The sequence below is a fragment of the Lytechinus pictus genome, chromosome 9 (genome assembly GCF_037042905.1).
Source record: "Lytechinus pictus isolate F3 Inbred chromosome 9, Lp3.0, whole genome shotgun sequence".
Classification (NCBI taxonomy): Eukaryota; Metazoa; Echinodermata; class Echinoidea; order Temnopleuroida; family Toxopneustidae; genus Lytechinus; species Lytechinus pictus.
In genome coordinates this window covers 14,838,105-14,910,193 of record NC_087253.1, presented here as the reverse complement: position 1 = coordinate 14,910,193, position 72,089 = coordinate 14,838,105, and the positions used below count along the sequence as shown (strand labels likewise).

The following is a 72,089-nucleotide window of genomic DNA, read 5'->3' as shown; positions in this document are numbered from 1 at the left end:
AGAGAGCGATCACTCCCTGTTCCTAATACGCTATAAAAATGAATCATTTTATTTTGTTTTAAGTTACATTTGAAATTGTTTTGTTTCTGTTCTCTTTGCAAAACATTAAATGCTTTATTTCAAGCAAGGTTTAGTTCAACGAAAAACAAGTTATTAAAGGGACTCTTCGTAGATGAAGGCTTACTTTATGTTTTATGTATTCTTACAGATTTTTTTAAATCACTATTTATCTTTTTTTTTTTGGGGGGGGGATCTAATATTAATATTACTTTGCATGATGAAAATAGACAAAACAAACAAACAAATACGCATGTATATATATACACGTATATTTCAACGTGTATAATGTCATTCTGTTGTACACTGCAAAAACTCCGGTGTTGATTTAACACCAGCCCGGAATCTATATATGTCCCTATAAACACCTATCTGGTGTTAGACCAAAACGAAAATGGTGTTGTTTGACACTTGTCTGGTGTGGGCATAATATAGATTCCGGGCCGTTGTTAAGTCAACACCAGAGTTTTTGCAGTGTACAAAACAATATTGATCGTTAAAAACCTCCCCCAAAAATATGAGTAATTTTCACGACGCTTTTCACTCCGCTTGGGAGTGAGGTCAAGGATCGCTCGATTCGGAGTGAATTTAGATTGAACATAATTTCTCAAAATCTTCATTTTAAAGAAGGGTAAAGTTCACTCAAGAGCAAGTGAAAGTCACTCTATTTCTAGTGAATTTTCACTCCCTCCGAAGAAGGAATTAATCGCTCATTTTTATAGAGGGTATATAAACCATCCCTACCTCTTTAAAGCCGAGCCCTTTTTTTAAATATTTACTCGGGGCTGGCGCCTTTTGAGCGTTCCGCTTAAACACACAAACACACACGGTGCAGAGGTGTTTTATGCACCTAACAACCGAGTTATTCTCTTCGTATTTCAAGATACAACACATTTTTTTTTTCAAGAATCATAAAAGGAAAGGTTTGTTGAACACCACTCCATGTCACACTTCCGATTAATATTATAATAATGGTTAATTGGCCTGATTATTAAGATTATGATACTAAATGGTTAATTATTAAAACACTCTTGATATTATACGCTCTTCAAGTACTAGGATGCTTCAGTCGTATACGTATCTAATGTAAAGTGCGGATATGGAGTAATCGCGTGATGGCGGGAAGGGGGGGGGGGGGGGTGCTGAAAACGTATGATAAATGAGCATTATATTGCAGGAAATGTGAAAATGTTAAGTTAGAGAATGGGAATTTAGAATAAACATTATAATTGCCCCTCTGAGAAGGAATGGATCGGGGAAGAGATGATTTTGTAAATAGCCATGTATATTAAGCCTATATGGTGAGAGGGAAAAGGAATATTTTAATGGGTCATATCCGACCCCGTATATCACGTCTAGGGCGAAACCCAAATATATAGCATTGGCGGCGAAACCGGGTGGGGGTTCACGTTATTGTGGGGGTATCGTTCCCTTTTTCAAATGTTAAAGCTTGATATTTTTGCTGTTTCAAGCTAAAATGTCCGATTCAAATGAAAACCAATCACTTAAATATTTCATAAATCAAGAATTCATTTTGGCGGTAAAAAATATTATTTTATATGTTTAGCTCGTTCGCTTAGCTCGCCATAGAAGATGATATAGAGGATGGCAAAGGGTGTGTCGTGAGGGGGGGTAGAAAAAATATGCGTATATGTATTCAGGGGCGGATTCAGGATTTCCCAAAATGGGGGAGTCACTTTTGTTACGTCGAATAAAAAATATCTTCACTCCCGAATAAAGTTATTTATGTCACGGAAAATCACGGTGGATAATAATCAAGAAAGATAAATAAATAAATAAATGAATAAACATGAATATGTAAATAAATAAAAAAATTAAAAAGGGATCAGAAAAAAATGGAGAAGGGGTCGTTTTAGGACGTAATTTATAAAGGGGCGCGAATACAAAAAAAACATGGCTAGTTGAGGGTTGTGTGGATGGGTAGGGCGTGTGATGTGCTTAAAAAGAAGACAGCTCATTCTGGAACCATACACGAATAAAGCAACTCTCTGACAGGTCTTCAACCTTTTTTTTCTGATTACGAACATGCCGAAAGTCCATGCAGAGAGCAAAAGCATGAACCCCGCGCTACATGCAAAACGACTGGGACGACTACAAACTACCCTTTCGATAGCTCTCACACCTCGGCCAGGTGCCGGGTAAGGACTCGTTCGACGTACCGGATACGATTCTAATAGCAACGGCCGATTTCCGGATTTTCTTTAAAAATCACCTCGTCTCCTTCTCTTTTATAATCAAACTCATACTCTCTTTTTTTGCCCCATTCTTATGTTAACCAGTGTTGTATATACAATAGAACATCATGGCCTAAATTTATCGGGTAGTTTATATTTTGAGTAAATTATAAATTCTTCCAAGCGTTATAATTATAATTCGTTTGAAATAAAAAAAATGACTGTGTCATAAATTTCTGAACCCTAATATCACGGGCGGAGCCAGAGTATTTTGAGGGGGGGGGGGGCAAGCTAATCAAAATATCATTTTAGCTGCAATCAACTAACTATAGTTTCTTTGAATATGGTTATATCATTAGTAAGTGGATTATCATTTAGATTTGTAGTCCGTTTTTCCATGTATAGGCCTACACGGTGAGACGACATTTGCTCCTGCGACAATTGCTTCGGTCTTAATATCTCAGAGGGCATAGGATTGGAGTTAGGATTGTAAGAGAGTTTTGGTTCAAAATAATGTAAAGATTAGGATTTGGGTTTAGTTAGTTTTGGAGGTTAGATCTTATATTTCGCTTAAAGGTCAAAGTCCACCTCAGAAACCTGTTGAATTGAATCAATAGAGAAAAATCTGACAAGCCTAAATCATCAAAATCGGATGTAAAATAAGAAATTTATGACATTTAAAAGTTTATTTTTCACAACATAGTTATACGCACTATTTAATCACATGCGAATGAGAGAATCGATGATGTCCCTTACTCATTATTTATTTTGTTTTTTATAGTTTGAGTTATAAAATATTTGAATTTATGCAGATTTTACGATAAAGACCAACTTGACTGAACCATAAAATGTTAAACAGTGACAATTCCACATGTTCAGGGAGAAATAAAACTTTGTTTCACAGGACAATGAGGAGAAAATTAGAATATTTCATATTTCATATAATAAAATACAAAAGAAATAGTGAGTGAGTGATGTCATCAGTTCCCTCATTTGCATACCGACCGGGATGTGCATAATATTATTGTTTTGACTTTTGTGAAATTACGCGAAAGTAAAACGTCATAATTTTCTTATTTTACATCCGATTTTGAGGAATTTTTCAGTGTTATGCTTGTTGGATTTTCCCTCTTTATTCAAATAAACTTTTTGTTGGGGTGGACTTGTCCTTTAATGTGCAAATTTTTCATCGGAGCAATTGTCGCCGGAGCAAATGTCATGGAATACCCTTGTACCCACCGGCCCTGACTCCATATCGACCAAATAGACATAATTTTATTTGTAGTTTGATATTATTTCAGTCTCAGTTTCACTTTAGTGTATATTTTATATATCTCACAACATATAATACATTATAACATTCGACAAGAAAGAATAAAAGCATTAATAATAAATATTACAATACAATAATTCAATATACATAAAAACAGTGGTAATATAGCGTTTGGATTTGCTTGGAGACGCGCATTTAATAGGCGACAATATGAATGGAAAACTATATTTAAAACCAAGGTTTTTATTTATAGTTTCCGTATGAATATCATGTTTAAGTTCTGGCCGATCTGAAATTGGATTTGCTGGTATGACTTTGGTGTGAAACGATTTAATTTGGTCTTTCATGTATTTATCACTTTCTAAGAAATGCTAAGAAAAAAAACAAACGCCTTTCTCTATTTTGCACCATGGCTCTAATCAAATAGATCGAACTAAAGAGAAAGAGTCCGTGCTAGCCAAAAAATGTGGGTTATATGAAAACAGAGAATGAGAGAAACATATCAAATTTCTCGGTCGTTCTGTTTTCACTTTTTTTTTATAGCCTTTTTGTTTTCCCCATAATGTACTTATGTATATAAACCTGAAGTGCAACATTAATCGGACTCGTATGTTACCTTCTTTGTAATTTTGATAGTTCTTGTTTGATTATATTTTGTTAATTTGCAATGTATCTATTTAATTTCACGTGTTTTTCTATATTCTGTAAAATTTATGTGTCAGTCTCTCGACCAATTTACAACATCTTTAATGCAATAAATAAACTTGAATTTAGTTTAGGTTTGGCGAAAAGTCCATCAAAATAAGTGGATTATTCCATGCGATTTTAGTTTCTAAATTAGTATGGAATTATTGTATCTTGCATTGAATATATCCATATAAATATACTTCGTGAAACATGCAATGCACTATATATAAAAATACATACATGTTGACTGCTCGCATGTTAATTCGCAAAACTAAAGTTATGTATATCTATATATTTTTTTTGTTTTTTGGATGTATTACCAAACCTCCATCGATAAATGTCTATCATATCACTGTCTTTAACAATATACCAACTTGTCATTAGGGCTAAGTTCCCCTTTAAACAGAAAAAAAAGTATTAATGATAAAAAATGAATGACTGCTATGCCTATATAGTAATGAAAAAGCTGCCTTTTCTTGTTTGCAACGCATCTGTTGTCCGTTTTGTCAATTTTCCTTCAAAGTCAACACCAAACCATGCACACATGTTGTTAGTGTCAATATGATCAAATGATTTCGCCAGGATTGTATTTCATTTTGATATAGGAGTGGTAGTGAATGAAATTACATGTCAATATTATATATGACATCCATGAAAGTGCAAATCCCATGGCAAATAGAAAAGGAGGGTAAAAGATTGGCCTACATAGATACTTTTTTTTTGGAAATTCTGTGACGTTTTAAAAGGTTCAGCTTGTCACGTTGGCTATATATACTTTCCTTTGCCCTACCCATCCCCACATTTTTTTTCTCTCCGAGCTATACGTGAATTAACTAGCTTATGTTACCAAATTGCCCCAAAACCACAAATATATATAACTTTAAAAAATAAAATAACTGTGAAGATTTATTGCATATGTTAATAAATTGATTTCTCAAATAATTAGATACCGTCACTACAATTTACCGAAAAGCTAGTGCTTTTGTTATTTTTCTTTAGTTTCAAAATCCTTATCTCATTTTTAATAGTTATTCCCTTCCTCATTTTTACTATCTTCTCTTGATCAATAGTGTGCAGATTTCATATACCATATAGGCCAACCCTGGAGTATACATATAGATAAAATGCGGATGTCTGTCTGGGGGTAAGGTGATATATTGCCGATATTGGTTCCATGACATTTGCTCCGGCGACTATTGCTCCGCTGTAAATTCCACACACTAATCGACTGACCAACTTCAACTCTATCCTTAATCTAAACCCTAACATAAAACCATATCGCAACGATTGTCGCAGGAGCAAATGTCGGGTCAACGCCGGGGTATACACTGACTGCAGGGCCCTGGAACGATTTTTTTAAACAGGGGGTGCTGGTTTATATTTGAAAAGCCCCCTCCCCAAATAAAACGGTTTCGATAAAAAATGAAGTTGATTTTGATTACATTTATGCAAGTTAGCATACCTATCAGATTCCCTGTGGGTGCTGCCTATGGGGAATAATATACGCAGCACCTCCCAGCTAAATCTTGGTGGTGCTTAAGCACGCCCAGCAACCCCCGCTTCCCAGGGCCATGCCCGACCGACGTACAAGTTAAAGGAGTACTCCGGGTTGAAAATATTTATATCTAAATAAATTTGACGAACAAAGCACTGAATATTTCATCAAAATCTTATTACAAATGACGAAGTTAATGAACTTTAGAATTTAGCCATATTTTTTGTGAAAACAGTATGCATGTCGACATAAATATTCATAAGGTGGGCTTATGATGCCATGTCCCCACTTCCCCTTATCTTACGTTACGTTATTACATGAAATCATAATTATTGTTGTATATGTGTGTATGATATATCTACCTTGTAACAAAATCAGTTGTGGCCAAGATTATCTTGCCCATTACATCAGCAGTCAACTCACTGTTTCATTCGTAGAGGACTTTATAAATGTATAAATTAATTTAATGGGTTTTATTCCGGGGTTGTCATTTTTTTCAAGCAATCTGCTTTTTTTATAATGACAAATCTTCTCCTGCAAACTGTAAATGTTAAATTTTTTTTGTTGGTATATATAGATCATATTTGTTTAGAATGACCCTTTTTTTTCTTTATGACCCATACGAAAATCAATTCCCGATATATTATGTTTGTTACGTAATGAAAATTGTATTGTATACGAATGTTATGAATGCAGAAGAAAACAATAAATCAAATCAAATCAAATTAAAATTGATTTTATATTAATGTAAAAGAATAAGTAGGAATATGACATCATCAGCTTGCTCATTGCATATTCATGAAGACATGCTTAGAACGGTTTCACCGAAATATTGCAAAATTTTTAGTTGTCATGACTTTGTTATTCCTTATCCAATTTTTATGCATATCAGTGTTTTGTTTGGCTGATTTTACTTTATATGTTCAAATCATTCTATTTTCAGCCTGGAGTACCCCAATGAGTACGTTCGTGACCTTTTTATTTTTTTTCTGAATTTACTTACCAGCATAACTACATAACTAGATTTGGTTTAGTTGTAAATGATAAGGGAGGTGCGTGACTAAATCATGAATCAAAAGGCCAAATTCTAAAGTTTCAAAATTATATCCATATCATATCTTGAATGACGAAGAATGGGAAAGCAGAAATATTGTACTCGTTATATTGCACGCATAAGTATAATGGACGATATTGCACGATCGGATCGTGCAGATTTAAATACGCGGTGTTGATGTACTAGTATATTGCTCTAGATTTTGATAAGTTATTATAGAAATTACTCATTAAAGTAAAAGTAGTACTAGAAGTGGTATAAGTAGTAGTAGTAGTAGTAGTATGAGCAACAGTAGTAGTAGTAGTGGTAGTAGTAGTAGTAGCAGCAGTAGTAGTAGTAGTAGTAGTAGTAGTAGTAGTAGTAGTAGTAGTAGTAGTAGAAGTAGTAGTAGTAGTAGTAGTAGTAGTATAGTAGAAGTAGTAGTAATAATAATAGTAGTAGTAGTAGTAGTAGTAGTAGTAGTAGTAGTAGTAGTAGTAGTTGTTGTTGTTGTAGGAGGAGAAACAGTAGTAGTAGTAGTAGTAGTAGTAGTAGAAGCACTAGTAGTAGTAGTAGTAGTAGTAGTAGTAGTAGTAGTAGTAGTAGTAGTAGTAGTAGTAGTAGTAGTAGTAGTAGTAGTAGTAGTAGTAGTAGTAGTAATAGTAGTAGTAGTAGTAGTTGTTGTTGTAGCAGCAGTAGTAAGAAGTAGGCCTAGTAGTTGTAGTTCTTGATGCTGATGCTGTTGTTGTTGTAGTGGTATTATTAGCAGAAGAAGAAAAGAGAGTAGTAGCAACTAGCAGATTGGCAGAAGTAAAGCCAATGCAGTAGCAACAGCAAGATATGCTGTAGTATAATACGAAGGCTTAGATGGGAAATCTTAAAGGGGTGGCCTTTGTAAAAAAAAAAATATAATATAAAAAAGCATTTCGACAAGCCTTCCCTCCCCTCCCATCCCACAAATAGTTATTGCTGCAAAAAAGGGAAACATTTACCACCGTGGACATAAAAATACTTTATAGATTGATCTATCAATTTTGTAAGTAGGAACAATATTTTGGGATGTGGCGAGTGAAGGGATCAATGAGCTATATGTGCTCTCACCACTCCATACTTTTTAATTCAACATTTTTCATGCCTGGAATATATCTTATATGAATTATGATGGCATTGATGTGTTATGCTCAGCTTAGAATTCGGCTGCAGACGACATTTTGTAAGAGTCTATGCCGGAGTTTTGGCGCGAAACGTGTCTAAGGGGGCAATAGAGCGTGGGAAAATGGCGCGTTAAATGCAGATTGTGTACATATTTTCGTATCCGGGAGAGCAATTTCAATTAAGAGTTGAAATGAATGGATGGAGTCCACTTTCACTCGTTTAAATATATATATATTCTGCCACTTTTTCAGCGTTATGCATAAGAATGAAACAGGAGACGGGCCAAAAATGTGTTCAAGAGTAATCTATAAATGTGGAGGCGTTTTTTAAATATTATTTATCAAACAAATGGAAAGGTTAAGATAGGAATACGAAAAAGTGAAGATATCATTCGTCACCAACATCATCATTATCATTGCTATAACCACCACCAGCAACTTCATCATCATCATCATCATTATCATTGCTATAACCACCACCATCAACTTCATCATCATCATCATCAATATCATCAGCACCCTCCTCCTCATCATTATCAACAACAATCAATATCATCGTCATCATCATTATCATTATCATCATGATGATGATGAAGATGAAATAGATGAAAATCCATATTTTATCATTCGAAATAGACATGAAATGAATTAGTCCGAAAATTTGCATTGCCCAAATGATCGTGGGCCCGGCAGCCAAGGTGCTGCGCCAGATCGAAGTAGCTCCATCCCTTGAACCGTTGAACTTCAAACGGCAGCAACCCCATATTTTAACGGTTTTTTTTGGTCTGAAGTGGCCGGGGTTTGAACTATCGACCTCCCAGTTGTGAGACGGACGCTCTACTAACTGAGCCAACACACCGGTGACCTGAGCCAACACTCCGGTGACCATTATAATAATTATAATCATCACCACTATCGTCACCACCACCACCACCACCATCATCATCAACATCACCACCACCACCACCACCATCACCATCATCATCACCACCACGACCACCACGACCACGACCACCACCATCACCATCACCATCATCATCATCATCATCACCATCATCATCATCACGACCACCACCACCACCACCACCAACATCATCATCATCATCATCATCACCACCACCACCACCATCATCATCATCATCATCATCACCACCACCACCATCATCACCACCACCACCTCCACCACCACCACCATCATTATCATCATCATCATCATCAATATCATCAGCATCCTCAACACCATCATTGTCATCAGCAGCAAAAAGAAATACTGTTTTGGCAAGCCTCCCCTAATAATCTCTTTAAATACAAATAAGCACTTGAACGACACTTCCGCTTAAGTGGTAATTGAGACCGCATTTCTGAAGGGTTTAATCGTTGACCAACATGGAAATAAACAGTACCATGCATGACCTTATCATGACGATAAAACGATAGCCACTAGTCGAGCAGGTGGTTTTAGGTGCTTAAAATCGTTCGCTAGTGGGATGAATTATTAATTAATCGTATTTTCAGTATTTTCACATATACAGTGCGTATCAAAAAAAAGTTTACACTTTGAAAAAGCCCTGGGAATTAAAAAATATACAACATGTGGGTAATTTTTTCACATATAATCTTGGGTTTGGGTCTCATCTATCTAATGCAAGTAAAAGTTTTGACAGAATGTTACACTTGAGTGAGCACTGTCCATTTTTGTAAAGCTCGCAGAAATCTGTTTGCGCAGAAATGCCAGTTTTCACGCTTTGTGAAGGGGAAAGGGCGAAATCAAATTTACCCTTCGAAACATTTCTCATCCATTTCTCTTGCACTTTTAGTCAATTGAAACTAAACGGATATATACAAGCTATCTGTAACAATTTTGCCACCCAAATTGAAATTTCAACACTTAGTAAGCACAACCTTCACCCTTTTTGTGCCAGCTGGATCTGAGGACATAACTGAATCTGAACAAAAGTTTATATCAGACATCTCCAGCATTTTTTCACTAAGTTTGTATCATTTAAAGTGGGTTTACATTTCATTTTTCATTTAATACTTGTTTCTCCACACTTTTCCCAAGCTTGAAAATGATTAACAAAATGAAAATGAAGCCTAAGCCATTTCATGTAAATCACAGCTCTGTGTAAAGCAAATATCGTCATGATGGCCTCGGTGTGTGGGGGAGTGGGGTGGGGCGCAATGCACACTTTGAAGTGTTTTTGGCAAGGAAACAAGTTAAAAAAGGTAAAATATATCATCAAATCAATTTTACTAGCTAAATTCCTCGTGTTCTTCATGATTAAGGTCTACTTTTAGTCGCATAACTATTTCAGAGTTCTGCGCAAATCATTTTTCACTAACTTTTCAAAAGTAAGTGGTGCTCACTCAAGCGGAAATATTTTTCGACAGTTATATCGTCATTTGCTTAAGTGGGTCTGTACCAATGTTAAAATGTGGAAAAATCTTCAGGATATTACAAACATATAATTTTACAGGATTTTTGCTAAGAGTAAACTTTTTTTTGATACGCACTGTATATATTTTGTGTTTTGTTTCCCTTATTTATCAATTACGAAATACATATTCCTTTTGCTCTGTTTTTCTTCTATGTGTTTGTCGGGCAATTTCATCAACTCACAATGACGTCATCCCCTTATGGGTGTTTTAGGGGCTTAATATTGTACGCTAGGGGGATGGATTATTAATGAATGATATGTTCAGTTTTACATATATATATATATATATTTGTTTTGTTTCCCTCATTTATCAATTACGAAATAAATATTCCTTTTTTATTTGTTTTTCTTCTGTTTTGTCGGACAATGTCATCATAATAACAACTGTCAATGACATCATCCCCTTTTAGGTGTTTTGGGGCTTAATATTGTACGCTAGTGGGATGAATTGTTATTTAATCATATTTTCACTTTTTCGAGCAATATCATCATTATAGCAAATGGAAATGACGTCATCACTTCGAACAAAATAGTTATAGGCGTACTAAATCATTATTGTCATTAGTCAGCGTAAATACTAGACTACTTCCACTCCAGTATAATGCATTCTAGCGAATGCTCCTCTCCGACACTGCAAATTATATTTTGCATTACGTATTCGAGTATGCTTTTATACGTTCGCGTTCAGTGCTAGATGTGTCGAAAGAAGCACTAATAATTTAGCAGAATGAATGAAATATGTTTTGGTTATCGGCTACATCACCAGACGAATACAGTTACACGTTATTACAAATGACATAACATCGGTCGGTTTGGAGTCGGTTTCGGTTACAGTCACACCAACGAAACCGACTCCAGACCGATCAAATCTATTACGTTATTACCAATGACATACCATCGGTCGGTTTGGAATCGGTTTCGGTTACAGTCACACCAACGAAACCGACTCAAGACCAATCAAAGATATTACGTTTTTACCAATGACATACCATCGGTCGGTTTGGAGTCGGTTCGGTTACAGTCGCACCAACAAAACCGACTCCAGACCGATCAAATCTATTACGTTATTACCAATGACATACCATCGGTCGGTTTGGAGTCGGTTTCGGTTACAGTCGCACCAACAAAACCGACTCCAGACCGATCAAATCTATTACGTTATTACCAATGACATACCATCGGTCGGTTTGGAGTCGGTTTCGGTTACAGTCACACCAACGAAACCGACTCCAGACCGATCAAAGCTATTACGTTATTACCAATGACATACCATCGGTCGGTTTGGAGTCGGTTTCGGTTACAGTCACACCAACAAAACCGATTCCAGACCGATCAAAGTTATTACGTTATTACCAATGACATACCATCGGTCGGTTTGGAGTCGGTTTCGGTTACAGTCACACCAACGAAACCGACTCCAGACCGATCAAAGCTATTACGTTATTACCAATGACATACCATCGGTCGGTTTGGAGTCGGTTTCGGTTACAGTCACACCAACGAAACCGACTCCAGACCGATCAAAGTTATTACGTTATTACCAATGACATACCATCGGTCGGTTTGGAGTCGGTTTCGGTTACAGTCACACCAACGAAACCGACTCCAGACCGATCAAATCTATTACGTTATTACCAATGACATACAATCGGCCGGTTTGTAGTCGGTTTCGTCGGTGTGACTATATAGCATATAGAGGGTTTTCGCTCCACAGCGCACGACGGATTCAAGAATTCGAAATCGTATTGCCAAATGCCTTCATGACAATGTACAACCGAGAAGTCTTTGTCGAAAGTTGGTGAATCAAAACAGCAGTTTCGTGCTGGACTATGGACGAACAATATAATTGCAATTTGTCGTCAGCCCCAAAACTTAGGACGAAACTGTTGCTCCTGTTCATCAATTTTCGACAAAGACCTCCCAGCTGTTTCATTGTCATTTGCGGGCATGTTCAATACATTTAGTGTGTTCTAGAATTCGCACTGCATCGCGATGCGAAACGAGACTAGGATCTTACCAAAGCCGCTCGGGAAGAGTAGGGTTCCTCTAAGAGGGTCCATATCCTGGGTTGCCATTTCCTGTACCACTGGTTCTTCTCTGTTTCCGAAACTTCCTCGATTCCGAAGATTTTAGCGACGTCTTCTTCTTCCTCGTCCTCGCTTTCGAATCCAGCACCCTAGATAAGACAGTATAAGACAAACAATTTTACTGAGCAATGGTGTCATGATGTTGTCTTTACACTCTTGAATTAAGGCAAATGTCGTTGGCAACACATTGTTGGTAAGAACTTTGCCCCAAAAGGGAAAATCATGCCTAAGATGAATTGAACTATTTGCGTTTAATGAAAGCGCCACGACTTACTACCTGTAGTCTGAAATGGTTTTTCGTTTGTCATGGGTAATAACCTAACTCACTTAACTCTTAAACTTAAACTGAACATAACACCATTTATCTGTAGTAGCTTTTGTTATGTTTTGTTTTGTTAATTGCACTTTAGCCTGAAAATAGCACCGAACCACAACATCGTTAGCCTGTAATTTTAGTGTATTTTTCATAGGTAAGGTTCTGACATTCTGCATATTCAGGGTGCACTTTACACTAAGCCTCCCCAAATTAACACCGTTTACCTGGAGTTTTTGCAGTGTTTCTTGTGCATCTCTGTGCTGGGTGTAATGCGACCAGCAGCACGGTTCAATCTGTTTCTCATCAATCCCCCAAAACTGAAGTTCCTCCTCAAAAGCCGGGCCGCAGACATTACTCGGCGCGTGGAGCTTGCCCGTTCGATAGTAGTTCAACACCGCTTCGAACATCGTCGGGTGCCGGTCGAAGAAAAACTCACACGTGATCGGGTCGTAATCCGCCGTCGTATTCGTGATCGAGACCGTCGTCATCCACGCGAGGCGGGTATCGGGGATGTTGCGCAAGGTCGATTTGTACGTCTCATGGCGGATGCCGCCGACGTTGATACGGACTTTGTTGTCCTGCGCCGCCTGGGCTGCCCGCATGGAGACGAGTCTCTCAACCGCTGACTCGCCGTCCTCGTCCTCCTCCATTACTCGATCCAATGCGACATGCATACCTCCTCAAAATTTATCTCAGATGTTATTTTTTTCTTTTGAAGTAATCAAAACGGATCCTTCTCTTTTTCAATTTCGCTAATTCAAAACCATGATTCCTTCCACGACTGATAATGAAACATAATTATTCATGATCACGGTTATCAAACACGACTCAGAAAATGTACATCAAATAGTAATACACTTTCACATCCATTAGAGAGTAATAAAAGAGACTTACTGAAGTCCCAGAAAGATAAAATTAGCTTTAATCCACAGTTATATAATCAATATTGTTGCGTTCCATTGTAGATAGCCAGCAATACCACCAACCACCACATCCACCGTATTCGTCACCAAAAAAACCTCCTAGAAATGTAGGCCTAAACACTTCGAAGTAAATACCGCCATGTCGCAAAGTAACCACTTCCCTCTTCTACGCGAAGCTACCAGCAATTCTTAACGAGTCGGGTAGACAAGGGCAGAAAGCCTAATATTTACGATTTGATGGGCTGCTGGAGGATTAAATTTCGGGCGTCATCAATGTCATAAACTTCAACAGACAACCCAAATATAAAATAGATATTGGTTGACTCTGCGATGCCACTTAATCAATTCATACCTTCATAAATTATGACGGGCGCACTTGAAAAACAAAAAGAAACAAAGAAAGCTAAACTTCAGATGGGTCGTGGTTTTATATGTCAAGATTTCTTTGTAGAGCGCCTTGTCAATAAATCGTTTAGAATATGATTCTATATCATAAATGTCATCAAATATGTTTTCAGCTAACGCGTCAGCATTGAAAGTGAACTATCATTATTTAAACTCAATTGTACTTTCTTGTTCTACTATTTTGGCAGTTTTATCAAAACAATCAGGGTTGTTTTGATGATTTTCTTCTTGTGCTTTGAACCTGAGGGGAGTTTTATCTTCTTTATCTAAAAACACACACACACACACGATGTGTAGTGTCGAATTCGAAGTACTATGAACCGTTTTGTTTCTTTTCAACTTTTCAGCTTACCAACGATTCGCTGCACTTTTTAACAAATCATGACGCTTCCATTTGAGAAATATGATAGAGATTAAACTTTAGTAAGGTCCTGTCTTAAAATCTTTCAGCTCAGCACAAAGTATACGATGACGAAACGCGACTGAAGTTTATACCCGTAGGCCATGCACGCACCACGAAATCTTTATTAATGAAAGTGAATTTTCTTGATTAAAATCCTTCAAAAATATCACCACTAGAATGTAATTCCACAGGAATATTGCTTTTAGTGTGAATAAAGTTAAACAATCAATGTAAATGCAACAATATATCCATGATATATTCCGAAATTCGAGGTGATTACGCGAAAGAAAATTCCAGGCGAGAGTACAAAAACCGATAAAAGTTTATTTATCCAATATCTAACGTAGATATTGACGGATCCAAGATGGCGGCCGGCGGGAGAACTAACCCAGGCTCGCTCCTCCGTCATCGTGCCACCTGATTGGTCAATACTAGTGTCACCATAGCGATGACTTGCAACACGAAAAGCACCTGTCTCTCATTGGGCTGGAAACCAGTATGCTGCTTGAGCTTTGGCCATGTCTGCTGGGGGCGTTTCGTTGGTGTTGTTTCTACTCCAACATGGTGTATTAAACAACCATTATGGGGTGTGAAAGAACTGAATGACTCGGGCAAAACGTGATCAAATATTTATTATGTATATATAATTATCGCTTGTATGATTATGTCTTCGAAATATATTTTTCTATTAGAAATTAGGCAAATCAAAAGTAAAAAAACACATCATTTGAAATAGAGGTAATCCCTAAAACTTTTTTTCCCTCTTCTTCTTCTCCTCCTTCTTCTCCTTCTTCTTCTTCTTCTTCTTCTCCTTCTTCTTTCTTCTTCTTCTTTAAGTTCTTCTTCTTCTTCTTTAACTTCTTCTTCTTCTTCTTTATCTTCTTCTTCTTCCCCTTCTCCTTCTTCCCCTTCTTTTGAAAGAAAATAAAAGTTGATAAACCTCAATTTTCAGAAATGCCCCCCTAATACTATACCACCACCACTACTACTCCTAATACTGCTGCTGCTAGTACTTCTACTACCACCACCACTACTACTACTACTACTACTACTACTACTACTACTACTACTACTACTACTAATACTACCACTACTACCACTACAACTACTAAACGACAAAGGTATGGTGTGTATGGATCAAGCCCCAAATGAAAAGATCGGCTCGGTCGACGAGTATGAACTATAAAAGTATATAAGTGTAAGTTAAAACAGTCATACATTCCAATGAGCATGCGTCAATCCTTAAAGATACTCTCAACTTGAGATCAGAGATGTATTATGGTTCTGAGAAAACCTTGGAAACACACGTGCAGGACTTGACCGTCCTCTGCAGTCAGTTATACCTTCATGGGTTCCATGTGTCATCAAACGTCGGCGCATCAATCACTTAGACCTGGCTTAAAACTACACATTGTTGTCAGTTTAGAAATGTCTTGTTAATACTACCAACATGCGTCAGAGGTTGATGCAAGTGGGGGGGGGGGGGCGGCAGCTCTCTGGTTTAAGGCACCATTCATTTCGATAGCATGGGTTTCAATCGGTGTTTTCTGATGGTTTTTTATTTAATATATTTATATTTGCGTATGTGTGTGTGTGGGTGTGTGAGGGTGTGTGTGGATGCATATGCGTGAATGTGATTATAATATTCAAAGTCTAATTATATTATCTTGTGTATATCATGTATTACGTTAGGTTTTCCTTTGTAATTTATTGTGTATTTGAATGTTTTTTATCTGTACAGACAGGACACCTTGGCAGAACAATACTCGATATTGAAAGGGCTACACTGTATAAAGAAGACCGAATAAATATAATAATTTTTGGCATATTATCACCCCCCCCTTATAGATGGTTATCGTTAACATGAAAATCACAAGTATTTATTTGGTATTCGAGTCTTGGCTAAGGATTAGAATCATGCGAATTATTGTTCCAGGCGAATCCCCGTGCCATCTTCTCTCTTTAATATTTTCGTAGAAACCATTGTTCTGCTCTGACGCTTTTTCATCTTCCCCTCAACATGTATGATCATGGGGACTGTTTCACAGAGTTGCTCCCAAAAAAATCAATCGCAACTCGATTTTCGACCAATGAAATACGCGTATTCGGGAATTGCATTAGATATTTTAGTTGTGTTTAAATGCAATTCTTTTTGCAACGGGCCCCCATCATGACTTTGACCTATATGTCAAGTTCACGAAGTTATGATTAAGAGGGCGTTATCCTTAGAAGCGCAAAACTCATTTCGAGCGGTGTGAAACGAGACGGATTTCGTCCCGTCCGAAAATTAAGTCATTAACTAAAAAGGGCACTTCACTTTGATCGTTTTCTTATATTCAAAGAAGTCATGTACTGGCAGAAATGCAAAGGGGTTCACGTGTTTACCAAGGAGCACTCTCTCTTTACTTTATGTTTTTTTAATGTTATGAGAAATAGTGGAAATGACCAATTATTACATCACATCAAAAGCAGAAGTGCTGTGGTGTGGATAAAGAAAAAGACCCAAAATAATGTCGATCAAAATTGATAAAAATATAATCTGTTGGTCAATTACGCAGTATTAAATACGAGGGATTACAAAAATAAATAGCCAAAAAGGTGGAGAAGGAAGGGATTGATGATCGACACTGTGATTCAAAGTGTTTCAGAGCAAGAAATTACTGACTGAATTAATAATTTTCATAAAATAAAAGAACATTTTAGACGGAAATATCTTTCAAACAAATGAATGATGGAAAAGGACAATTCTTATTGACAGACAAAATTTGTCTGACTGTCAGAAATGAGAGTGAACAAAGATCCGTTCATTTTGAAAAGATTCATTGTCTCGTTTTTATGGGGTTAGCATTCATTTAATGGCTAGCAGAGACCCGGCCTCTGCGTTGATATAATACATGAAGGTCTATGCTAAATACATTATTCATTGCAGAAAGGCATTTTAAAAAAAGTTGTAAATTAGTAGGAACAGAGTGGGGGTTCGGGTAAAGTAAATGAAAGAGGGATGGTTTAAAGAGAGAGAGAGAGAGGGGGGTAGACAGACAGGGAGAGGAAAGGGGTTGAAAGCGAGGGAGTGGATAGAAAACGAGGGAGGGGAGAGGACGGGGGGGGGGGCGTGGTAGAGAGCGGGAGGGGAGAATCGAGGGGACAGGGGAGATATTGAGTGGGAGACAGGGAGAGAAGGGGGCGTGGGTGGGAGAGGGAGACAGAAAGAGAGACTGAGTTAGAGCATGCGCTCTTCATATTCACCTGCAGAAAGCATGCCAGGTGATTCGTTCTCTTGTGTTTCACCCCATGCTCTTTCACATGCAAATATGGCAAGCTTTTATATCGCCTTTTTGACTCCGTGTCATACACACATCACAATCAGTCCTGGGTTCCGTAACACAAAGCTTAGCGATGAATAGCAAATACGAAAGAACGCTTCTGATTGGTTCCTGGTCAGTATTTTGAACTGAAATGCGTATGTAACATTGATCTTGATTGGTCAGTTCATTTTGCGATTGATCGCTAATCTTTGTGTTACGGAGCCCTGGGTTCCGCAACACAAAGGTTAGCGATTGATCGCTAATTTCAAAGGACAATTCTGATTGGTTCATAGTCAGTCTATTTAGCAAAATGCGCATGCAACGAGGATCTTGATTGGTCAAATCATTTAGCGATTAATCGCTAACTTTGTGTTACGGCCTCCTGTTTAAGGCATATTAGTGAGTTTTTACAGTCGTGCCGGGACGGATTCTACAACATAAGGATATCTATTGAAAATGCCCGACAAATCACATTGAAAAGCTCGGAGGTCTTTGTCGACAAATGGTGAACCGGGACAGCAGATCGTCGTAAGATTAGGAGCTGACGAAAAATTGTAAATATGTCGTCTGTACGGAGTCCAGGACAAAACTGCTGTTTCGATTCACCAACCCTCGACAAAGACTTCATTGTCATGAAGGAGATTTGACAAAAGATTGATCTACGTTACAGAAAATGTCTGCGTCGTGGTTGCGAAACCCCCTATTATCACCAGTCGGTTTAATGCATAATGTGCCACAGTTACACCAGTGAAACCGACTCCAGACCGACTGAAGCCTTGGTTATTTCTAGTGATACAGGGTGCATGGTGGGGGAAAAGGGTACAATCCTGTACCTTCGAAGATGCAAAGGATATATAGCTGCACCCTAATAGGTCCATGGCAGAGAGCTATTGGTGCAACGTTGCACTCCAAAGCAGCGCACAAGATGTTGCATTGGAGTAAAGTTGCAAAATTGTATATTTTTTTATGGTGTTTATGACGGAAGTGATTTTCAAATATTGTACCATCAAGGTGTCATTGTATATTTTAATTGTTCTGTGACTGTGTAAATGTGACGTCTGCTTCCGCCATGTCTACCAGTTAGAATTACAACAGTACAAATACGATTTTTACTTGAACCAGACTCCTATATAAGGACCAATGACTTGTCATTTGAAATAACCTTATAACAGTGGCCGGTTGGTATGTGTGGCTATACGAAATAATATATGTATACGAAATGATGATTTACTTGATCTTATCTGTATACCGAATTATCACATATCTAAAAGTCATCATCATTAATTTATACAACGTGTGGATCAAGGGGGGGGGGGGGTGCGGATTCACGGCTTAAAATTTGAAGAACTAATGGTGCAAGCATGCAGAATGCATTGTTGCGCACCCCGTAAATATTGGAATACGCATTAATTCTTGTCAAATTTATCTGCGACGAAGTGTCCACCATTTTGGACTGATGTCCTTATTTTGTTTGCTTGTCTAACTTTTCAAACAACTTCGCATCCGACTCTGGACTCGCACCTGTATACTTTATGTACTTCGATATCGTGGCCCCAATGTTGATTATCACGATTATGTAAAACAAAATCCTGATATCACGTTTTATTTGTACTTTATAGCTTTAAAAAAAAAAGATGTTACCAACTTGACCCAATAGTGCTTCACACATTGTCAGGTTAAATATAGGTCTGACAACCTTGATTTATACAAAAGGCAGAATTATTGAGTTAGTCTTGGCAATGAAACTGATTTGGTTACAAAATATTATGTAAAATAAAAACATGATCAATTTCGGCCCGAGATTAATCCTCTGGTATGTCTACATGACAGCTTACGATATTCACCCTGGCTTTGAAAAAGTTTGTTTCGCATGAGATCCTGGAGTAATTATCAACACAAATATGACACATTTCATGTAAATAATAGTCTTGATAGTATATTCTACATGCCAATACACGTACTACAAGGTGTCTCGTAAAATAATGTAGAACTGACATGGGATGAGTTGAAAGTGTAGGTGAAAGGAAAATTAGTCAGAATGACCTCATGTAAAAGGGGTTTTATTTCTCACAAAGCATGGTTTCGATATCTAAATGAAGTTTATTTCGAACGGTCGAGGATCATAAAGATAATTAAAAAAAACCGGGAAGAAATATGAGTAATGAAAGAAAGGGCTAAGTTGAAGAAACAGTCACGTGCCATATTAATTTTTGAGAAAGAAGTATTCACCTGTTTACGTACACAGTTAAAAAAATTATACAACGCTGTTTACTATATGAACCTTACAGTAATTGTTTAAACAGCTTAAACAAGTGATTAAATCTTAAGCAACAAAGTTTAATTATCAATATCTAATCTTCAATAAATTAAACATGATTGTTTAAACGGTAAACAAATACTATAAGGTTCATATAGTAAACAGCGTTGTATACAATTTTAAACAGCGTTTTTACTGTGTAACATTAAAATTCTAAAATACTTTTTCTGATAGGCGAATGTACTTATACATTGTAGGTTATGTACTGTATCTCAAACATGTATCACAAAATATAGATTATTTTTTTGCATACCCTGTATAGTGTAGCGAATAGGGCCTGGCATTCTGAAACCAACGAGGCATGTCTCTTTCTATTGTGACGTCGGAGACCCGCGAGCGACCAACCGGTCGAGAATACAATAACTTTTATGAAAGAAAGAATGAAAGATAAACATGGGTATGATATTTTCATCTCTCTCTCCCTCTCTCTTTCTGTCTCTCCCACTCTCTCTTTCTCTCTCCTGTGTATTGGCACCATGGGGTTGGTTTTGGGTGTGTACATGTAGTTCAATGACTATTAAAATGATACAAATAAAACGAGTTCGACTGCACAATAATTCTTTATGCCAATGGAATGCCTTTACAACAATATACTTGAACGTGCACCCGGTTCTGAAGTGCGATATTATTATATTGTACCTCGGCCTGACTTCGCACTTAGTAACACACTAACATGAATTTGAACTGAATGTAGGATTTTGCAGGCAAATAATTGATTTTGTTCGATTTATATTAAATATCAAAATTGAGTGAAATTGACGAGAGGAATATTTCAGGTGTGTCTTACTTGGAGGGCGAAAGGTGAGTAAAAATCAACTTGATATGGCGCGGTCATTATTATTTCGCGCGGGAATGAAAGGGACATAATATTTTGGTTGTCAGTATTGGTGCAGGTCTTGTATAGTATGAGGATCAATTTTTAAGGCATATGATTGAAAAAAAACTACTCATAATGATAAACACGATTTATAGAAACTTCATCTATTCGTCGGTGGTTCTTTTATTTATTGTAAAATTCAACAAGATAGATAGGTCTACTTTCCAAATTAACGTTCAAAGATTCTTTGGGGATTTTGATTATTAAAATACTCCCTACTGTTCCAACATGTAAAGTAATCTCATAAACGGTTGTCAATTTACTTTTCAACCGCGACATAATTATGACCCCACATCTCCCCCGCCCCCCCCCAAAAAAAGGATTAATCGGAGAAGACTTAAACTAAGCGTACCCAAAATGAAATAGATTTTAGGAAAAGCTTAAAGACCCCTTTTCGATGGTTTTCGGGATCCTTTCTCGAACTAAACTCATCCCGGTTCGGCCGAAAATAATGGAACATGAATACAATTGTGATACGCCTATAGACGATCATCTGAGGGAAGGGGGGGGGGGGGTCATATCATTTAATCAGTTATTAATCAGTTATTTATTGCAGGGAACTCACATAAACAAGAAGTGCATTCCAATGAGTTCCTTTTTTATTTCTGTATTTCGTATTTTGCTTTGTATTTAATTAATTTGCATGACTTTGAAAAAAAAAAAAAAAAAAAAAAAAAAAATCAACGATATACATTTTCCTCTTCGGTTGGAGATTGATTTAATAGACGGGTCAATATACGACCAAAAATAGCCTTACCCGGAACAAATTGCAACAAATGATTTTTCAACGGTATTTTGTACTATTTGACCTTAGTAATAACATACTAAAAATCTACCAAAATCCGCATCCGGGAAAGTTGTTATTTTCAAGATGGCGTCCAAGATGGCCAACATTCACTGAAAATGGATACAACTGACATATTATCCACTCTAGAATCCTATTTCAGTTCATATTCCATGGTCTGGGGTACAAAAAATGATTTAGGCTAGAATGAATTATAAGCCCTCCAATGTACCAGGCAAATCGAAGATGGCGCACAAAATGGCTGCCGTAGGCTGAAAATACACAATTCATCTAAATTTGTTTTTTATTCAATGGTTTTAAGGGTGAAATAATACATTGAAACAAGTTAAAAGGACAGTCAGTTGTCTGGTGTGTCCAAAAATCCAAGATGGCTTCCAAAAATGGAGTTTAAAATGGGTGTTGATAATTAAAATGGACATAGTTCATTTCATAACCGCCTGGGACATAATGATTTTGGTGTCTAGAGCATGATTTCAATGGTCAAATAAGACATTGGGACAAGTTACAAGCACAGTCAGTGGTCCAGTATGTTCAAATATCCAAGATGGCTTCAAAGAATGGAGTCGAAAATTGCTGTTGCTACTTTAAAAAAATCCGACATAGTTTGCTCAATGTCCAGAAATATGATTTTAGTGTCTTATACCATGGTTAAATGGGTCAAATAATATATTGGGACAAGTTACAAGGAAAGTCAGTGGTCTGGTATGTGCAAAAATCCCCGATGGATTCTAAAAATTGATTCTGAAATGGCTGCTAATACTTAAAGCGGACAAAGCTCGTTTCAAATCGGCCTGGAAATGTGATTTTGGTGTCTAAACCACTGGTTTCAAGGGTCAAATAATATATCAGGATAAGTTAAAAGGACAGTCAATGGTCTGGTTTGTCCAAAAATCGAAGATGGCGTCCAAAAATTGGTCTTAAAAATATGCTGCTGATACTTAAAAGTGGTATAGCTCATTTTAAATCCGCCGGTGAGGTATGATTTCGGTGTCTAAACTCTGGTTTCAAGGGTCAAATTATATATTAGGACAAGACAATGGCAGTCAGTGGTCTAGTATGTCCAAAATTAAAAGATGGCTTCCAAAAATGGAATAAGAAATGTCTGATGTTACTTATAAAAGGACATAGTTTGTTTAATATCCGTCTGGGAAATATGAGTTTGGTGTTAAAAGCATGGTTTAAAAGGGTCAAGTAATACACTAGGGTAAGTTACAAGACCAGTCAGTTGTCTGTATGTAAAAAAATCCAAAATTACTAAAAAAATGGGGTGTAAATTGACTGTTGCTACTTAAAAGTATGCATCGTTTATTATAAATACACATTGGAGGTATGATTTTACTGTCTATACTAGAGTTTACAGGGTCAAGCAATACATTGGGTTTAGTTGAAAGGACAGTCAGGTGTCAGGTATGTCCAAAAATCAAAGATGGCTTTAAAAATGGGGGTCTTAAATGACTGCTTTTACGTAAAAGTGGATATAGAACATTATAAATACACCTTGGGGATATTATTTTGGTGTCTACACTAGGGTTTCAAGGGTCAAACAATACTTTGGGACTGGTTACAATGATATGCAGCTATCCATTTTGCCTTAAAATCCAAGTTGGCTTAAAAATGGGTTCTAAAGCATGTAAAGTGACTACTGCTCCATAAAATATCTACCTGTTAGAAATAATATTGGTGCCTACACTTAAATGCCTGGGGACAATTAAGTTATCATATTGCTTCATGAGTTGGTAACAGCACCCATTTTGATGAAATTTTAGAATCCATCATGGATTCTTTGACAAAATAGTGTACTAACCATCCTTGTTACTTGTCCGAATGTATTATTTGACCCTTCATAGCACAATTTGGACACCAACATTATTTCTTGCAGATGAATATTGTAGAACTCTGACCACTATTGAATGATATGAGTCGTTTTAGATTCCTTTTTTAAAAAACCCTCTTGTGCTTTAGGCAAACTGGACAACTGCATATCAATGTAACCAGTCCAAACGTATTATTTTAACCATGAAACCATAGTGTGGACACCGAAATCATATCTTCTAGGTGGATTTTGAATGAACTATGTCAATTTTTAAAGTAACAACAGTCATTTTAGACTCCGATTTTTTGAAGCTTTCTTAGATTTCCGAAATGCTGGACCACTGACTGTCCTTATAACTAATTTTCTGCCTTTTGAAACCATGATATAGGCAACAAAATCATATGCCATTGACGAATAAAACATGAACTATGTCCATTTTTAAATACCATCGCGGCTAATTGATTCTACTTTTAAGCCACCGTGGACTTTTGGACATACTTGACCACCAATCTTCCTTTATAACTGATTCCAATTTATTATTTGACCCATTTAACAATGATTATAGGCAAAAAAAAATCATGTTCCCGGATATTGAACAAAGTTATGTTGGTTTTTTTTAGTAGCAACATCATTTTTTACCCCATTTTTGGAAGCCATCTTGGATTTTTGAACATACCGGACCACTGACTGTCCTTGTAACTTGTCCCAATGTATTATTTGGCCATTGAAACCATGGTCTAGACACCAAAATCACATCTCTCAAGTGGATGTGATACGAGCTATGTCCATTTTAAGGATTAACAGCCATTTTAAACTCAATTTTTGGAAGCCATCTTGTATATTTGGACACACCAGACCACTGGCTGTCCTTGTAACTTGTCCCGACTTACTACGTTATCATTAAAACAATCGAATGGAAACCAAATTAAAGCCACTTAAGTAAGTAATAGATGAATTGTGGATTTTTTAGACTACGGCAGCCATTTTGGGCGCCATCTTGGATTTTCCTAGTACCCTGGAGTGCTAACATTTACTCTAACTTATATAAATAAATTCTTTTGCCCATTGGACCATGGAATATGAACCCAAATAGGATTCTAGGGTGGATAATGAGTGAGCTATATCCATTTTTAGTGAATGGCGGCCATCTTGGACGCCATCTTGAAATTAACCATTTTCCCGGATGCGGATTTTAGTAGATTTTTAGTATGTTATTCCTGAGGTCAAATAGTACAAAATAACGTTGAAAACTCATTTGTTGCAATTTGTTCCGGGTCAAACCATATATTGACCCGTCTATAAGGTTTGCAGTAAGGTGAAAGGTCAAACTCTAATAGGACACTATTTACCAGGACGGGAAATATTTAAACGCGATGGTCTCAGATTTAATGTCGAACAAAACTAAATAAACTGCAATTGGGTTAATCTTTCATGGTTGTTTTTCGATCACGTACTCGTTCTAGACGATGGCGGTGATGTTGCCGATGGACCGGGATATGATGGAGGTCGCCGATTACTATAACAGTCTGGATCGAAACGGTGAACGACCAGCGAATGGCCCGACTATAGCCGTCAATGGATATGTGTATGGAAGTCGAAATCATCCCAGTTCCTTCGTACGAACCGAACGACCAACACGTAAGTGATTTTCCCCATATTCCTTATTTTGCCCTTTTGTTCCCAGAGATTTTTGAAAGACTTTACACTCTTAAAAAGTCAGACAAAAGGAGTATCGAATCAGCTGGGTACGACTGTTATATATTATTCTGGTCATATTTGACTATTTTCTAGTCATATTTTACTAGAACAGAGTTATTTCTGACGAGAATATATGTCAGAAATGTGACTAGACATATCAGTTGCACCCAGCTGACTACTGATGTAGTCAATTTGACTGATTTTTTTTAAAATGTACTTAATATCTTTGTAACCCATTAAAGAGCAGTAATGTCTGTGGGCAAAGCTGGACTGGGTGTCCTTCCGATTTCACTCCGCTCATGTCTCTTTATTAATATTGTTTTTATGTTTGTTTCTTACTTCATAATTTATATATGGCTTTTATGCGTTCTTACGTACATTTATGTTTTTTTATTGTGAATTTCGGAGAATCAATAAATTCAAAATACAAATATGATTTGAAGGGTACAGGCGGGGATGGGGGGGGGGGGGGAACGTTTCTAACCGTAGAATTTTAGTTTAAATGGGAGAAAATTCAAAAGCATAATATAAGGACCTGTTATTTACAATACACGCTTGTATGAAAACTTCGATAATTGTGAACTTCACATGCATGCAGTTTAAGGTTCTTGGACCCTTTTTTCCCCTGTTTCCATTCTTTTTTATCCTGTTCTTCTTGTTCTTGTGCTCTTGCATTTGGTTCTTATGAGTTTTTGTGCTGTTCTTCCCTTTCCTCCCCCCTCCTGCTTCTGTTTCTTTATCGTCTACATAGATTCCAGCGGACCTCAGAATATCAAAGGTATCATGCACGAAATGGATAAAGCAAAGGCCACTCAGGACATTCGTAAGTAGATATATTACTCTTGCCATGCAGAAATTGCAGATGTACATGTATTTTACAAATATCTAATAATATAAATGATTAGTGAATTAATGAATATGTGATTCAGTGAAAAAAAAAGAAAGAAAGAATTAATTAATTATCTAGTTATTTAAAGCTTTAGAAGCAAATAGGCCTAAACAGAGCAAGATCAATGTTTTGTACAGGATGGGGGTGTAGCATTTTTATTCAGACAAATCCGATAAGCAGGGAAAATATCAGTTATGTCTCACAAAGGGAGGGTGTGGGGGGGGGGGGCAACAGCCGGATGTGCCCCCTCCCCGGATCCGCCACTGCCTAAACGAAAAAGTATATACATAAATAATAAATCATTCATGCAAATAATCTTTTGTTCATAGACTTGTATCTTATCAGAATGGGAATATGACAAGAAGAGAGAGAGAGAGAGAGAGAGAGAATGAGAAAGAGAGTGGGGGGGGGGGGGGATGGGGGATATATGGGTGGTGCAGATCAATGCCCCTATAGACCTCTGCATCCACCCCTTATAGATCGTGTGTCACTATCCCGCTTCTTCGAGAAATTCCAGGGAAGTAGGCCGACCAGCCATGTATTTGAAATCAGTTATTCATTCCTCTTTCTTTACAACATGTTCATCAACGGCGTCATCATCGTCTCCGATATGCAGTTCGACGTCGAAAGCAGAAGTACTCGGCGTTTGTGATGGAACCGATGATGGGTCGACCCGTGGTGGAAACTCCCGGGATCGGGGAGAGAGAGGCCAGAATATTACATAGACATGGTATTGGGAGGGTAAGTTGTACTGGTGTACAGATGGGGGGCTTGGGGCCATCGCCCCCAAAACTTTCTCTACTAGGAAAAAAAGGAGAAAAAGGGGAGAAAGGGAAAGGGAAAAGAGGGAAATATTATTATAATTTTATGATTTAATTGGCCATAATGTGAAAATTAATCCCCAAGTTCGATTTTTGTATAAAAAGGACAAAAATTGCCCCATACGCCTGGTCTGGCACCCTAAAAAATTAATAGGCTTGTTAGGCTACTGGTAAGTCAATATACCACAGTCACAATCATGAAAGAAAATACGAATTGGCAGCCATGTATGGTACCCTCTAAATTCCTCAGATACACTCAAATCTGGTCATAATGCTATGGCAATACTTAATTAAATCCTCTTGCTCCCTACACTCATTCAAAGCTAAAGTTAAGGTCATGTTACTATCGGAATATGTAAAATAAACTTTGTTGTGTCATAATCATGTTCTAATATTCCGTTTCCATCATCATTAACATTATTTCCACCACCACCACCACCACCGTCACCACTATCATCATCATCATCATCATCATCTTCATCATCTTCATTTGTCATTATCATTATTATTATTGTTTTTTTTTTACTTGATTATATATATTATAGCAAGTTTTGGCCTGTTAGATTTTGTTCTTCTCTTTTTTATATTATACTTAATTGATACTTTAATAATTTGTTATTGTCCATTCTGCTCATAATATGATTATATGGTTAAAATATGTTTCGGTTTGTCATATTTTTCAAGCATTTTTTTGCTTACTATGGCAATCCATCTTCTGCTATTAATTTTATGCTAAATGATTTATACCTGATTTATTGTCAATATATGTTTGTTACATCTATGTTATATTATATTGTTATGTAGAAGAAAAATAAATTCAAATCAAATCAAAAAAAAAAATATCCCGGGCAACATTCTTAGCAGTGCAGCTTTGTAATATAGGCCCACTTTAAAGATAACTATCTAATTCACTATACTCAATACAATACACGAATATTTATGTTCTCAAGAAGCAAAATTTGTATTTCCTCTCAAAGCATTTCATAGTGTCTCTATACAAAAAAAAAATCATAACTTTATGATGAATAATTATCCCATTTTTTAAAGAGAGAAAGAGAGATAGGCTATTTATAACACAAAGTCGATGAAAGACCAAACAAGGTGTTAGTAATTTCGCCCCCCCCCCCCGTTCCCACTTTTTAAAAAGAATTAAAAGGAGCAATTCCTCTCAAAATTTCCACTTCATAATTTTGGAGGTATTTTTTATCTATTTATTTTGTTTCATATATTTGATACTGCAGGCTGGGTTGGTCTGTTCAGTTTTGAAAAACTGCTTTACAGGGCGCCCTGCAGTTAAACAAACGTCATTCAACATGAAAATACAAAGTACGGAAACACCATAATCTACCAAGAACAAAACATCTAGGGTCGTGAAATCATAGAGTTACTTGAAAATGTTTGCAATATTCTTTTTGAGAATTTTTGAGAATATTGCAAACAAAATGATGAGTATATCTCTAATACACTACAGGGGTGAAATGTTATTTATCTAGACTTCATCTTTTTAATTAGACTTTATTCCTGTTCCTAGAACAAAACTATGGACACTTTATCATCTGAATCATCTTAGCATATAGATACGACGTCATCCGAGATCTTGCCATCTTGTGCTGAGTTGGACTCCATACCTTATTTCATTTTTCTTGTCCTGTGTCATTACAGTCGACGCATCTCCGAGAAGCTTTCTTGGACCTTGGAAGGAAAGAATTCATCGAATGGCTCTGTGACATGGGTATCACCGAACCCAGTGCCAAAGAATGTGCTCAGTCTCTACACGATTGGTGTGTCAATTACATCAAATTACCTCGCTAGAGCAACCAAAGTTCCACAAGGGGAGGGATGAAGATTTACGTGGGATGGGCTGGTAAGCCCGCCCTATAAGGTGCACGATAAAAACTGGAATGTTAAACATTGGAGGAGTGGCAACCTCTTCTAAATAATTCTGTTACCACAAAATGGTTCAATCCAACAGTTAAATTGTTGGCTTCAGCTTTCGTGCAAAGTTTGGTTGAATACTTTGGAAAGGTTGTCACTCCTCTAAACTTACATTGCTGATTCAACGTTTCAATTTTAATCACGTGGTCGCTCCTACACTCTTAAAAATGTTGGGCAACATACTGTCCACACAAACAATAATTGGTTAGAACTTTATCTAAATTTGGGTATAGTTTTAAACCAATAATCTGTGCTTTGGGTGAAAACTACACAGTATTGGTTGAAAACTACCCGGAGTTTGATATCTTTGTTTAACAAATAATGTTGTATGGACAGTATATGATGCCCAACATTTTAAAAGTGTATACAGCATGTGCGTTCCTTTTTATTCGGGAAAAAATATTTTTGGAGCATATTTCGTGTGGGGGGGGGGGGGGTCCCGAAAATCATTAAACTAGTCGGTCAGGTTTAGCAATATTGTCCCAGAAATATTTCAATTAGCATGATTAGGGGTAGTTTACAACTCTTCACAGAACAATATTGATATTTAGGGGTTAATGTTGATAGCATTCCTTTAAAAGTGTGATAAGGGGTACGATTCTGATGGTTTTTTTTTAAAGCCCGTTAAGGGTACCCCCCAAAAAAAACCAACAACAAACAAACAAAGAGGACATATTGAATCTTGACCACGGGAGAGGGTCGGGGTGCATGGGGAAAGTGATGTAGACCCAATAAGATACCTTTCAAATGGTATGATCGCAATTTTATAGTTTACTCCGTTATGCCAGTTAATTGAGGGGGGCGGGGGTCTACTCTAGGAGTCGCCTGTGTTCACTTCATCTAACCTCATGTTGCCTAAAACTATCAGGGCTAAACCCACTTGGTCTACTTCCATTTTTTTCCAATTGCCATTTGGTCCAACTATCTGGGGCCCGTCTTACAAAGAGTTACGATTGATCCGATCAATCGCAACTATGGAAAGCCAGCAACGTCAACATCTAAAATACAGGTTTGTTCAAAATATTTTCTAGAAATGATGTATATTCATACATTTCACTGTTTTGTTGACAACCCTGCATGAACCATGTCTTTACGACTTGTCCTGTCTACTCTTAACCCAGGATGATTATTTATTATGGATACTATTGCCTTCATAGGGCTGATCTCCGAAAGCAGCGGAGGGAGAAAACCAGGAAGGAAGTAGGCTTCTCTTGTTTTCAAAGGACATTGAGCAATTTCCAAAAGAAAAAATATGACATTAGTGGATTTCCATATACTTGAGATTGATCGGATCAATCGTAACTCTTTGTAAGACGAGACCCAGTTTGTCTAATTCCGATATTAGGAACCAATCAGAACTGTTCTTTCAAATTAACGATTAATCGTTAACCTTTGTGTAACGGGGCCCTGATCACGAGACAAAACGGAATGTAGGCAAAGCGAAGGGAGAACAATCCACCACTCGAATGTGACACGGATACACGGTATAAACGAATCTCAGTGTAGAAAATTAATGGTTGCCAAGTTAGTGTATTCGATTAATGTATTGAATTCTGCTCTTGAAGCGGAAGGTGGCGCTGTTTTGCAAAGATTCTGCAGTTTGAATGCTATTATATAGTATATATGTATATATATATTATATAAGTGTGATCAATCTTGGCGATTTACGTGTACGGGTCTCCATATATATATATATATATATATTCGAGATCAAGTGTATGGAGTGTATGGACTTCACACTTAACTTTACTGTAAACAACACACTATACTTACGGACCCTATGATCCTGATGAAGGGCATGTGCCCGAAAGCTTGATGAAGACGGGTATTGACCTTGCTACGGCCCTCTCCATACACTTGATCTCGAATATATATATAGGATGAAATAACGAAGTATGTCCCCCATCACGGAAAGAAAATATATAAATATATATATATATACATATATATATATATTTGTATATTGAATATATAACAGTCTGTATACAATTCAAATCGCTTTATCACTTTTCTCAGATGCGACATCTTCTATCTTTGATACTTGATATCTCTTGTATTGATATTTATATAATAGAGGGTGTGATATTATATTCAGCACTACATGTAATAGTATTTGTGTGGGTGAACTTAATGTTCAAACTCAGGATTGTAAGATTATTCTGTGATTAGGAAATTAATTAAAAGAGATTGTAAGTATAGGACGGTCTCATAGCTGAATACAGATTCCGGGGGGGTGGGGGGCGTAAAGGCGAGAGAGCAAAGCGGCCATGCTTGTCATGGGGAGCTTTATATTGTTTTATACAGTGAAAAAAAGAAGATTTAGTGCACAATTTAGATAAATTTTGTGGAAAGTTTGTTAGTTTTCAAAATTTCCGGGGGTGGGGGGGGGGGGACTGCCCCTGCACGGCCATGGACAGTCATGTCAATCAGAATTAGGTAATCTAATATGTAGGATCTAAAAGAATTTAAAGTGTGTTGCTTTTATGATAAGAATCATGTCTACAAAAATATTTACTGATCCGTATATCATTCACGTTTATAGGTCCATGCATATCTAATTCAGGTATATGCCTATGAATAATATACCTGGAATAGATATGCATGGACCTATAAACGTGAATGATATACGGATCAGTAAATATTTTTGTAGACATGATTCTTATCATAAAAGCAACACACTTTAAATTCTTTTAGATCCTATATGTATATATATATATATATATTATCTTGCAATTTTCATTTACACAGTATCTAATTAACTTGCAAAAATTCATATAACTAATTTTCTACATAGCAGGAAGCATAGGACTAATATTAGTTCAATTTATAACAAAATTTAATAAAAAATTAAGAAGAGTTAACGTACTTATTTGCTTGAAGTTAAAACGATATTGCTTCAAATATTGCATTTTTGTTTTGCATATCCTATACTAATAATCTTTGTCTGAAATTTTATCATTGAACAGTACTATTCATTTAATAAAAATGTCTGTATTTTAAATCATTAAGTATAAACCTATTGTATAGTGTTGGCTACCATTTTTTATCAGTCGAAAAGCAAGAAGTATATGATACTTGTTTTAATAATCATGACTGTATTTGCATATTTACGCTGTATTGCTGATCGTACTAATTTACATGATGTTAGAATGCATTACGTAAGAAGGTTATTGTTTGTATATGTATTCAATCATGTTATCATTCATTCTTTCAACCTAGGCCACATTGAGTAATAGTTAATGTATGTACTTTGAAGAAAAAAAATACATTGCTTTATTTAATGTATACACACAGCAAAAACTGTGGTGTTAACCGGTGTACATAGAGGACCACACCAGTTGTTTTACACCGGTGTTAAACTAGTGGTGTTAGTTTTAGACCCATAGGTGTTATTTCAACACCTTTGGCTGTTACATTTACACTCTTTGGTGTTATGTTCAATCTCTAGAGTGTAATTTTAACACCAGAGGGTGTGCTCCTCTATTAACACCCACTGGTGTCAGTTTTAACACCACAGTTTTTACAGTGTACAGTTATGGAAGGTTGCGTATCTAATAAAAGTAGACCCTATAGTGGGAAGTTTATGAAATACATTTATGACACATTCTGTTTTCATTTATTTACCAGCTATGTTTGAATTCTTTTTTTTTTTGGGGGGGGGGGTGGAATAATTATGTGCCAATCAAGTATCCGGGTCAAGTATAGGCATCAATTCAAAATCAAACTGATATTATTATTTATAATAATAATAATAATAATAATAATAATGATAATGAAGATAATGACAAAGATAATGATGATAATAATAATGATAATAACTATGATATTATTCTTATTACCATTATTATTATCATTATTATCATTGTTGTTATAATCATAATTATAAATAATAATATACACACGGATGCAAGGGGATGAGATTATATAGGCCTGTTGCTGTTGGCATGAAACAAAAAGAATATAAAGGGAGAGGGGGGAGATCGAAAGAGAGTACGCGTGTGTACAATGTGAGGATATGTGTGTGAGAGAGGGAGAGAGTTGGGAAACAAGGAGATTGGGGAGGAAAAATAGACCTGCTGGCCTGGGACTGATCTCCTAAGGGGGGGGATGTAATGAAATTTAAATATTTTTTTTGCTAGTCGAATTTCTGTCGACGAACCAACATACCGGTACCATCTTAGAAAATCGTTCACACGCTTCTGAAGAATGTGGGGGAGGGGTATAAAGCGGGGTATGAAGTAATTTGATCTCACATATTGGTAAATATAATTATCTTTAAAAAAAATTATAAACGATCGCGATTGGCACTACCGATTGCAAAAGTATCGCAAGATCGATCGCAACAACGTGATATTTCTTTGATCGGAATGGACGATTTATTTTTATGACACCTGTGGACTGTTGCATAAAACTTTTTACCTGAGAAAACTCTGGTAAAAACTGAAAACTAAGGTTAGTCCGATTTCTGCCATTGACTTTAATACAGGGCAAAAACTCCGGTAAAAACAACCTGAGTTTTCTCAGGTAAAAAGTTTTATGCAATGGGCCCCAGTCAAATCCATTATTCTTAAAGTTAATATTAGGCCCTAGGGCTAGGGCGGCATAAGCCTAGGCATCATATTAATATTTAGATCAAGTTCAAACCTTCATCGATCTAACGAAGATGTGAACTTATCGAGTTGTTTAAGACGGGATCGGAGTTGAATGAGGACCAGCTACTTTGATTGGACATTCGGTTGGATCAATCATCAACTTGGTCTTGGACTTGGTCAAGTCAAGACGGACGGAACTCCAGACCTAACTCAGCCTGAACCTACCGGGCACAGTACGGTGCGGCGCCGGTACCCTTACCGGACAGCCAGTCTGTCGGTGAACGCCTAAGTTCAGTACTGTCTGACTGTGACCTGTGTTAGAGTCTAACTCTAAGTCTAAGCTCAGTTTGCAAAAAGTTCCTGGGAGCAAACCGATGTGAGTGTCAATTAAAATACGGTAGGGGGCCTAGGCCTATTGCTATTCATTTCAAGTCTCAATGTCTGAATCGTCTTGGACTTGGTCTAGAATAGGCTAACGTTAGATCTAACGTTAGACCCTAACTAACCCAGAGAGCTCCAGCCCGCTACGCGGGCTGGAGCTCTCTGGGTTAGACCCTAACTAGTCTTAGATCTAACGTTAGATCTTATTCTTAATCTTAACACTTTAATTTGAGCTATTGAAAAAAAACAAAAACGAAAATCCATATTTTATTGTTCAAAATAGACATGAAATCAAATACGGTACTCCGAAAATTTGCTTTGCCCAATTGATCGTGGGCCCGGCAGCCGCTGTGCAGCGCGCGCCAGATCGACGAGGCTCTATCCCTTTAATCGTTGAACGCCAAACAGGGTAGCAGCAACTCCCATCTTTTAGTGTTATTGGCCCTAACGTTAGGCCTAACACTAACATACAATAATCTGCCTCTTGTCTTACTCTTACTCTTAGACTTAAGTTAGGGCCTAGTTAGTTTCTGTCTCTGACCGAGTCTGACCTGAGGAGTTTTCACGATAACAAGGCGGCTGTCAAGGGAAGTCTTTTTTTTATATGATATTTATTTATGGAAAGTATTAGGCTAAAAGTAGTTTGTGCAAAATAGGAACGGAAAAACTTAGGCGGCCGCACACTGGCGCAGTAATATTAATAGATAGTCTATATTATAGCCTCTAGTCTAGTCTAGTCTAGATAGTCTGACTCCTGAATGAAGCCTTGGAATTAAGTCTAACAATAACATTATATCTAAGACTAGGCCCTAAGCCTAGGCTAGGCTAAGCCAAGGCTTGATAAATCACAATAACTTTGGGTCAGGGAATTTTGAGGTTCTAGATCTAGTATTAATATTATCTATTACTCTAGACCATAACTTTAGAGTCAAAGGCCCACAGTATTCTGAACTCTGGTTTAACTTGGGCCTAGATCTAAACCATGGTCTAACTTAAGTATGGTCTACATTATTGGAACTTAAACTGAAGCTATGACTATGAGTACGAGTGTAAAAAAAATTGATTGAACTTTAATAGACCTACTTACCAGAAGAATATTGTGTTTATTACTGGGATTTTGAAGAAAACTATACTATATAGGCCCTATACGGTAATTGTAATTATCATTTCAAGAATTTTCTAATGATTTGAATGCCAAATGTGATGATACTGATAGGCTAATCATCTATCACAAAATAGAAATTGATGTCTCATTTGGCTACCCATACTATTGTTTATTTTAGCCAGAGTTCAGAATACAGGCCAAAGACTGAATATTTTGTCTATAAAGTCTAACTAAGTCTAAGATCAAAAACTTCAGTCTCTGTTCATCAGTTGTTCCACTAAACTTTAATAGATCTACATCTTGTTCCACTTGCTCTAAAACCTCTGTCGCATTTGCTCTATGGTGGCCGTATGGCAATTAAAAAAACGCCAATTTATTCCTTTTTTTTTAAACCACCTCTATGTAGCTATTACAAAAAAGTTAAAACGGCTATTTTAACTCATTGTACAACCACGCACCGGTACTAGGTATTAGAAAAAAAAATCTAAAAAGTAAAAAAAAAATGTTTAAAAACTCTTCCAAACAGATGATTTTCATCTGTTTAGGACTATATTAGCTAGGCCCTAATTTTAGACTAACAAGTAGGCCCTAGTCTAATTAGGCAGAGATCTAACTTTAGATAGGTCTAGGCCTAGATCTGATTCTGTGGAGACCAGAAAATGCAATAAAGCCTGAAGAATTCGCAAAATAACCAGATGAGTCTCAGCTATTTCTGCATAAATCCCGATGAAGTTTGATCAATGATCTATTGATAGTGTAAGCTCTTGTCTGAGTCTATATCTAGTTCTGAAAAAAAAAATGCTAGAAGCTACAATCATTGCTATTTCTCAGAAATGGTGGACCCTAGTAGATCAGGATGGGACAGAGGAACGGACCTAGACCAATCCCATCATTGCTAGAATACAAGACCATTCGCCTTCAAGACCGTTACTCAGCCCTGGGTAGTGATCAGCTGGAGAGGCGCAAACCCATCCTGGAACAGGGACAGAAAGGGGTCCTGGACTCAAATGGGTAGGTCTAGAAGCTGATCTGGTCAAATTATCAGATCGTGGTAAACTAAGATGCCTGTAACACAGAGCATAGCAATCATTGTATTTGGTTGATTGCATTGACTACAATGTAGAATTAATCACAAAAATCAAGCGTATGACTGATTGTGAACCTTGGAGTTACGGGATCTTGGTCTAATTGTTAGATTGTTGTAAACCCACTGGGTATACTAGCAGATTGTCTGATAATTACGGTAGATTGTCTAACACAATCATGGCTAAGCCCTTGTGGTATAAAATATATAGGTCCAATCATCACTTGGTCTAGTGTACACTTGTTCTAACTGTTCTTACATGCATTCTTATTTTCATTTTGTCTACATACCTTTTCACACTTCATGAGCAGTTAGTGGATGTTAGTCAAAATATATATCTAGCCTCCATGATAGTGTACTTGGAAATTAAACAAAATGGTAAAGGCTCTTGTAGCGCTTTTGCTGAAAATTTTCAGAAAACGGTACCATGCAGATACAATTAAAAAAAAGAAGAAAGGCATTGTACCATCATAATTTCTCAACCTAATGGTTGGAACATGATAAATATTAACTATTTACATCATCCCTCCCCGCAATCACACACTGACTCATTTATCCTCATAAATCTTCTTTTTAATTTTAGGAAACCATCCTCTGCCTCCTCACCACAACTCCCGCCATCGCTAGCCTCCTACGGTGGAATGCACTCCTTCAGTCAAATGGCACAATTCCTGCCATCCATTGGTAGCCAGAATGTCAAGCGACGTCCATCCACCCTGCTACCCCTGACCTTCCCTGGCCATGCTGGCCTGGCCACTGGGCAGGCATCGGAAGGAACCGAGTCCACAATAAAGCCATTCTACAGAAGTTCTATGCCAGAGGTACTCCTTTCATATATCTTTCTCTTTGCAGTATGCAAGAAAAATAAATTGAATTGAGTTCTCAATATTAGGATTAAAACCTGTTAAATCTATGAAACATGTACCGGTACATAAGCAATTTTGTTGCAAGCATATTTGCAATCAATAGCAATTAAATTTCGGTTACAGCCCGATAGACCGCGGGTCCGATAGACCGCGGGTCCGATAGACCGCGGGTCCGATAGTCCGCGGGTCCGATAGACCGCGGGTCCGATAGACCGCGGGTCCGATAGTCCGCGGGTCCGATAGACCGCGGGTCCGATAGACCGCGGGTCCGATAGTCCGCGGGTCCGATAGACCGCGGGTCCGATAGTCCGCGGGTCCGATAGTCCGCGGGTCCGATAGTCCGCGGTGTGTGTAAAATTATGATCAGGATATAGTGAGATCCAATGTCATCAAGAGGTCAAAAGGCCAATGATACGAGTCCATGGGGTTCTATAACGATGACCCATTGGACGATCGCCCCCTGACATCTACTTCAAGGAAAATATTATCCCCATATTTGTATCGTCAGGGATTGTTACCCCCCCCCCCGGAAATTAACCCTCTAGACGCCATACGGAGCCTCTTAAATGCCATCGACTTGACGACATACTTTATCTTGCCTTGTCGACTAAATAAGCTTATTATGTCCGTATGGCGCGATACGTTATCCTGCCAAGTCAGTCCACTTATAAAAAGTTATATGTCAACATGGCGAGATATTTTATCTTGCCAAGTCGACTTAAATAAGTTACATGTCAACATGGCGATATATCGGGACTTGTATACTTCATATCTCGCCATGTGGACATATCGACTTGACAAGATAGAATATATCGCTATGTCGAAATAATAAGCGTATTAATTACTTAGGCAGTGGAAGCGGGGGGGGGGATCTTTCCCCCCTAAATTTGAGGTGGGGGACGGTCCCCCCTAGATTTTTAGTTGAGAACCTTTTTTTGGTTGTCAATTTGTTTTCTACGCCCCCCCCCTAAATTGAGGTGGACCCCCACTAAAATCTTTTTGTCCCCCCCCCCCTAATTTTGGTTGATAACCTTTTTTTTCTTGTCAAAAAATTTTGGTGGTCCCTCCTATAAATTTTGGTTGATTTGCTTGTTAAATTTTTTACCTGTGTCCATCCCAAAATTTCAGGTGGACCCCCCTAAATTGTTTTTCTTCCGCCGATAATGATTAATTAAGACATGGCAAGATAAAGTACCACGCCATGTCGTCACGTTGATGGCATTTATAAGGCTCCGTACTAGGGGTAATTATCCGGGGTAATTGTCTGGAGGGTAAATTTCCGGGGGAGGGGGGTAACAGTCCCCGGCGGTAAAAATATGGGGATAATATTTTCCTTGAAGTAGTTGTCAGGGGGTGATTGCCCTAATTGGGTTATTGTTATAGAACCCAGGCGCGGATCCAGGATTTCGTGGGAGGGAGGGGGGGATTTGACCTGATTTTTGGCGCCCATGTGTACTTTTCGAAAAATGGCGCCCACTCCCTCCCGGCCAGGCTAACTTAAGTGCCTTAAATGGATTTTGAATTATCTTATAATCACATTTAAAAAAAAAAGACCACTTTTTCATCTGTTCTTAAAAAAAAAAATCCATGAAATGTAATATAAATGGGAGCGCGAAGCACGAGCGATTTTTTTATTATTATTATTTTTTTTTTTTTTGGGGGGGGTTCAATTTGGTCTGTACTGTTGTTTTAGAATACCCTTCAATAATATTAATGATAACCTCTTGGGAATAATGCAATCTCGAAGCAATCGACTAATTCTCCTAATCAGCGGCGTATTTATTCAGCATGGGTGCACGGGGGGGGGGGGGGGGGGGTGGCGACGGCACCAAGTAAAAAAAAAATGAAGTGGGAGGGGGGTAGACGTTAAAGACAATCTGAGATTTCATTCTTAAAAACACATTGAGGTATCTCAAAAGGCCTAAATAAATAATGAGAACGCGAAGCGCGATCTGATTTTTTTTTAAATAGATTTTTCAAGTATTATATCCTGAAAGCCTAAGTCAGGGGCGGACCCAGCTTCCGCCAATAGGGGGAGGGGTCATTTTTTCACCCATATTTTCCCCGATCGGCCGCTCAAAGTTGATTTTTTGTTTGTTTCTTTGAAGGGGTTGTCCCAGTGCCGTAATGAGCCAACAATTTCGAGGGGGCTCGATATGGTGTATCGCATAAAATTGATAAGAAGTTGCCAGTGAGCGAAGCGAGCAAGCAAATATTATGACATTTTTATTACAAAAATACAAGGTTGTGATAGATTTTGACATAATATTTGGAAAATAATATTATATTTCATCCTAATCCCTTTCCTTTTCTCTCTATTTTTTCTTAGTCTTGATTCTCTCTTTTTTTTTTGGGGGGGGGGGGCAAAACGCCCATGTCCTAACAGTCATTTCCTAGCTTTACTTTATAAGCAACATAAATGTGTAATAATCTCTTAAGCCCTATGTAATCTAAAAATGAAATTTCATGTATTTTGTCCTGAAAATTGAACATTTTGGGCAATGTTTGTGAACCTGAACAGGACGCGTATGTAACTAGATAATTACCACGAGCGCGAAGCGCGAGCAGAAATGTTAAATATTCGTTCTGACCTGGTCGAAAAGGGACCTGTTAAGGATGTTTTGCAGTTAGCCATTAAGATGATACATATTTCAACGATTAAATAATGCGAGCGCGAAGCGCGAGCTGAATATTTTTGATATTCCAACCTAAAAAGATGAGATTTCAAATCCCCCAATGGGACATTCGATTCATGTTTGTCAATCATGAAAAAGCATGGATAATTTTTGATATCTTCCTACAATAATAATGCGAGCGCAAAAAAAAACATGCGTGCGCGTGTTTTAGAGTTAGACAGAATCCTGGCAATCTGAATACATTTCATTTTTCATCATAAAAATCAATAATGCGAGCGCAGAGCCCGAGCTGAAAATAATATTTGAAATTCCGATGTGAAAAGGGTCAATTTAAGCACTGTTTACAGCACTGTGTATATAGGGAAATTTGATAGCACTATATAAATAATGCGAGCGCGAAGCGCGAGCTGATATTTTATTATTATTTTGACCTAGGATCGAGACATTTTAGGCCTAAGGACATTTTGTCATCATATAAGAATGATGACTATCTTCTATTTCTTTTCCTAAAACTTGTCAATATTTATTTCTGAAAAAGGGACAATTTAGTTATTAGGAATTCATACAAATTTTATTTCATATTTATTAATCTGTTTAGCCTAATGAGTGTGTGAAATTTGTTGACAGTGCATGAGGCCTGAAAACCTGATATTTTAAGTATTTTTGTAATCATGAATAGGATTCATTGGTTGATATATTTTTAGCAAATAATGCGAGCGCAAATCGCGATCCGGAATTTTTTAATGGGGGAATTTAAGAAGTTTAATTGTTAGAGAATTGATAAAAAGGTATACATAACTCACCAATCAAAATGCGAGCGCACAGCGCTAGCTCATAGGCCTTTATTATTTTTTTTACAATCGAGACACCTGAAAAGGTATATTTAGAGTATCTTATATGAAATAAAAAAAGACAATATGTAGGTCTACTTGGCAAATAGTGCGAGCGCACAAAATGTTGTAAATGTTGATTCAAACTTTAAAACGGACATTTTCCAGAGCACTTAAAAACATAAATTGGTAAATAAAACAATATAATGAAAGATCGATGTCCGAGCTGAATTATGTTTTGTATATTGATATAAAAACTTGATATTTTAAACTACATATCATCATATTGAGCAAGATATGTATCTCATCGAACAGGCAATGCGAGCGCGATGCGCGAGCGAAACTTCAATACAGTGACATTAAATATTTTCAAAAATTGTTTTCCAAGTCTTCTCCTGACCTTATTTTATTTACTCGTCTTCCTCCTTTTATGTTTCGTCTTCTTTTTTTCTCATTTCTTTCCCCCTTTTTTCTTTCCCCGTTTTTCCCAATTTATTTGCTCTGTCAATAGGGGGGAGGGGGGGTTGCCCTCGGGCCGCCTGGATCCGCCTATGTTAGTAGTTGTTATGATGAACACGATGCATATCTATTAAGAAATGAATGCGACCGCGAAGCGCTAGCTGAAAACTTTTATAATGATGAAATGAAAAATACATTTTCAGTTGTCAGGTTAGAATATCAAATATTTTCAGCTTGTGCTTCTCGTTCGCATAAAAAAACTGTAAGGTCGGGATGCGTATATAACTAAACAATTTATTTTTGCCAGCGCGAAGCGCGAGCTCAATTTTTTAATATACTGACTTAAGAAGGACTAAGGTATAATTCCTATTCTAATTGCTTGTCCTTTTTCTCTTCTTTGTTTTCTGTTTCTTACCCCTTTTTTGCGCCACCATGGGGGGGGGGGCAAAATCTTTGCCCCCTGGATCGGCCTATGTATGTTGACTTGAAAAACACTAACACTTACACTTACTAACACTGGGATTGATGCAGAGGATGTATAATAATAATAATAGTGGTTATTTGTATAGCGCACAGGTCCACATTAAGGTGCTCATGGCGCTTAGGAAAAAAAAAAGGAAAGAGAAAAAGAAGAAGAAGAAGAAGAAAGAGAAGAAGAAAGAATAATAAAATAAAATATCTCCTGGACAAGGCAAATTAAATTATTAAATTAATCATTTCAGGGGAATAGATAGGTTTTTAGTTGGGATTTGAATGATTCTGTAGAAGACAACTGTCGAATTCGTAGCGGGAGTTCGTTCCAGAGTTTTGGACCCATGACAGAGAAAGCCCTATCCCCCCATGTGTGTCTGGTTCTTGGTATCTGAAGCAACAATGTATCTGATGAAGAACGAAGACTTCGTGTCGGGCAATATCGAGAAATTGAGTTGCACAGGTATAAGGGGGAAACAGAGTAGACAGAGTGATGAACTAGTAACAAAATTTTGAATATAATTCTTTTATCAACTGGTAGCCAATGGAGAGATCGGAGAATGGGAGTTATTGAATCAGACTTCTTTGTCAGTGTCAGTAGGCGTGCTGCAGAATTTTGTAGTCTTTGAAGTTTTATTATGTCCTTCTTAGGTAAATTGCAGAACAATGAGTTGGCAAAATCTAAACGGGAGGAAATTAAAGAGTGAATGAGGATTTCAGCCGCAGGTTTGGAAAGACACTTTCTTATGAAACTTAGATTTCGAAGTTGATACCTGACACTTTGTTGAACATATGTTAGATGATGGCGAAAAGACATGTCCTGATCGAAAATAACTCCCAAATTACGAGCTCGATCTGATGGTGTAATGGAGGTGCTACCAATATTGAGACGACAAGATCGATAGTTGATCTTACTTAACATCTTTCTTGAACCTAAAAGTAAAAACTCTGACTTGTCATCATTCAGTTTAAGACCATTCAAGGTGAGCCATGATTTTACATCTTTTAGACATGCTTCAAGTTTTCCAATAGCCAATGATAGAGAAGATAAAGAGGGTTTAAATGATAGATAGATTTGTATGTCATCTGCATAACAGTGATAGTTGATATTGTGTTCTTTAAGTATTTGACTGATAGGTTGAATATACAAAGAGAAAAGCAGGGGGCCTCCAACTGAACCCTGTGGTACACCATATTGTAAAGAACTTTTGCAGGATGCAAAATTACCAATTCTGACATACTGGGACCGATCAGTGAGATATGACGTGAACCAGTCCAGAACAGTACCAGAGATACCTAAAGATGTAAGTCTGTGTATTAATATAGCGTGATCTATTGTATCAAAAGCAGAGCTCATATCGAGCATGACAAGAGCAGTTATATTGTCACAATCTAATTCCCTGAATATGTTATCAGTTAAATTGACAAGTAAAGTTTCTACACTATGACCAGGCCTATAGGCAGATTGGCGTGGGTCAACCAATTCATGTTCCTGTAGATATGAAGTCAGTTGCGAAAAAACAACCCTTTCAAGCAACTTACTCAAGAAAGATAAATTCGAAATTGGGCGATAATTTTTAAGGCATTCCTGATCTAAACTCAACTTTTTCAATGTTGGATGGATGACAGCTGTTTTGAAAGTTTGTGGGACAACTCCTGAAATCAGGCTATCGTTTATAATGCTAGTAATAATGGGTACTAGGAATGAGCTACACTTCTTAAGCAGATCGGTAGGCACAGGATCAAGTTCACATGATTTGTTTCGTGAATTTTTGACAAGAGTTTCAATCTCGTGGAGAGTGACTGGCTGAAATTCACACCACATTGAATTAGGTTCACAAACATTATTCGACGGTTGCACAGTATCAATTTGAAAGTGTTGTCGAATTGTGATAATTTTGTCTACAAAATATTGGTTGAAACGATTAGCAAGTTGTAATTGATTACCATGGGTGAAATGTTGAGGCAAAGGAGATGGTTGTTTTCTATTAAGTAAATTATTAGCAACTTTATATAATTTCTTTGCATCTTTTTTGCAGTCCTCAACTTTCTTTGAATGATAGTTTAATTGAGCTTTCTTAATTAACGCATTTACGTGTTGCTTCTGAGTACGATACATTTGTTTGTGAATCTCCAGTTTAGTGGACCTTGCTCTCCTTTCTAATTGTCTACGAAGGAGTTTTGCTTTTGCTATTTCTTGATTGTACCATTCAGTATTAGGGTGAATTGTTACAATGAGCTGCTTCTTAGGTGCCAGCTTATCAAGTGCAGAAGTAAGTAAAGAATTATACAAATTCACCTTTTCATCAACACTTTTGGCACAAGAATGTGTTAATATGAGCGAATTAAAATGAGTGTCATTTGCAAACTCTTTTGGATCTAGAGATTTAAGGTTACGTGTAGTAACAAGCTTTTTATTGGAAGATCGTTTGGGAATGTTGAATTCACACATTAATACTGAATGGTCAGATATACCTTCCTTTACATGAATCTTAAGTAGTTGAACAGTATTACACTTTTGAGTAATGAGTAAATCTAATACATGACCACGATTATGGGTGGGCTCATTTATGTGTTGGGTCAAATTGTAGGCAGATAAGCATATATACGTCATTAATCAAATATTGCGAGCGCGTAGCGCGAGCTGAATTTTATAATAACCCCTTTTTGTGACCCTCAACAGGGTATCTATCTCGCTAAACAGACTTAAAACTCGAAAACATTGTTTTTGTCTGTTATCGTAAAAACAGGATATATTTTAATTCAGCCGCATTTAATTTAAGTTTTTTGGGCAGGACATATATTTTACTATAAACAGGCAATACGAGCAATGTTGCGCCCCCGGTCGAAACTGAATTTGCATGAAGCCCCCTAAGTTCAAGGTCGATTTGGCGCCCTCGGTTGAACATAAACTTGGCGCCCCCATGTGAAATATAACTTTGCCCTCCCTCCCCCTCTCTGAAACATGTATTTGTCGCATTATGGTCAAAATTCAAATTAGCGCTCCCCTAGTTCGAACATCAATTTGGCGCCCCCCTCCCAGTTCAAACATCAGTTCGGCGCCCCATAGTTCGAACGTCATTTTGGCGCCATCAAATCGACGTCCAGGTCAACATCCCTCTTCCGTTTCCCATCTCCTTTTCTTTTTTTTTTTTCTTTCTCTTATCCTCATTCCCCTTCCTTCCTTTCTCTTTTTTTCTTTCTCTCTCTCTTTCTTTCCCCCTCTTCCTCTCCCCTTTTCTTCTTCTCTTTTTTTCCTGCTCTCTCTCTCTTTTTCTTCTCTTTATTTTCCCCTTTTCTTCTCTCATTTGTTGTCTTCCTTTCCCCCTTTTCTTCTCCTTTTCCCCCATCTTTTATTTCCCCCTTTTCTTCTCCTTTTCCCCCATCTTTTCTTTCCCCCTTTTCTTCTCTTTTTTTGTCTTTTCTTCCCCTCTTTTCCTCTCTCTTTTTTCGTTTTTCTTCTCTTCCTCCCCCTTACTCTCTCCTTTTTTCTTCTCTTTTCCCATCTTCCTCTCTCTTTAAATATTATTCTCTTCCTTCCTCTTTTTTTCTTCTTCTTTTCCCCCTTTTCCTTACTCCGTTCTTTTCTTTTCTTTCTTTTCCCTCATCCACTTTTTTTTCTCTTCCCCCCTTTACTTCTCCCTTTTTCTTTTTCTTTCCTTTCCCCCTTTTTTTCTTTTAATCTTTTTTTCTTTTTCTCTCCCTCCCCCTTTCTCTCTCTCTCTCTTTCTTCTCTACTTTTCCCCTCTTCCTCTCTCTCTTTTTTCTTATCTTTCTTCCCATCTTCCTCTATTTAAATATTCATCTCTTCCTTCCTCTTTTTTTTCTTCTTTTTCCTCCTTTTCCTTTCTCCTTTCTTTTCTTCTCTTCCTTTCTCCTTTCTTTTCTTCTCTTCCTTTTCCCTCCTCTCTTTTTTCTCTTCTTTCCCCTTTTCTTCTCCCATTTTCTTTGTCTTTCCTTTCCCCTTTTTCTTCTCTTTTTTTCTTCTCTTCCTTTCTCCTTCTTACTCTCTTTTCTATTCTCTTCTTTTCCCATCTTCCTCTTTCTTTTTTTTATTATTTTCCTTTTCCCCTCTTCCCCCCTCTTTTTTTGAGCTGGGGGTTGGGGATGAGGCAGTTCCCCCTCGCCCCCCCCCCATGGATCCGCACCTGATATAACCCCATGGCCTTGTATCATTTGACCTTTGGACCTCTCGATGACATTTGATATATCTGATCATAATTTTACACACACTGCGGACTATCGGACCCGCGGTCTATCGGACCCGCGGACTATCGGACCCGCGGTCTATCGGACCCGCGGTCTATCGGACCCGCGGTCTATCGGGATGTCCCCTAAATTTCAGTTGCAAATAAAAAAATGATAGAACAATTAAAGCAAATCAATTTATACTTGTTGATACACGAAGCAGACCAGCGATCATTGCAAATTTGCAATTAATTGCGAAACTTACAAGTGATCATTTGGACCTAAATTGACTTGCAATTGATTGCAAGTTTCTTGCAACACTCCATGAGAAAAACTGTGAGTCATTGGCAAACCTTGTATAAATATTCATTTAGATTGATTATGTATCTTTTGTGACCCGGTAGCTGATCCTGGATGGGACTGCCTGCTATATGCTTGGGGCCCAAGCCCATGCCCTTGGATGTTTGATCGTCTAGTGCATTTTGCTATTTTTTTTGCTTATATCTTATGGAGATTCATAACTTTGTATTAAAAGTGATAACCTTCCTTTTTTCTATTTTTTCCCAATTTAAATCAGCAAAAATGAAGCGAGGTCATTTCTTGCAAGGCAAATATTTTTCCATAAGCATTGGTCAAACAAAATCAAATATTTTTCTTGGCCCTTTCATAGGCTCGAAATTTTATGAAATACTGGATGTGCTGCTTGTGTAAACCATTCAGTTTTGGTAAATTTTTGGGGATAAGAAACTCAGGAAATGTTTGGATTTCCATATACTAGGGCTATGACAAAAATAATCATTCTCCTTTGTTGAAATAGTCTGCCACAACCATACAAATCTGTAGAATTATATCGTAGAATGTATAAAGGAAAAAATGAGAATGAATATTCATACAAGTTTTTTTTTTTTTCTTAAAACACACATAGGTAGTGGGCAACAGCAGCTACATTGCATCAAAATTGACTAGGCCTTATAATCAAGATGCAAAAGTGCTCAAATACATTATTTTTCTTGATTAAGCCTTTTCAAATCAGGGAAATTTTCAAAATATCACTTAAATCTAGTAAACTATTTGCTCTTTTTTGTTTATTTTCCAGGCATTCTTGTCTGCAAGTTCCAATATAATCAATTCTTCCTCAGCAGTGCCTTTCACAGACATGGGAAATACCATGGGCAATCAATATGCCATGAAATCCAGTAAGTATGTGTCTATTCTTTGATGGTTTTATTGTATTCATGCTAAGTACATAAATAAAACATTTCAAGAAAAGGGCACCAATCCTCGGAATTTAGAATATTTATACGTTTATATCTTATGAGAAGTTAAGAATTGAAGGCTTGGTAAGTTTGTATTCCTGTGTTTGTCTTAGATTTGCAATAGTTATGTCTATTTTATATTTCATCTTAAAGATAATATTAGTTGTGGTAACGACCTGAAAATGACTTTGAGCAGAATCCAATAAAATGACCAACTAAGTGTTTGTATATATATATATATATATATATATATATATATATATATATATATATATATATATATATATAAATAAAAAAATATGTGCCAATTGGCTCTGAAAAAAATGTGCAATTGCTGAGAAATGAGCAAATTAAGCACGGAATTTCATAAAATTCATTTTTCCAAGCAATATTAATACACTTTTGTGTTAGTTATCATCAGAATTATCGGTTTTCAACTAAGATTTCATGATTTCACAAAAGTGAGTTGAATTCAATGTACCAGATCAATGATACATGTAATATTGTGGTAATTTTGATTGTAAAAGCTTTCTCATGAAAAAATTGGTGCAATTACTTTTTTACCTTTAATTAGTTTTCTTGAATAAAAAAAGTCATGCAATCCCTCATGTTACCCATATTGATAGTAAAATCAACAATAGTAGATTAAAAATCAACAACATTTAAAGAAAATTAGTGAAGATACTCTTTTGATTTATGGTACCTAAAGGATAGAAAATCCACTCTTTGTTTTAGAAAATAAGACTAAAAACAAATCCTATTAATATAAACATTAAGATAATGTGAAGATATTCTCTTGTTTTACAGAAAAGTTTGAAAATTTACTCTTTAAGAAAGTATAGTAAGAGTGAAAATGATTCTTATGAGTGTCAACTTTGCACATGTTGAGCATGGCCTCATGTTTAAAATAATATATTTTTCATTTTGTTTATAATTATCTTCTAGCACTGTGATTTCCCAAAACCCTCCACAAAATCTGACCCTCTGTGTAATTTCATTTATTTTATTTCTTCCAATTATCGTCTAGCACTAGGACTTGAGTGCATTGGAAAGTCAGGTCTAGAACTCCCGAAACCCTCTTCGAAGTCTGAGCCTCTGTGCACGTTGAAAGGCGAGAGACTGCCTCCCATTGAGCGGTCACACTGCACTGTGCATTCTACCAACTGCTCTTGCATCCATAAGAACCGTTCTCCAGACAAAAAGCAGGTCAAGAAGGATGTTAAGAGAGAGGAGAACCCGGTGGCTAGTAGAAGGAGAGGGAAAGGAGGGGAGTTGAGCGGGAGCCAATCAAAAGGAAGCAAGTCTTTTAGGAAACCAGGTAGATTGTCGTGGTGATTGATCAAAGACATTTTCGGTCACTTAAAGGGGAAGTACACGCTGATGTAAAAATTTGTTTTAATAAAAACAGAAAAACATAATGGTTATTTGGTTAAACTCTTTCAATGAATGATGGAGTTATGGATTTTGAATTTTTATTTTGTGATGTCACAAGTAAGAAGCTCTCCTATATATCCTGTGCTAAAAGTTTCTTCAGAGTTTCTTGACAAGCAGTTAAAGGTAAGGGCGGAGGGTGGGGGCATTGCCAACTTAAAACGGGAATTCTAAAAATGCTTGTGGAATACATTGTCTTAGAAACTGAAGGGGGAACATTGCCAACCTTTGCCAAATAGGGAAACTACAACTTCTACAAATACTCAGGCTTGTGAAAACAGGGTATAATAAAGACTAGAAGAAGTAGTTTCTATTTATATTTGAAACATAGAGGTAGAATAAAAGGTAATGAAATTTTTAAAAGGGAAAAAAATGAGATCAGAACAAATCAAAGTATAAGAAAGAAAGGGAAGAAAAAATCCAGATGAGCCTCGATGCTACAGTCATACTAATGAATCGACTCCAAACTGATCAATAGTATATCTTTAGAGATAACATAATAGCTTTGTTTGTTCTTGAGTTTGTTTTGTTGGTGTCAGTGGTGTGAGTGTAGCATGAGACAGGTAATATTATATGTATTTCACTGGTTTGTCCTGCAGATAAGAAAGACTGTCCAAAAGCGAAGCAGAGACAGAAACGTGAGACAAGGGATGAGGCCAAGAAATCCAACAGTTCTGATCAAACTGAACAGCATCCTTCTGGCAACTTAAGAGAAAACAAATACCTGTATGATGGTAAATATGACACAGACTTCCAAAGAATATTAAACTGGAAAAAAGAATGCACTGTTGAGATAAGCAAAAAGTTTGTATCCACTTGGTCTCCTAGCAGATGGTCTAATTCTCAGATTGCCTAATACTACCATCATGGCTAATCCCACTTGGTCTACTAGCAGATGGTCTAATTCTCGGGTAATAAAAATGAAATGATTTGCAATTGTTGGGATAGCTAGGTGTTGTATCCCATTGGTCTACTAGCAGATGGTTTAATTCTCAGTTTGTATAACACAATCAAGATCTACTATAGATTTGGTCTAATCTAATGCTCACTTGGTCTAAATCCATTTAGCCAAAGCACTAGATGGTCTAATTTCTATTTCATCTACTTATATTCTATAGCACTTTGTGAGATGTAATTATGTAGACCAATAAGTATTTAATATACCAAGTGGATATAAGATGAAATGGCTATATCCAAACTGGAAATTATACAAAACAGTAACAGGAGTGTCAATTAGACTAAAGGGATAGTAGATAAATCAGTTGCAGATGAACTTTATTAAGACCAGCGCTTCTCAACGTTTTTTCACTCGAGGACCACTTCTACTCTCAGATTATTTTAGAGACCCCACCTCCCAAAATTTTAAGAAAACATCTATTTTGATGAAAAAAATGTTTCGTAAAATTTTAACAAAGCTCTGAAACACATTCAAAACAAATGGTTTGAGGACTAATCTGCATTTGCAAATGTCCGTTAAACGGGCGACAATTAACTACATACACAATATGCGTGCACATGAGGTTCACATCAAAGGTAGATTGAAACCATCATAGTGTGCATGTGCATGCTATGCAACATGCACGATATCCAAGCATGATTTAGTTTTGCTCGACCCACATAGAACAATCGGAAATATGTTCGGACAGGTCTGTGACATATTCTATAGTTTTTCTCCTAATTTTTTGTTCTCCCTCCTGAGCTTTTTGCGGCCCACCAATTGAGAAGCGCTGATTTAGACTATGTGGGATGAGACCAAACAGAAATAAGATGGAATGGATGTTGTGTGCAGACCAAGCAACAATCTACCTTGGTTGAATAGAAAGTATTATTTGGAATGGAAAGGAACAGGAAAATAGGTCTAATAGAAATATTTTTCGTGCTGTTTTCACATCTACTTTAGATCTGGTCCCCGTTTCATAAAACTAATAATAGATTTGCAATAATAGTTAAAAGCTACTGAAACCCCTCAATCTGATTGGATTGTATTAAATTTGTTATTTTAACAAGTCTTTGTGAAATGGGACCCTGATATATTGTTTAAAGTAGACATTAAAGAGTGAGCAATAGTTTCTGTTCAGTAACAGGGTTGTATGAAAACTTCTAATTGATTCACCCGTTTCCCTGTCTCTCTTTGTTGTTTAATCCTCTATATTTGTTGATATCTGTCCGTCCTTTGCTCGCTATCTCTGTTTATTTCTTAATAAAATGTATTTGAGCTATAATTTAATGCATTTTAAAAAGGCAAATGTCCTCAAGGTCTTAAAGGATTCTATTGTATTACCCTGTTTAACATATCAGGTAATTTGTTCTATAAAGGCCCAACAGAGGACACTTTGAGTGTCAGAACAACAGTAGAACCAAGTATTAATTTTTTTCACTTATCAGGAGGGATTTGTTGTTTGGTCTTCATTTTCTTTGTAGTACATATTGTAATGTAGTGATTGTATAAATCACTACATACATATAGCCTAGACATCATAATGTAAAATAGCCTAGACATCATAATGTAAAATACCCCTTCTCAGAACCATCCCTTTTTATGTCCATACCCCCTTCTCAGAACCCTTTTCATTTATTTAATCCACGCCAATAAAAACCCTTATTGTTAATAGTTCAAACAACCCCTAATCATAGAACAAAGAACTGCCTCCCCCTTCCTAATAATCAAACCCCCTTTTGTCCTATGCCCAAACACTTGGATTATAATTTATGTAGAAGCTTGAATATAGATTGAGTGTACACCCAAGGGTGGAGGAGAGATAAGTTAAGATCATCACAGAGTTAGGATCTACATCGACGTACGTTAATTGTGATATGCTTGTCAACTCTACATGTAATATCGCTGAAGATTGATTATTAATAAAGTTTCTTGATTGAATTGTACATCTAACGTTCCTGTGTGGTCATTGATGCTCCCAACTAAGATATGAACGATCCCAACACAACAATATTATTTCAAATATGTCAATTTTTACCAATGTGGTGTTTTTTTTCTCTTAATTTTGCACAGACGAAGAAGAGGGTATTACATCCTATGTGCGCAGGAACTGGAACAGTTCTACAGGAGGCAGCACTACATTCAAGGACGAACACCACAATGTGAATCTGAATGAAGAGGAGGATGAGATCAATTACTTTCACCACAACCTCTCCATACTGCACCCGCCTCCGAGCTCACTCCCACCAATTGCAAGCAACAAAGGAAATAACCGCGGTGGCAGTTTGTTCGAAGATCTCGGGAAACGTACTGATGGTCAGGACAACATGGGATGGGCCATAGATGGCTTTCTAGAAGACAGCACCCTCAGACGAGCCATATCACTCCGCAACAAGATGCTTCTGTACAACAACAGTTCAAACAATACAGCCTCGGAAACGTCCGATGGCATGACTCCAGAATGTGAGACCTTTCCCTGCAAAAATAATGAGCAGGAAGTCAAGGATTTTGTCGCAGAAGAGGTTGGAGAAACAACGGATACCTTGGAAGATGCTGATGAATCAGTTGAAGTGCAAGTTAGAAATAACCACAATTGCAAAGACACCAAGAAAAAGCTTGGATTGCCACAGCGGATACAATCTGTAACATGGCAGGAAGTTTCGCCACACCTTGGAGCAAAAAGGACAAAGATATCGCAAAAAGAGACAAACGTGACTCCAAAGAATGTATCACTGAATCCCATCACAGAACAAAAGAGCCAGTCAAGTATCGCAGCAGAAGCTCTGAGGTGTCTGCAGAAGAATAGGAAGCAGAAGACTCGGAACCATACACACTGCATCTCTACAGTCCCTGAAATGCTTCCGGAGGACCTGTCAACTGCCAAGATCTACATCAAGAACCTACCACCCATAGAGCCGAAAAAACTAGCCATATGTACCATACCAGGGCAGGAAGCTAGGATAGGTCCAAAGCTTCTGTCCGATGCTGCTACGCTGATGACATCCAATTACCCGAAGTTCGTCAAGATGTTTTCGTTGCCGACTTCCAGGACACGGGTTCCATCCGTTGACCAAACTGGAAAGGAAGAAAGGTTTCAGGGCCAGATCGATGGAAAGAAGGTTCAACGAAGAGGCCATTTAGAGACGGGCTCAAATTATGACGTTCAGCAAGAACAGTCAGAGAAACCTCTGAATAAGCCCAAATAAAAATGACAGATTGCCCACCATAGCAGCAGCTGATATTCGCAGGTAAGGCTAAAGGTATCCAACCTTCAAGCTGGATTAGGCTCCTAAGAAAAATGGGTTACCCATTGAGTCTATCCATTACGTGACTATGCACGTTGGTATTCACTTGGTCTTAAAGCAATTGGTCTACTTCTCAGATAGTTCAAAGGGGCTATAAAGCCCATTTGGTCTACTATCTGTTCAGTCTAATTGCCACTTGGTCTACACTACACTTGGTCAAATGTCCACAAAGTCATGAAATGTAATTTAATATACTGCTCATATGGTCTAATGTGCCTGAACACTATGGTCTAAATCAGCGCTTCTCAAACCGAGGGCCACGAAGCTCTCTCAGGTGGGCCAGGAGAAGCTCCAGAGGGAGAAAAAAATAAGATGAACACTATATTATAATTCAGATACCTGTCCAAACATATTTCCGATTGTTCTATGTGGGTCAAACAAAACTAAAGCATGCTTTATATCATGCATGTTGCAAAGCATGCACATGCACACTATGATGGTTTCAATCTAACTTTAATGTGAACCTCATGTGCATGCATATTGTGTATGTAGTAAATTGTCGCCCACTTACCAGACATTTGCGAATGCAGATTAGATCTCAAACTGTTTGTTTCGATTGTGCTTCAGAGCTTTGTGCTCAAATTTCACGAAACATTTTTTCATCAAAATTGATGTTTTTTTTTCTAATTTTGGTAGGTGGGCCTTGGAAAAATTCTGAGAGTCAAAGTGGTCCTTGAGTAAAAAAAAGTTGAGAAGCGCTCATCTAATATCCACTTTGTCTTCTTGATATTTTGCATTTTAATGAAAATTTGATTCATAAACAGTTTCTTTTTAATATAGACTACAAATGGTATTAGACCAAGTGGATATTACATGAAATAAATAAAGGCTAATTGGATATTGGACCAAAGGATGAAAGGGCTTAATGGTAATTAGATGTACTGATTGCACACAAACTCAGGATAGATAGACCTTGTGGGATGAGACCAAATGGAAAGTAGACTAACCGGGCGTAGACCATTTTTAGCAATTTACCTTCACTTTTTGCCTATGAGTAGTAGACAGTGTGAAACTGAATTAGGCAACATTTTGAATACTATATGTTCTCCAAAGTTATAAAGATTAAATAATTTGCATTAAATGGAGTATATCCCAATATTCCAAACTTGCTAAAATTGTATTAAAATCTTTTTTCTTTTATTCATTGATTTTTTTGGTCATATTTGAATCTACCTTTCAGGCTATTTAATGTCTTTATGAATTAACACAAAAAATGAATTTTCATGTAAAAACTGAAATTTTTAAATGTATCCAGTACATACAGTATGTATTTATTTCATCCACACCAGAACAGGTATTTTGGTCGTACACAATAATTGATGTATGATCTGGAATATTATTTACAAGAAACTTTTTTTGGGGTGGGGGATTACTGAAGCTTAGGAGAGGCTTTAAACTATTTTCTGAACAATTTCAAACAATACCGAAACACAAACATTAGTTTTTTAATTTGAAATTTATTCAATTCTACTTTCAATAAAATATTGAATTTGTGTTAGACACTGCAGCTAAAGATGGTTTACAAATTAGGATGCGATTATTCATTTGGAGATGTGATAAATGACGTGAGTATTTTGCTTTCATGATTTGTATAATGGTATATTCCTTAGATTCACCATAACGTACCTTAACATTCTTTAAATAGTACTTTCACTGGTTACTGTAATACTGAAGAAATACCTGTGGTGTTTTAAAGTATAGTTACATTTACTCTTAGCATTTTTGGATGAAACATTTAACTAACATGACTTCTGATGTGTGTCCCTAAAACGGGGCTTCAAAGTTCACATTTGCCCAGGGCTCCAAAAAGCAGTGCTTATTAAATTTTTATGATTGATATTTATGATCAATTATACACATTGATCGTTGAAACCAGTAATACAATCAATCGCTAAGTTTTTTGCTACTGGGCCTTAAACGCAACCTGCAACATGGAAAGGGTGTAAACTTGAACTCTATACATCTAAAGAATCAGATATCATTCACATCTACAGGTACATGTATATTCATTCACAAGTTGAAATTAAAAGGTTTATGTACAAAACTTTGAGGTGATACGAAGTACCAGATTTCACAGTCATCAGGATTGAATTGTTCTAAAGTATGTCTAGAACGGCATAATAATAGGGACTTTTTGATAAGCATAAAGTATTGACCAGTGACATGCTATGTTATCATACCACAATAGCCTACCTTGTGTAAAGTCAATATGAAGAGTTAATACGTCTGGCAACATTAGTCAAGTTTAGGCATGCTCAGTCACGGTGACTTAGCCTTTGTAAGCCTATAACACACAGAGCAGCTATATGGCGTGCTTACATAGCAATCCACTAGTGGATGTACAAATCGTCAAGAAAGTCTGTAATATTGCATTGAATGTTGAGATGATGACTCTGGGCCCCATTTTAAAGAGTCGCGATTGATCCAATCAACCACAGCTATGGAATTTAAACTGCATGTTTGTTCAAAATATTTTTCTAGATACGATGTATATTCATACATTCATTACTTTCTTGCCAATTCAGTGTGCTTCTCTGTAATACAAAGAACATTGTACAAAGACCTGTACAAACATGACATTGATGGATTCATATATAGTTGAGGTTGATCAGATCAATCGTAACTCTTTGTAAGACGTGGCCCTGGAGTTTCACTGAATGTTCACAAAGCATGATATTTACAAAGTAACGCTTTATGATAAATGCATTATTAACTTGTTATATTGCTGATTTAATAAAATCTATGACCAAATCGGCTGTTGAGATGATAATCCCCATATTTTGCTTTAAATGCTCATAAAGAATTATTTTTTTTTACAAAGTAACACTTTATTATAAATGCATTATTGAATAACTTGTTATATATTGCTAATTTGAAAAAATATAGACAACTACATTGACTGTTAAGATGATATTGTCATGTTTCATTGAATGCTCACAAGGCATGGTATGTATGAACACTAGATTGCAAATGATTAACTATATACAATATTACTTTAAAAATATTTGTCATCAATAAGGTAGCATATTTTGATGCACTGCTGGATTGAGGCATTGAAGACTTATTTATTTAACTGACCAAATGAATGTCATTAATACCAGAGATGGATGATAATAATACTAATATGCAACATGCATATATCAGTAGCAAGGCTGCTCTTACTAGGTACCCATTTACTACACCTGGGTGGAGAGTGTCAAATGTAATGTAGGTATATGCCTTGCCAAAGGACGCGAGATAAAGTTTTGATTGAGGGAATAACTTTCAGCATCACCAATACAAAAATGTGAGGCATCTTCAGTATTTTACCTTAAGAAAGCTGTGCACCAAATATGTCACTAAAATAACTGATCTTTTCCAATTAGTATAGAAAAATCACACACAGACAGTAAGTTGCATAAAATTGGTAAAAATTAGCTCCTCATCTGAATTACCTAAATAAATATAATTATAGAAAATGAATTAGACAAAAATATACACCGGTGCGCGATACATTACCAATTAACGATATAACTGAGTAATGCTAAGAACTACATGTACATATCAACTACACATGCTCAAGTATTATACAAAATATTGTAATAGCTACACAATATACAAGCAGGCCTATACTGATTAACATAATCCAAACCTATTGAGATTTCGACAAGATGCATGCAAGTTTTTGAAGTTGGCAAATGAGACATGTAAAAACAGTATGATTATTTGTAGGTGGCCATATGGTTCTATGGAAATTTAATACTATTCAGTGAAAGTCATCAATGTGATAACTTTTTGTGAAGGAAAAACACTATATCAATTCAAAGCAGTATCATATATCTAGTTAGCAGTTACACCTTAAAATGACAAGACACACTAGATATTGTTAAAAAGAATTTACTTGGTAAACACATGGAACATGAGCATTAGAAATATCCAACTTGCCCTCATACTTGTCATCATCAATATTTCTCTATTTTCATACCACCATATTGCGCTCGTTGGGGTAGCTTAAGGTTAATCTCAATGTTTAATATATCAAGGCCTTTAAAGTGATGCTTTTTATCATCATAAATATGAATTTGTATTCATTAATGATCAGAGCAACATGAACTAAGACAGAAATTGAAGTCTTTTAAACAGAAACTCAGTCTCTTGGAAAATTGGGATTCTAGACTTGACATGCCACAGAAAATTGATCTCTTTCATAAATGTGTATAACATGGTGATAACTGATATGTCAAGTGGCCATGACAATAGTTGACTTTGAAATCTGTAATCCTGATGTAATTTTTTGTTCAAAGACCGTCTAGTTTCAGTATGCAACAAGTTAAGGGGTACTCCTGCTGAAAATAATTCTATCTTGATAAATACAGTAAAAGTCAACAAGTAAAAAACTGGAAATTATTTCATCAAAATCTGATAACAAATAACGAAGTTTTGAATTTAAAGTTTAGTTTTGTGATGCGGTTATTTGCATACCATCATGAATGTGCAATAGGTGGGATGATGGTGTCAAGTCCCTAGATTCCTTTTTCAAATGCCATATGAAATCACAATTTTGTCACATTTTAAGAAAATTAGTGTAAAAATAGGACTCCATTTTTCAAGTTGCAGCAACAAATAACCAGTTGGGGTATGACATCCGCTTTCTCATTGCAGATCCATGAAAGACATGCATTTGAAATGCTTCAACAAAATACAGGGGTGTGAGTGGTCACAAATAAAAAGATCTGAAAAAAGCTGAAGAGTAGTGAAAAGTCTGAAATAGAAAGAGCTCCCATACTTTTTGTACAGAGGAAAGCCAAATATAAGCTGAAATTCAGCTGAAAATCAAAACAAACAAATCTGAACTCTCACACCCCTGAAAATAATGCAAACATTAAAATGTCGTAACTTAATTATTCCTTGTCTGATTTGCATGAAATTTTCAGGGTTTTGTTTGTCTGATTTTACTTCATCTATTCAGATCATATCATTTTCAGCCTTGAGTACCCCTTTAATATCAACCATTAGAACGTGATTGACAATTATCCATCCATCGAACTACATCAAGCAGGCGCTCTTTAAATCGTTCCTTCACCCCACCCATCAGTGATTTCCTCTCTTGCTCCATCTGAACGATAACCGGTTCGTTCTCGTGGACCAGGTTGTCGAGGGCCTGGAAAGGGTCGTCCAATCGGGCTAGCTTATGTACGCTCTTAAATGTTGACTGCCTGAATAGGCAGAATGAACGGAGTAGCTCTTCATGGTAACCTGAAGGGAAGTGATAATACATGTATTGAAATAAATGCGGTGTGTACGGTCAAACAAATATTAAAAAAACGTGCGTACTGAGCTTTAATATGCTACCTACTTGACAAGGCAAGATATTTTATCTTGCCTTGTTAATTTGTTGACATGGTGAGATATGTTATTGTTCCAAGTCAACTCAGGATATTTTGAATGGATATTAGTAAAAAATAAAATTCTTAATGAACAGAAGTAGGAAATATTGCCCTTTTGAATAATAATACATTTTTGTCTGTGGTTTAAACATTTCAAAAGTAAGTAGTTGGAATTTTCTTCTGAGTAAACTATGAGCAGAAATCATACAGAGAAACATCAGAGAGTTGTTTCATGAACCGAATCATCAGTGATTCTCTGTGACCAATTTGCCCTGGCCAATCAGATGCAAAGATTTAGGGTAGCTTTAACAAAAGCTGGTGAAAATTTTTATTCATCTCATGAAATGCTTTGCATCACTCTTTTTTTCTTTTCTGCCGAGTCGAATTTAACTCAGTGTGGCACCAGTTTGGAGTCGATCCTATTCAGAGTTAAAATGACTCGGGTTCCAAATGAATTCCACTCAGAATGGTGCATGTTGTATCAACTGACAAATAACTTGATTCTGAGTCAAAGTGATTAACAAAACTAGTCAATGTAATTCAAAACAGAGTTGACTCCCAGCTGGTACCACATCTGAGTCAAATTTGACTCCTCAGAAATAAGATTGAAGCCTTAATACCTACATGTAGCACTTGACCCCCATTTCTTTTGGAGTAAGGGACTAAGTAGGAGTTGTATATTTCATTTTTATCTTTAAAAAAATTATTCTAGTCAAATTTGACACCTAAGAAACAAGATTGAAAGCCTTACCTAGCATTTGACCTATGTATTGGATTAAGTGAATCAATATTTGTATATTCCATTTTCATCTTTTTTTCTATCTCAAAAATTAGATCCTTGTCAAATTTGACTCAGAAATAAGAGTGAAAGCCTTACCTAGCATTTGACACATGTTTGTCTTGGAGTAGGTGACCCAATATTTGTATATTCCATTTTCATCTTTTTTTTTGTATTTTCAAAAATTTGATCCTAATCAAATTTGACTCGGCAATAAGAGTGAAAGCCTTACCCAGCATTTGACCCTTGTTTGTCTTGGAGTAAGCGACTACGTAAGAGTTGAATATTCCATTTTCATTGTCGATGAACCACAGGCCTTGGTTGTGTTTATGTTGGGCAAGGTTGTGTACCTCTCCTTTATACAGCCAATCCTGCTGGTAGTACTCGACTGCATTCTTTCTTATTGTCATCCTTCAAAAAGAAAACAGGGGATTTAATAGAATTAAATGAATTACTATGCCAGTGACCTGTTGTTTGTGTTATTTAGGTGATGAATACATTTTTAAAAAGGTCATTTGATTAGAGGAAAGAGAGAGAGAAAATGAGAAATGAGGCAGAGAAGAGAAAGAGAGGGGAATATCATTTTCATTATAATTGATATTACAATTAGTAGTATCAGTATTTTTGTAATAATCATTAACATTTTCGTTAGAACTATTATCATTTTCTAGACTAAATTATTACCATTATTAATATCATTATTCTTTTTATTATATATAATTATCATTAGTAGTAGTATCATTATTTTTAACATCAGTACTGTATGTTCATCATTATTATCATCAGTTCTGTATTTTATGGGTCAACCTGTTGGTTATGTTGAATAAAAATCTTTCAAGCAATAGCGATGAAACACAACAAATGATGCCAATTTGAGGAGCTTAACCCACCTGTCAAGATGAACAGTGATGAAGTCAAAGATTACGAGGTCGCTATACTGGGCAAGCTCCACGAGCTGAGTAATGTTGAGGTCAGAGAGTCCAGGAGTTGAGGGGGTGATGGTGTCGCGCTGGTTGTCATACATTATCTCTGGTAGGTCGGATCTAGGGTAAATATGAAAAAAGGAAGGGATTTGATTAATTTTCCATTTTATGAAAACAAAATTGGAATTGATTGAAGGACAAACCCACCAAAACCAAAAATTGATTTGAATAAAAACAGAAAAAATCAAACAGTTCTATCGATGAAAAATTTATTTAAATTGGATGTTTATTAAAAAAAGTTATTTTATTTTAAAGTTTCAATTTATTTTACCAAACAATTTATGATATTGGCTAGTTTGCAAATGGGGTCACATATGACATCACTCGCTATTCCTTTTGTGTTGTAATATGAAATATAAAGTTTATTCTCTTTTTTTTGTTGGGGGGTGATTATAATTTCATTCAAAGTTTTATTCCGCCTTGCATTGTTGAATTGTCATTGTTGCAACTTCTATATTCAACAAAGATGCCTCCTTATTGTCAAAATGTAGAAAGAAACGGAGGAAAGTAATTGGTACTATTTCATAGGATCCTGTTATTGACTAGAAACCATTGCTCACAATCCAATGTATTCTGTATCTGATTTCAGGACCCCGTCAAGGGGTTTTAGGAGCAGTGAACGTGAACGACGTAGCAGTCCTCTGATCGTTCGAGTCAACGTCGTCGTCTGCCCTCGTTCACTACAGATGCGAATACTTTAGATTTCACTCGACTTGTACGTGTACGTACGTCCACTTGAAACAGCGCGATAACCAGCGGGTCATGACACGCTGCCCGACCCGGAAGGTCTGGCGCACCATCGCCCGGCGACCCGGTCGGGTGATGCGAAGGTGTAACTTGTGCACATGTGCCCTTTCACTTACTTTGATTCCTTTTTACGCGAGTTGGGATATATATCGATGTATATTTTCGAGATCAGAAAGCAATTTCAAATATGATAAACATAATGCATCGTACAACTTACATTAATTTTGTGAAAAGTCACTGAAAACTGTCTTTTAAAAGGGAAAGGTTGATCTTCATGCTGGGCTTGAACGGTTAAAATGACGTCACTCACGTGCACGTCGTCTATGATTTAGGAGAACCGCAAAATGGATGTGGCGAGGTTCTCGATTTTGATAGTGGACGTGTGTGAAGACCTGAGGCATATGGCAGGCCAAAAAATGACGTCATTTCGTACCAGTCCACTATGTGGACGTACATTTCTAAAAATGCTCACTATTGATCCAATCAATCACAACTATGGAAAGCCAGCAACATCAACATCTGAAATGCAAATTTGTTCAAGATATTTTCTATAAAATAATGTATATTCATCATTCTCTTGAAGATTCAATGTGATTCTCTTTGTTAACTAAAGTGATTGTGCAAATTTCCTGTAGAAAAAAATATGGTATGGATGGATTTCCATACAGTTGAAATTGATTGGATCACCGTTACTCTTGGTTAAACTGGGCCCAGATCTCAAGTAGATGTGGAAACGGCAAGAAAAACTATTTTTCACCCCATCCATGTACAGCCTAATGGCGATTTGTGGGGCAGGTTCCTATGATTTATTGCATTTATGATTGTGTATTAAAGATCAATCCTTAAATCAACCCTACAAACAATAACCAGGCTTTATGTCAAACACAGAGTGAATATCAAGTGATGAGAAAATCACAGCAATAAAGAGAGACAGACAGAGAGAAAGAGGAAGGAATTATTTAAAGATAATTCTCCATAGGATCCTGTAATCGACTAGAAACTATTACTCTGTTCCGAATGTCTTCTGTCTCTGACAATCAGGGTCCCATTTCATTAAAGATACCATAATGGTCACTTTGCCATCCAGTGGTAACTACCATGGTAACAAGACTCAACAGCAAATCAAAATCAAAGATTCCATGAAAGATACCATTGGAAGGGACATTTACTATGAAAGTAACTTTTATGCAACCTAGGCCCAGATCTAAGGTAGATGTGGAAGCAGCAAGACAAAATTCTGTAAGAAAAGCATTTTTTTCTCAATTCAATTAATTTGGCCAAATAAAACAATCAAGAAGTTACAAAGTTGATTCAAAATATAACCCTGTAATGAACTCAATGGTAGTTAAGGGCCCCGTCTTACAAGGATTGATCCAATCAACCTCAAGTATATGGAAATCCATTAATGTCATAATTTTTTCCTGAGGAAATTTGCACAATATCCTTTGAAAAAAAATAGAAGCATACTGCATTGTCAAAAAAAGAGTAAATGTATGAATATTAATCATATCTAGACATCGTTTTGCACAAACATGTGTTTTAGATGTTGACGTTGCTGGCCTTCCATAGTTGTGGTTGATTGGATCAATCGTAACTCTTTGTAAGACGGGGCCCAGATCAGTGCACATTTTTAAGTTGGTAATGAATTTGTGATTGATAGATTGTTGCGTCAGGGTGACTCGGGATTTGTATCTTTCAGAGAAAAACGGAGAGAACAGTAGAGAAAGAAGATGAAAAGGAAGAGGGGAAGAGAGAGAGAGAGAGAGAGGGAGAAGAGCAAGATAAAACAGTAAATAAAAAAGTGAAAGGCAAAGGGGAAAGGGAAAAAACAGCAAATGAGGCGAGAGTGGGAGAAAATAGAAGAGAAAACAGAGATTGGGACAGCTGAAGCGATAGAAATGAGAAATTCCTTCATCATAAGGCTTCTGTCACACTTACGAAACCGGCTCCAAACTAACCATTGGCCTGTCATTGGAAATGACGCAATAACATTGACCGGACTGGAGTCGGTTTCGTCAGTGTGACCATTGGCAGTAGTTGACATCAACAGCTTTACACGAATACCACGGTTGCATGAAACTACAACTCACTTTCCAATGTCGTCAATCCACAAGCTGAAGCTAGCTACTGTGTCGTTCTTCCACCGGGCGTTGCGGATGTCCGCAGTAACGGAAGACCACTGCGATGAACTGTCGTTGGACACATGAGACAAGACAACTGTTGGTACGTTCTGCATGCCGAGCATTCGGGCAAGATAGTAGCAGTACAGATCACCTGAAATTTAGGCCAAAGGGAAGAAAGATCAAAATAGTGCAAAAAGTTCAAACAAAAGTAAGACGTATGGCGTTTTATTGAATGTGTTAATGAAATAGGAACTGAACGTCTCTTATCTCTACATCCCCCCAAAATAAAACCAAGGGGTTTTCTTTGTAACAGGGTCCCAATTGGTAAAGACATGTTAAAATAACAAATGTCCAATTTCTATAACAAGTTTACCATCGGCCAATCAAATTGAATGATTTCAAAGCTTTAAACTGCTATTGAAAATTTGTTATTAAAACAAAAGTTTTATGAAACGGGCCCCACTCTCTTTATAAATGTAAGTCCAATGCTATCTTGACATAACACAGAGTTTTTGCATTTACTACGGAGATGCTGTTCACGCACCAAATCCTTCGAAAATGGAAGTCAAATCACAATGGAGATGTGAGAGGCTCTGTCGAAAGTTGGTGGACTAGGAGAGCAGCATAGTTTCTTGTTCGATGCAAATCTTGGTCCATCAACTTTACTAGACAAAAGCCTCTAAGCTATCCATTGTGAAGGAGACGGTGCGTTGTAGAGAACGGCTCCCTAGTAAATGCGAAAACTCTCTAAGTCTTCTATGTCAACAGTGTAAGATCAAATATCTCGCCATCTCGTCAAGTAAATGGCACGACAAGCTTCCGATTTTTAAATCCCATACCCAAAACGAACTGGGCCATTGGATGCCTGTATCGAGCGCACGCAGTAGTCCCGTCGTTGAAGACCACGTGTCTGTTCATGCTGCTTCCGCACTTATCCATAGAGGCATCTTCCACTCTCACGACCCTCAACTGTCTGATTCTCTTCTTCCATGTTTCCGTTACCGAGTCGCTCAAACCTGCTCAAAATCAATCAAAGTATATTGTTAAAAGGAGAGTGTTTCATCATTATTTTTTCATCTAATAAGTTGTCAGGTCTAACTATCTTACTTGTTTTGATTGGCTAAGAAGCTCATGTTTCTGTGGAAAGTGTCTATGTCTTTTAAAACTTTCGGATACAATATCTGACCAAACGCAACGAGTCCTTTCATGAAAAGCTCCCAGGGATCCCTTTCATAAAGATCTTAAACGTTGCCAATAACGTTCGGTCAATAGCAACTACAACACATGGTAAAGTTCTTCCAATCAAACAGAGTTTCACATGCAAAAATTTACTACAATCGTCCTTGATGATGGGTGACGTTGTGCCATGGCCCAATATAGCAATAAGATATGTCCCCTTTCCCATCGGAAATAAAGCGTATTCTTGATTTGTAATAAGTCCAAACTAACATACCAGGGTCTAATGCAGTGATAATATGAACTCATTTGGGAAGACCTTAATCTAAATGTGGCACTTCCTACCTACGTCGGAGGCTTGTAGGCTTTATGCCCACCTTAATGGTGATTCAGTATAGTAATTAAGCTTAAATACACATATAGACACACATAGATATGTTAACGAAGCTAACACGGGTATAACTAAAAAGAAGTCAAAAAGAATTGGTGTCACGAGGAGCTTAGAATATAGCAATTAGGCACTTCATTACATTGTTGCATATCATTTTTACATTTTACTCGGTTTCAGTCATCATTTAGCAACACACTGACGGACCCAGGGGGGGGGGGGGCGAGGCACAGCAGGCCAGTGCCCCCCCCCCCCCCTTTGAGAGGCACAATTAAAATTTGTAATGTAAAAATGCCGTTAAAACAGAAGTGTGCCCCCCCCCCCTTTTGAAAGTGAAGACCTTTTTTTTTTGCTTTTCAAATTTTTACGTTGACGAAATACCCTTAATTTTTTATTAAAACCTTTTTTTCCTTGTCATATTTTTCCTCAGGAAAATGTGCCCCCTCCCCCTTCGAAAAATCTTGGATCCGCCTCTGTAGCAACATAATAAAATATTACCTGTTGGGATTGCCCCCTCGACCGTTGCTGACCAGAACATTCCGTCATTCACTGCATGGGCAATTCCTGCTGCATCTAAGAAAGAGTGTTTTGCAACAGTTGGATGGTTTTTGCTTGCATCTCTTGTGGTCGTCGTGGAGGTTTGCATATTCTCTTGATGTAGTTGTTGCTCCTGCTGTTGTTGATGATTTCTGTGCTTGTGTTGCTGTTTTAGTTGAACTTGACTACTTCTAGGAGATGTTTCCAATGATGATTCCTTAAAATGTTGCTGATGTTGCCTTTGGAACTGTTGATTCGATCTTCTACCGTCTCTTAGAACAGAGACATTTGACTTGTGATGGAGGGAGTGACCTTGAGGGGTGCCCGAGTGTTGCTTTTTGGTCGCTTCGATTGCATCAGGATTTCCCTGGTTGACATGGCCCCCAAGATTCATATCTTTGGTAGGTGACGATGGCTGGGTTTTGGCTTCTATAAAATTTGCAGCATTATTGGAATAGCGATGGATCGTTCCAGCGATCTCGTCGGCAACTTCTATTTGTTTGTTTAGACAGTCAATGGTGGTACAGATCTTTGGGACACTATGATCATCAAGACAGGTGACTACCCTCACCAACAACAGGGCAGACAGAAGAGCGTGAATATGGGAGACGCTGCAAATAGCCATGACTTTCTAGAGGGGCTCTGAACGGTGGGGGAAACGGTATAGGCAGTAATGTTGCGTATTTTCAGATGATTCATTTAAAGTGGCCAGCACTTAACTCCAAATTCAATTCCGTAAATCTGTAAAATGCAAAAAAAAATGAGAATATGTGAAAAAATGCGTTTCGTTCTGTTACTGAATATCAGGAAAAAACACAAAAACCTACGGCTACTTTATTCTATAATTGGTCATGACACGATGACACAGGAGCCTATGACATGCCAAAATAGGATAAACAAAATCTGAGCCAGGAAAAAGTATAAATGACTCAGTAGCTTCTTCAGAATTCAATGCGCCTTCAGGAGATACAAGTTGTGACTATTTTGGGAAAGAAGTATTTATCAAGAACGAAAGAATATTTCAAGATTCCAGGGGTCCGTTGCAGAAAGAGTTGCAATTAATCGCAACTCTAAAAATCATGCGCAACTTCATTTTCAACCAATCAACAGCGCGTATTCGGGACTTGTGATTGATTTTTTGACTTGCGTTTAAACGCAACTCTTTCTGCAACGGACCCCTGATGTGACCTGGGTCTCGTAACACAAAGGTAAGCGATTAATCATACCTTGTTTTTTACGATCAATAATTGTACATCGTAGCCAATGCAATCAATCGTATACATAAATGTTCTTTGTGTTACGGTCCCCTGGTCAGAAAAAAGTTCTTCGTGTACAATCAAGAAAGACATTTTACGACAAAGAGCTCCTTTCTACAAACAAGGAAAATGACGGCCCTCTCAGAAAAGGCTCGTCAGAATTCAATGTTTTTTGGGGGACAAAGAAGAATACTCTCTAACGATAGTTTTTCCGTGAAAAGAGAAAGAGTTCCCAAGAATGACCTCGTCAGAAAAGGGATAAACAAATAACTTTGGACACATTTGTCATAAAGAAAACTTCTACAAACAACGAAAGTATATACCTAGACCCAAGAAGTAACCCTTTCAGGTCAACAAAATAGGTGTACATGTATTCTTTATGAAAATCGATCAGCCTCTTCTAAGAACAAGAAAATATTATAACTAGATCACATAAGAGTCTTGTCGGAATTAAAATTTGCTATTTGATAAACAAATTAAGAACAACCTAATGATAAATAATCCATTTCTCAGATCAACGCAAGAATATAGCGTAGTGTAAGAAGTAATACCTAACAAAATAAGAAAATTCCTTCTAAAAATGAAGCCTTTAGAAAAAACAAAAGCAAACAATATTCCCACATCTAAGAAGTTCCACATGAGAATTCAAAATTTCTTTGGGATAGCGAAGTAGGCACACTCTTATGAGAAAAAAAATCCTTTCTCGCAACAACGAAATAATATACCTAGATCCCCAAAGTGTCCTCGTTGGGTCAATCAACTCAAAATTCACAGACCAAAGAAACAATTCCATTCCTAATCCAAAATATATGACAAACCCAATGAACAGCTCAGACGTTTATATACACGCAAAGTTATACCTGGGACATTTCCCTGGTTAACTTTCGCTTCAATGCATTTCACTGCATATATAGGGAATCCCGGGGCCCGTTTTTATAAAGAGTTCCAACTGTTTAACTTTGCCATGACAACGGGGCTCGGCAGCCAATCAAACTCAAGTTTACCATGGTAGTGCCATAATGACAAAGTTACCACAGTTTTAACTCTTTATGAAATGGGCCCCTGATCACTCGTCTGGCAATTGACCAACAGCTTTGCAGTTTAGATGTTGTCTATTTGATTTGAACAAGGGGATTCCTGAGCATGACTAATACTTTGGTCCTTGAGTGAATGTTCTTGTCCTTTTCACAATTACAAGAGATATCAGTGTGTTTGTTTCTTCGTTTATTTTTTACGAGTTGTACATGTATGCTTCAGTCAGCTCAGAGCAACGATACCCAACCAGGGGCGGATCCAGGATTTTCCAAGGGGGGGGGCACTAATGTAAGACCGGTATATTTACATTAAAAATATTGACTATGGCTCTCAAGAGGGGGGGGGGGGGGGTACGGATCGGATGTGCCCCCCCCCCTGGACTGGATTCGCCACTGCATCAAACCCATAACAGATGGCTTATAAATACAGTGGTGCTCAAAAGCTTACTTATAGTGAGCCTCACCAGACAATGAACACATTTTGAAGTGTTCAAGTTCTGTCATGTTTTACATATATATAACTGTGGAGTCATGTAATGAAATATTACATTCAATCAAGTTATAGTTTCTCTAGGCTCGCCGGACCATTGTAATGTTATTGTCTACATTCAACACTCAGCATGAAGGAGTACATCTTATGGCGGGGTTCACTAACTTTCGAGCACAACTGTATATGCCATTAGAGACTACGTTGTAACTTTAAAAGAGCGCGAAAATGCGACAAGATAGACAAGTAAACAACATCCTCTTCTATCACCTCGTAAAGAAAAAGAGCAAATAAAGCCAGACAAAAAAGTGTGAAATCGCAAACTCGCGCTAAAATCTCCAATGAAATCCTATACCCGACCCGATTCGATACTTCGTTCCCGCCTCAAAATCATAAACGTATAATGGTATATGTATTGATTATTGACGATTGAGAATAAGTGACCGGATAAAACTAATATAATAGAGTCAGAAAACCGAGATTTATAACAGTGGTCTTTGAAAATTTGGGGTTATAAAGTTACCCTATATAGACCTATTCAACCTTTGCCAGTTTCTAGCTGGAAACTGTTTCCAATGTTCAAGGTGAATCATACTGGAAATAACATCAGAAATTCATGGAATTCAATGTCAAATAGGAAAAGATATAAATTTTCATGTGTGTTTGCGTTTGATTTTCAACTTAATGGGGGATAATCAAGTCTTTAATGTAGCTTCAAGATGAAACAGGTGATAATTGATCCTATACGAGGTAAAAAGCATAGCGAGGAGTTCCGACACTGCATGGCAAGCAAAACGAAATTTTTGCCCCTTCTGCTTCTAACGGCTGATTTTCCAAACTTTAGTTCCACCTCCCCAAGATGTGCACTGCCCCATACCAGTATAGTTCGACCTCCCCATGCTCAACCCAGCCCACGCCCTTGCCGAGATGTCCATGAAGCGTACTAAGCGGAGTCTGCAGTTGAGACATATTAGTCCAGGAAAAATAACTGATTTTGGGGGTCAACCGCAAACAAATTGCAATAGAATTTTTTTTACCACAATGCATTTCCCTGAGGTCCCCCAAATGACATACTAAAAGTCCAGAAAAATCCCAGTAGTGGAAAGACATCTAATTTGCATAAATCCAAAATGGCCGCCAAATTTTCAGAAAATTTGAATTTTCGTACATAGATTTTGACGTGAACATTTAATTGCCACAAAATTGGTGTCATATGAAAGAGAAATAAATTCCCTATAATTTGGTACTATTTATAGGGGATAAATAGATAATTTGGCTGAGATTTTTTAGTAGAAAACTGCATTTTTGTCATTTTTTCCCAAAAATTGAAAATTTTGGAAATACATGATTTTACATAAATCTGAAAAAAATTGAGCAATTACCTTGAAATGTTTCAGAAAACTTTATTGATATACTATTATCATGTGGATGCAATTCTAAATTGGTGTCATTCTTTTTAATAAATCTATAAGGTATCAAAGTTGACTATTCAAATTTCACAAATGTCGCATTTTGTATGCATTTTCGTAGACTAATATGTAAAACGTATCTAGTGTATACAGTACAGTAGTTAAAGACACTTTTTAACCACTTAGTTAAGATTAGGCTTTTCTTTATCAGCTACATAAAAAGGGCTGGCACATTGACGCCTACCCCTCTCAGGGGGCTGTCAAAGTCACGCCCTCTGGCTACATCATGTTGTACAGTGTGTATCAAAATTAACCCCACCGCATTTCATTCCAAATTTGTGAAAAATTTGTGAGCTTTATTATAGTCCAGGAAAAATGACTGATTTAGGGGGTCAACCTCAAACAAATTGCAAAATATTTTTATTGCTGCAATGCATTTCCTTGAAGTCCCCAAAATTTCATACTAAAAGTGTTTTTAAACTCCATGTAGTGGCAAGACGTCTTATTTGCATAAATCCAAAATGGCGGCCATCGCAAGAATTTTCAGTAATGATTGCTTTTAGTAGTACAAACACTTGTCTGATCATAGCACTTTAAAAAAATATGATTAAAGCATTTACCTTTCACCAGTGTTATATCTTACCATAGGCTTCGTCTTGAAATTAAGATGCAAGTCAGATTGGCCTCTGCTGACCTCTAAAGGTCAATGACCTTAAGGTCAATGACCTAAAAATATTGATGTTTTGCATCATTAGCTCATGATAAATATAATAATATTGCAAACGAAATTATTATTCAATATTGACTTTCGAGGTAACCTGATATTCTAGAAAGAATTGTGTGTATTATAAATGTTGACCTTTGACCCTGGAGCACTGGAAAAGGTAAACATATTATAATATTAATACTTAGCATCAGTGGTTTATGATAAACAGGCCTCTCGTAAAAAAATTGCAATACAATTTATTTCAGCACAATGCATTTCCATAAAGTCTCCAAAATGACATACTAAAAGTCCAGAAAAATCCATGCAGTGGAAAGACATCTAGTTTGTATAAGTCCAAAATGGAGGCCATCGTGAGAATTTTTCATTTTTACAAATAATAGTAAAAACACTGGTCTGATCATAGCACTAAAAAAAATTATGATAAAAGCATTTAACTTTTACCAGTGTTATATCTTACCATAGGCTTCATTTAAAAATTCCAATGCAATTCAGATTTGACCTCTCCTGACCTCTTGAGGACAATGACCTTAATGCCAATGACTTAAAAATATTGATGTTTTGCATCCAGAGCTCTTGATTAGCATCATGTTATATCAACTTATGTTTGACATTTGAGGATCTCTAAAGAAATTTGATCTTAAAATGTAAAAATATTGGTCCTCGGCATCACTGGTTGATTATGATGTTTTGAGGTAATTGATCTTTCACTTTCCTCAGCAGTCAAATGTTGAGATCTGCAAACTTTACTCAAATGATCAGTTAAAAATAACAAAACTATATAATCTGTATAGTTGTAAGTTTGTAACTCTAGGGGCACGTTTCATAAAGAGTTACTTTGCCATTATGGCAACTACCATGGCATTAGGGTTCAGCAGCCAATCAAAATCAAGGTTATCATGGTAGTTGTCATAATGGCAACGTTACAACATTTTGTAACTCTTTATGAAACGGGTCCCAAGTCTTTTTTGGCTAGTCATTCCTGACTGAGGTTAGAGTATTGGGAGGTTTTGAAATGATATCTGAAATACCTCAATTAATTTTCTTGCAATTATCATCTATGTATACCCGAGAGACTTGCAAATTTTCCCATCTAGATGGTAACCTGGTGTAGTTGTTCTTTAGAAGGGAGATGCAGCTTACCACGATGCTGGTTGGCACTGCACTTCTCTTCCCATAACTTGCATAATGGTGACTTTGTCAGAGATTGGACAGAATTAAAAATATTTTTTCCTAGATTTTAGGCTTTTTCAACTAGTTTGGCATCATAGATTTGATGGACGCTATATCTTCGCTGAGATCTCTGTGGTATAGCTACTGATCTGCGTATTTCAGATGGGCAATACCTGACAGGACATACAGACTCTTCACATTTTTTGGCTTTAGATAGTTTGTGATAGTCCCACAAGTGTTGTCTAGAGGTAGACGTGTCCAAGACAGCACATGCATACTATGTAGCAGAGTATTGGTGGAGGAGTTTGTCAGTTCCGGAAAAGGTTATTATGGATCCTCACTTTCCCCCTTCACTCTTAATGTGACTGATCAAGGTTGACACCAAGATATATTGCATGGTTGCAGTGCTGGAATGGAATTAACACCATAGGTTGCTTTGAGTTTCCTCAACGCATGAGGATTGTGGGGATGAAACAAGCTAACCTTGGTCTTTGAAGACTGGACTCAAGCAAGAACACTACCCTGAAAGAGTCAGTTCTTTTGAATTCTTTACCTGCTGGTCTTCCTGTTGAGCTCCATAAAGAGATGTCTGTTTTCTAGTAGAAGTTTGATGACTTTGGTCAGATGAATGTCATCAATGATTTGTATAGTTTTACAAGTAGACCACAGTATCAGATGCAGCTGCTAATTCAACAAAATTGTCTACACCCGTTAGTTAGTTACCGTATTAAGTCGGAATTCCTCAGTGAACTAAGTCTGGTTGAGAACCTAGCCTGTATATTATTTCCAAAGTTAAAAACCAGCCTGGTTAGGAATATGATATGTTGTTCTATAATGGGACCATTTTTTTTGGATGAGATGCTCAAGTAGCTTGTAGAGATATCAGAAAAGGGCGATTGGCCTGTAGCTTCTAGGCACATTTGGATCTTTCCCAGGTTTGAGGAATTACTTTAGCCTTCCTCAAAATTTATGGGAGATGGGACTGTGTAGCACATTGTTAAACGGCCATTCTTAAGTATGGAAGCTTAAGATGTTCATATAATCATCTCTTCATGTCTACATATCTTAAGGAAAAAAGATAAGATGACGAAATCTCGGATCTCGTCTTGTCTACATCATGTGGGAGAGATGATCAGATGGCAAGATCTGTGATCTCGTCATGTCTACATCCTTTAAGAGAGATGATCGATGACAAGATCTGGGATCTCGTCATGTCTACAACTCTTAGGGAAAAGGATAAGATGACAATATCTTAGATCTGATCATCCCACAGGATGTAAAGAATGGCGAGATCCAAGATCTTGCCATCTGATCATCTCTCACACAGGATGTAGACATGACGAGATCTAAGATATTTACATCTTATCCTTTTCCCTTTGTAGACATGACGAGATAATTAAATGAACATCTTGGCGGCAGATCAAAATGTTTCATTTACTCA

At 37.0% G+C, this 72,089-nt stretch overlaps 4 protein-coding genes across 4 annotated transcripts; 2 read left to right on the top strand and 2 right to left on the bottom strand.

Annotated features, from left to right (window-relative positions):
• Window positions 1–12,337: 12,337 nt before the first annotated feature.
• Window positions 12,338–14,803, bottom strand: LOC129267676 (potassium voltage-gated channel protein Shaw-like). The gene is made up of 2 exons (XM_054905315.2): window positions 12,960–14,803; window positions 12,338–12,508 (listed from the first exon to the last, which is right to left on the bottom strand). Exons 1-2 carry the CDS (start codon window positions 13,407–13,409, stop codon window positions 12,338–12,340), a joined length of 621 nt encoding a protein of 206 aa, XP_054761290.1. The 5' UTR covers window positions 13,410–14,803.
• Window positions 14,804–20,638: 5,835 nt separating this feature from the next.
• On the top strand, window positions 20,639–29,689 carry LOC129268759 (uncharacterized). The gene is made up of 5 exons (XM_054906264.2): window positions 20,639–20,889; window positions 25,047–25,221; window positions 26,033–26,104; window positions 26,787–26,911; window positions 28,654–29,689. The coding sequence occupies exons 2-5, from the start codon at window positions 25,050–25,052 to the stop codon at window positions 28,801–28,803; spliced, it is 519 nt and encodes a 172-aa protein (XP_054762239.2). The 5' UTR covers window positions 20,639–20,889; window positions 25,047–25,049; the 3' UTR covers window positions 28,804–29,689.
• Window positions 29,690–35,835: 6,146 nt separating this feature from the next.
• Window positions 35,836–53,569, top strand: LOC135155508 (uncharacterized). Its single transcript, XM_064104768.1, has 6 exons — window positions 35,836–36,015; window positions 36,672–36,909; window positions 46,635–46,734; window positions 47,822–48,112; window positions 48,825–48,959; window positions 51,236–53,569. The coding sequence occupies exons 1-6, from the start codon at window positions 35,861–35,863 to the stop codon at window positions 52,366–52,368; spliced, it is 2,052 nt and encodes a 683-aa protein (XP_063960838.1). The 5' UTR covers window positions 35,836–35,860; the 3' UTR covers window positions 52,369–53,569.
• A 335-nt stretch (window positions 53,570–53,904) lies between these two features.
• Window positions 53,905–65,307, bottom strand: LOC129268225 (four-jointed box protein 1-like). Its single transcript, XM_054905801.2, has 6 exons — window positions 64,527–65,307; window positions 63,304–63,480; window positions 62,432–62,615; window positions 59,502–59,654; window positions 58,844–59,022; window positions 53,905–57,702 (listed from the first exon to the last, which is right to left on the bottom strand). The coding sequence occupies exons 1-6, from the start codon at window positions 65,188–65,190 to the stop codon at window positions 57,452–57,454; spliced, it is 1,608 nt and encodes a 535-aa protein (XP_054761776.2). The 5' UTR covers window positions 65,191–65,307; the 3' UTR covers window positions 53,905–57,451.
• Between the last annotated feature and the right edge of the window lie 6,782 nt (window positions 65,308–72,089).

Excerpts from the sequence above, each read along its gene's own strand:
- LOC129267676 (XM_054905315.2), bottom strand. The coding sequence starts at position 13,409 with ATGCATGTCGCATTGGATCGAGTAATGGAGGAGGACGAGGACGGCGAG. Across the intron at positions 12,509-12,959 it reads AAACACTGCAAAAACTCCAG|GGTGCTGGATTCGAAAGCGA; the intron begins GTAAACGGTGTT and ends TGTCTTATCTAG.
- LOC129268759 (XM_054906264.2), top strand. The coding sequence starts at position 25,050 with ATGGCGGTGATGTTGCCGATGGACCGGGATATGATGGAGGTCGCCGAT. Across the intron at positions 25,222-26,032 it reads ACGAACCGAACGACCAACAC|ATTCCAGCGGACCTCAGAAT; the intron begins GTAAGTGATTTT and ends TCGTCTACATAG. Across the intron at positions 26,105-26,786 it reads AAAGGCCACTCAGGACATTC|TTCGACGTCGAAAGCAGAAG; the intron begins GTAAGTAGATAT and ends TCCGATATGCAG.
- LOC135155508 (XM_064104768.1), top strand. The coding sequence starts at position 35,861 with ATGGGACAGAGGAACGGACCTAGACCAATCCCATCATTGCTAGAATAC. Across the intron at positions 36,910-46,634 it reads ACAGAAGTTCTATGCCAGAG|GCATTCTTGTCTGCAAGTTC; the intron begins GTACTCCTTTCA and ends TTTATTTTCCAG. Across the intron at positions 48,113-48,824 it reads CAAGTCTTTTAGGAAACCAG|ATAAGAAAGACTGTCCAAAA; the intron begins GTAGATTGTCGT and ends TTTGTCCTGCAG.
- LOC129268225 (XM_054905801.2), bottom strand. The coding sequence starts at position 65,190 with ATGGCTATTTGCAGCGTCTCCCATATTCACGCTCTTCTGTCTGCCCTG. Across the intron at positions 63,481-64,526 it reads CGAGGGGGCAATCCCAACAG|GTTTGAGCGACTCGGTAACG; the intron begins GTAATATTTTAT and ends GATTTTGAGCAG. Across the intron at positions 59,655-62,431 it reads TGGATTGACGACATTGGAAA|ATCCGACCTACCAGAGATAA; the intron begins GTGAGTTGTAGT and ends TATTTACCCTAG.